Source organism: Mangifera indica, unplaced genomic scaffold (assembly GCF_011075055.1).
Source record: "Mangifera indica cultivar Alphonso unplaced genomic scaffold, CATAS_Mindica_2.1 Un_0057, whole genome shotgun sequence".
NCBI classification, from domain to species: domain Eukaryota; kingdom Viridiplantae; phylum Streptophyta; class Magnoliopsida; order Sapindales; family Anacardiaceae; genus Mangifera; species Mangifera indica.
Window position 1 is genome coordinate 59,358 of NW_025401149.1, and position 67,369 is coordinate 126,726.

Sequence of the window (67,369 nt, forward strand, 5' to 3'; positions counted from 1 at the left end):
TCGTGGAAAAAAATCTTTTTTACGTATCCGCAAAAAAAAATTTCTTTTTTTTACCTTCTAAACACAATATAAATATATTAAATAATAAAATTAAAATTAACATACTATTTCAAATATCACAAATATAATATATTAACTATTTTAATATATACAACAAAAACTTAAATAAATTTAAAAAATATAAATACTTTAAAACTATAAAAAATATATTAGTATTTTCAAATATCACAAATATAATATATTAACTATTTTAATACATACAACAAAAACTTAAATAAATTTAAAAAATATAAATACTTTAAAACTATAAAAAATATATTAGTGTTTTAAATAAATATATTAATATAAATTGATGAGGGTGGGGCGGAGAGGGGGGAGGACACATGTATCCCCATCCCCAACCCGTCCATGATTGCAGAGATTTTTTTCATCCTCATCCCCGTCCACTTTCTCGTCTTTATCAAAAAATCTCTTTTCCGTTAAGATAAAAAAAGGTCAAAACCCTTAAAATCAGACCCAAATTACTATCCTCAGTCACCGTTCAACCATTGGTTGAATGGACTTGTTGACTGCAGTTGGATTTTCATTTATTTATTTGTAATTAGTGTGTATTAAGCACAAGTCCTAATAATTAGCAAGAAATAATTTTGCAATAAATTTCGACCGAAAAAATTGTAGAGGGTTTAATGTAAATGTACAGCCCTTTTGATTTTTGAACTATTTTTTGTTCGAAATATACTTGTTTGGGTTCACGTGCTCATGGTTAAAAAGCAAACTTTCCACGCGCACAGCGCGTGCTCTTTTCAGTCTACTTAAATCCCTATACATATTTCTTTGCTTGACAAACGGGATAACACAGGAGACGCAAATCTTGCGTTTCACTTTACACTAAATGGACTCTCTTGCTCTTTTCTGTACTGGGGCTCTCCTTGCCGGCGGTCTCTTCTGGTTTGTCTGTATATTGGGCCCCGCTGAACAGAAGGGCAAACGGGCCGTCGATCTATCGGGTGGCTCGATCTCAGCCGAGAAAGTCCAAGATAATTACAAGCAATACTGGTCTTTCTTCCGCCGCCCCAAAGAGATCGAGACCGCCGAGAAAGTTCCGGATTTCGTGGACACTTTTTATAACTTAGTTACCGACATTTACGAATGGGGTTGGGGTCAGTCCTTTCATTTCTCTCCATCCATTCCTGGTAAGTCGCATCGTGACGCCACGCGCCTCCACGAAGAGATGGCAGTGGATCTCATCGATGTCAAACCGGGACAGCGAATCCTGGACGTCGGATGTGGCGTTGGTGGGCCCATGCGTGCTATTGCCGCCCACTCGCGGGCGAATGTGGTGGGTATCACAATCAATGACTACCAGGTCAATCGGGCTCGTTTACATAACAGGAAAGCGGGTTTAGACTCGCTTTGTGAGGTTGTTTGTGGAAATTTTCTTGAGATGCCGTTCCCTGACAACAGCTTCGACGGCGCGTACTCCATCGAAGCAACATGTCACGCGCCGAAGCTCGAAGATGTATACGCGGAGGTGTTTAGGGTCTTGAAGCCCGGATCTCTCTACGTGTCCTACGAGTGGGTGACGACGGACAAGTACAGAGGAGACAACCCGGAACACGTGGAGATCATTCAAGGGATTGAAAGAGGAGATGCTTTACCTGGGCTTAGAAGCTTTGCTGATATTGCCGAGACGGCGAAAAAAGTTGGGTTCAAAGTGGTGAAGGAGAAGGATCTGGCTATACCACCGGCTCAGCCATGGTGGACCAGACTGAAGATGGGCAGGATCGCTTACTGGAGGAATCACATTCTGGTCACAATCCTTGCCGCCTTGGGGATTGCACCAAAAGGAACTGTTGATGTTCATGAGATGCTTTTCAAGACGGCTGACTATTTAACCAGAGGTGGTGACACTGGAATATTCACTCCGATGCACATGATTCTGCTCAGAAAACCAGAGGCTTCTCCGAAACCTTCTTCGTCTTAGCCAAATGTATTGAGGTGTGTTTTGAGACATCTCTATTCGTCGTCTAGTTAATTTTTTTTTTTTTTCTAGGGTTTTGTTTTTCCTGTTAAATTTTACTTATGATTATCATCACCATGTATCCTTTTCTTTTAAAATTTTATTTAAATTCTGTTGTTGGATTCTAATTTTGGTGGGAAAAAGTTTCTTCTGTATTTCCGAACATTGTTCTTGGATTATGGATTTATTTGATCTGTGAGAAACAACATGATGAATAAATGAAGAGGTTCTAAAAGGAAAAAAAAAAAAACATAAATATAATTTTATCTGAAGAATCAATCTCCTTCTGGGATTTTCCGCCAGACAAAAAATATATCTATAGATATTGTGAAATAAACCTGATAGATCTATGATTAACTGAACTTGCGTGGGATTCTTGGAAGTATGTGCAAAGTGAGAAGAGGTGAAACTTCACTTACGGGTGGATTTTAGTGAGACAGGCAGAGTTGGAATTTAAAACAGTTAATTTGAGTTGTTCAATAGGAAGAATTTGAGTAGAGTTGAGCTTTAATAAGGGTTCTTTCGGGTTTGTTTTGATTTGAGTTGAATTTAAGTTTGGGTTTAATTCAATTTCAAATCTTAAAGTTGAGTTTAATTTATATGAATTAGTGAATAACATAAGATATAATACCAAGTAATTTATGAGATTACCATATTAATGGCCTAAATCAACATATCAATATTGCTTGCTAATAGCTTATATACTTTTTTTTCTCTCTATGATTCTAATAGTTAACAATCAATCTCACTTTTAGAATTTTATTGCCAACTATGACTGAATTCGATTTCAGCTCTAATCTAAAAAACTTGAGTTTGAAATTGACAAATGGACACTCAAATTTAATTTGAGAATAATTCGACTTTGCTTTCCATATGATAACTCAAGTAGTTTAGATCAAATTTCATCTTAAGCTCAAACAACATTTGCCCAAGAGCCTTAGTTATAAAAAAAAAAAAAAGGTTATCATATGGTTATGTGTTATTTATATTTAATTTAAATTCATCAAATTATATAGTAAAATATTATCATCAATATACAAATTAATACTTATTATAAGTACACATAATTTTATTTTATTTTTTTTATATTCTCTTCTTTTTTGGACTTTTAGTTTGACCTCAGTTGTTGAATTTGAACAATGGAGACTTCGATATTGGTTCAACTTTAGAATAGAGATAAATTTGAGTTTAGTTGAGTTTGACTTGAATTTAAAAAATTCAATTTGAACTAGCAATGAAATCCATAGAGAAGTTGTTAAAAAACAATATAAAAGAAGAAAATGAGTTGTCAGAGATGAAAAAAATAATTTAAAAAAATAATAGTTAAAGAAAAAAATTTCTTAAAATAGATGGGTCTATCAACAAATTTTTAATGATTTATTAGATTTAGCTCATTCACTTTGAACATTAAGTTGAAACTAAGTAAGTTGACTTAGTTTGATCTAATCTAAAGTTTGAGTTTAATTAATTTAAACAAATGCATATAAATATCAAGAAAAATGTCAAAAAAAAAAAAGAAAAAAATAATCATTGGCAAGGTAAGTCCGGACGCTGATATTAATCATGTATTGAACTTGAATTCGTTCAATTAAAATTGTTTTAAGTTGAATTTAACCTTATTTGTTATACCAAATGATGTACCGTGGCTCGGCTGAAGAAAGTTTAGTGTGCATGAGAGGCACATGGAGAGTTGAGTAGGCCCTAATGTGATATGCTCTTAGGTGGCGACCACTGGGTTACTAACTTTTAACGTGTTGTCATATGTTTCAGCTTTTGTGTCATATCATGCTGCATATAGGATCGACATGTGGACCACTTCTTGCTTTGGATCTTTCAACATTGTGCCCCCCCCTACTGTCAGAGTTTTTTTTGCAATTTATGATATGTCCGTTTACATGAAAAACGAAGGATTAGGGGTTAAAGTTTTTCATACAAAATTTAGTTTCATCAATCCATCATAACTTAAAACTAAATTAGGTGACATTCAAACAAATTGACTAAAATATTTTTAAAATGTTATATTGTTTTTATTGCTAATAGTAGATTGGGTGCTTTGGCAAAATTAAAATATTAATAATACTTGAGAAAGTGTAAATAATAAATAATGTTAAGTCAATTCAAATCATGTTAGATCAATTCGAACACAATATAAATTTGGTTAAGATTAAGAGATTTTAACACTATTCGAGCTTAAGCTAAATATATGAATTTAAGCTAAAATCAAATTCTCCCTTATTCGAACTTGCTCAACTCATCTCGAAGTCAATGTTACCAACCAATCTCAAGATAAGTGGCTTAATGCTGATGAACCTAGAAAGGCATACTAAATTATCATACAAGTCCCCCATTGGAGCTTGGGCCAATTAACGCAAGATTTCATTGTAATTTGGGCCTTAACATCCTAAATACAGATTTGATCTCCAGGCCCTGGACGACCGATATAATATGTTTCTCTGTAAATAACAAAGATTTTTTGTTTGCGAGGATATTAAAATACGGATAATATAATCCACAAACCGAACGAGTGGCTGCCATTGCTGACTACTGAGATTTTCCTGATATTTTCTTAGCTTCTGACTCTATCATATCTCTCTGAAGCCCCTTATCATTAGACGAGCAAATTTCATCTTCTCTGTTTCCTTCTCTCTTACTATGGCTACTGTTACTAATTTCATTACCAAACTTCCTTCATCTCTTTCGACCGTCTCTAAAATAACTCCTATTTCCTTCAGCAATTCCTTTTTGTCACCTTTTGTCACCAAGCCGAAATCTCTACCAACAAAACTACAAGTAAACCGATTAAACTTCGTAGTAAAGGCTACAGCTGCTCCCGGGACTAAAAAGGCTCCAAGTGATGAAAGAGTACAGCAAGTCCACAGCATGGAAGAATTTGATGAAGCCTTAAAAAAGGCAAAAGACAAGCTTGTTGTGGTAGAATATGCTGCTAGTCACAGTGCTGAAAGCAGCAAAATCTACCCTTTTATGGTTGATCTAAGTAAGCAATGCAGCGACGTGGAGTTTCTTCTTGTCATGGGCGATGAATCGGAGAAAACTAGAGCGCTTTGTGAAAGAGAGAGGATAGACAAATTTCCACACTTCAGCTTTTACAAAAGCATGGAGAAGATTCATGAAGAAGAAGGGATTGGCCCGGATCGGCTTGTTGGAGATGTGCTATACTATGGTGATAATCATTCAGCTGTGGTGCAGTTGCATGGCAGAGAGGATGTTGAGAAGCTAATCGAAGAACATAAGGCTGATCATAAACTGCTTGTTCTTGATGTGGGGTTGAAGCATTGTGGACCATGCGTCAAGGTCTATCCAACGGTTCTAAAGCTGTCCAGGCAGATGGATACGGTAGTTTTCGCAAGAATGAACGGTGATGAGAACGACAGCTGTATGCAGTTCTTGAGGGACATGAACGTGGTTGAGGTGCCAACATTTTTGTTCATCAGAGATGGGCAGATATGTGGAAGGTATGTGGGTTCTGGTAAAGGAGAGCTTATTGGGGAGATCCTTAGATACCAAGGAGTTCGAGTGACTTATTGAAAACCAGGTAATTGCTTCAGGAATTTTTTTCTTTTTTCTTTTGGGGGGGGGGGGGGTCTCGCAGGCATGGTGGTCTGAAATTGACATTGAACTCAGACCCCGATATGTCACAGAAGGTTAAAGACGTAAATTGATTTAAGCCTGGGGTCAATAGCTAATAGATGGTAAAGAGGAATATTAATTAAATGTAGTTATGGATGAATCTGGTGGCCTTTTCGGTATTGTAGAACTGACTTATTATCTGCTTTTCGATGGATGATTATGAACTGTTTTTACCTCTCGGTTAGCTCCTTTACGAAAAGAGTCAAATCTTTTATTTGAATTCAACTAGTTGGACTCCAGCTTGAATTCAAATTCCAACAGATAATGCTTAATGCATAAAACATGTGACAATAATACTTCACATTGAACCATTTCATGTGAAGTTATTTTCGAAAACTCCTCCAAGAAACTTTGCATTGATCTTAACTGGGAATTTTATATGTACATATTAGTGTATATTATAATATAATTAGATATTATTTTATTTTTAATTTAAAATTATTTAATTATTTAATAATACATCATAAATATATATTTATATATTTAAAATATGTACGCATAATCTTATTACATCTTAATTTATAAATATTGTTTTAAGATTGGAAAATTAGTTCAACTAAGATTTGATTATTAGTCGAATCTAGGCTAAGGAAAAGATTGGTTTAATCATTTGAATCAGTTTGATCTATGATTGAATTCTATCAAGTTACAATTCAATTATCAAATCAATCTACTTAAAACTATTATATTAACTTTGACACGTATCATTATGCCACATTTCTATTCAAATTTATATATTTTAAGTTTATTTGTTTAAAAATGTGCTTCATTTATTATCCAATCATAATTTTATTTGGTTAAATATTTTGTTTTAATGTTTATATAACCATTTTACGAGTCTAATCGCCGATGTAATCGAGTTTGACCCCACCAGCCCTTAACCGGGTCAAGGTCGAATCCATTTTTAAAACATTGCACATAACATTAGCCTTTTTTTTTTAATTTTTAGTTGGTGTAAATAAATTAATACCTGTACAAACAAGCGCTGGCCGGCTAAGATAGGACAGATTGGATTCATCTTGCAGGCAAACTGACTTTGTCGGACAAAGATGCCGTATTAGTTTTTGTTTGAGAGTCATATTCAAATTACCCTGCTTACCTAACGTACAGAGAAAATTATTCAAATAAATTATTGAAGAATTAACAAGTTGGCTTATTAGATGATTAAGCACTTCATTTGGAAGCCATCAGGGGTGGATTAATTCTGGCCGAATTTGAACAAAGGCTTATTCAAATTTATAAACAGTAATATTGATTAAAATATCAACAACAACACAGAAATAATAGAAAACAAAAAAGAATCGTTCAAGAAAAATAAAAGGAATTAATAGACGATGGAGCAACCTCTGATGTGAAGCGAAGCTTAGTTCATTTGAATCGAACAATGAATTGAATCCTGACTGACTCAACTTGAATTCATTACTAGAAAAAAGGATGATTGAAGACAAAAAACCACATTGAATAACATTCATGTATGAACAAATATATGCACAGAATCAAATTTGAGATGAACAAAACAAAAAAACCCAGTAAAAATTGCATGTACTTGATCAATTTGCTCAGACCATCGAATTCAATTGAAGAGGCCTGGGTGGTTTAATGGTTCTTCTCTTCCATAAATTGACTTCTTTCCTTGGCTGCAATTCTACTCCTCCACCTACCGTTAAAGGTGCCGAAAATGGAATAATATAGTCTTCTTCTTCTTCACGATCACTGTCTCCTCTCTCTTCGTCAGAATAACAATTCCGGTGATCGGACTCCAGCGGTGCAATCTGATGAGCCATCCAATCAAAATCGGAAAAAGCACCACGACCACTTGCAAACTTTTTCATCTGATTCAAAGCAGGCGCTGTATCTGTTAGTTTCTGATCATTATCATCGCCAGAAACATCAGATTTTCTTGGTGGTTTTACGCCGCTAAAGAGTCTCTTAAACTTTGATGCCTGTTTCTTTACCTCTCGTGGAGAAGAAGATAATTTAGCAGGCTTAGTATCTTTTGGAAGCGAGACCGTCGACTTCATTTGTTTCATCATCTTCTTCTTCTGGTGATTGGCTTTGTGCTTTTTGATTTGGCCCATGCATGAAACTTTGGGCGAAGTGGGTTCCTGGTTTTCAAAGCTTTCATTCTTGGACTTTCTTCGAGCTTCATCAGGGATTATTGATATTATGGGACCTGAGAATCCTTTACCGGCATGAGCTTTGAGCTTGTTTATGTGATTATCTGATCTCTTTTCTCTACCTGGGCTGAAAGGAAGGTTTTGAAAGTTGACAGCAGAAGCAGCTTTTGGTAGAAATTTTAAGATATTGCTTCTGGGTTTAGCATGTTTCTCCATTTCTCTGAAATCTCTGAATCTCTTTGCTAACCCAACTTCTATATATATATATATATATATATATATATATATGTATGCATATATAAATAATTGTCAAAGAAAGATGACAAAATGATAAGAAACAGCAAGGGTTTTGAGTTTTGAAAATATCAAGAAGACAGAGGATATGGTCAAAAGAGGAAGATGGGGCTGTGCAGTCGACTGAGCTAGCCCTCCCACCTTCCTTTGTTTTTCATTTATTAATAATACATCAACCTCCATCTGCCTTCATTCTCCGCGGGTACATTTTTTGAATTATCTAATGGCCGAATTACTGTTTTTTGAAAAACCATTTTTTCACAGTTTATAAAAGTCAATACTCAATACTTAATTTTTATATTTATTTAAAATGTATACTCGTCAATTTTTTTTTAATAAATATTATAAATTGATTAATATTACTTGTATTAATAATATTACAAACTAATTTAATTTTAAATCATCCCCTATTTTTATTTTACTCTTGCAACTTTTCTTAAGTTAAAGAGTGGTTTTGATTGAAATCATACTAAATTGATGTAATTTTAATTAAAATTACATTGATCAATACAATTCCAGATGTCATTGATTATGAATGTGGCTGGCGATTGGTTATATTTTAATTTTTTTTTATAATTTATAATTGAAATTAATATAAATTATAAAAAATATATATTTAACCAAATTTAAGATACAAAGTGTTATTAGGTTAAGAGTTTTTATATTATTTCAATAATTTTATAAAAATTAAAAGATTTTTTTAACAAAATTAACACGTAGATGGGAAAATGGCTTTCATCGAGGTTAAAAGTTAGCAGTGGTAATCTGCTGCTTCAACAAACCGTCGGGTGGGAAATGGTCATTCTAATTACATACGCCTTGTCAATTTAAGACTTTCTAATCATCATCGCGCTCCAATTAATACTTGAAATTGTCAGCATTAGGAATTTTTTGGTGGACTGGAATATTAAATAAATTGTAGCGTGGGATTAATCCACAACTGATCTGGCGGCACTAAATTTGGAAAAGCTTGAAATGGTCCACCACCTTGAATTTTGATGCCAATACTAAATATACTGAATTACGTTGTCCCCCCTAAGGTTTGCCCTAAAAACACTTTTAGACTATTTTATGACATAATTTTTTGACTAAAAATCAAATTTTGTTTGAAAAAAAAAAAAAAAACTGATATCATAAGAGAAAGACAATAATTTTGCTATTAAAAATTTTGAAAAAAATTAAAAAACAATTTTACGATCTCATTTAACGTTTTAGATATGATAATTTAACTATTTTTATAAGTTTAAAAACTTGTAATTTAACATAGATAATTCTCTTAAAACCTTAGTCTCCACAAGCTCACCACTTCCATGATCTCACCATCACTATAAGCTCACCAACTCATTCACTTGATCAACTCATTGTAAACCATGATTTCATCTAGTTGTAAACTTGGAGATTTTGTCGTCGACATTCACACACAAGAAGAGCCAAAGACTTAATATAATGTGATTCGTGGTGAAAAAAAATAGCCAAGGAATTGAGTCAATGACACACAAAGCAAAGGATTTGAGTTGATAAAAGCAGAGAATGGAACAAGAGAGAGGGTAGTAGGGGGAACACCACAAGCGATAAAAAAAGTGAGGAAGATTGTGGGTATAAAAGATAGGGTGGATTGCTAGGTTGAGACTTGAAAGTATGGGGTGACTTATTGGGGTAAGCAAGGTGATCAGTGATGACTTTGTAGTGATAGTAAGGGTTAACCAAAATACTGAGAAAAAAGAAAGTGATGATAAAAAGATTAGAGAAGAAAATATATAATTTAAAATGTGATAACTAAATATTTTTTTTTTCAATTTTGTTAATTTGAGGGGATGTGGTAATTTAAAAAGTAAAACAATCAAGATAATATGATAATTTAGTTTTCACACATGATGTCAAGATTAATCTTCATTAATAGAATTCAATTTTAGGTAAATTAGGTGTGATTTATGTTATCAGAAGTAAAAAAAAAAAAAAAAAGTGTTTTCAGGCCAAAAGTTGGGTGGGAAAATGTAATTCACAAAATAAAATATTAATTAGGTAATGAAGTGCTGCTTCCTTATGGAACACATGAAAGATAAGTTTGTTCCTTTTTAGTTTAAATTTCAAGCAAGCAAGACATGTACCATGTGGTCTTTTGAGGCTCCTCGTTCATACACGCGGTATTAGTATTCAACATGGCTGGCTATTATCATTCCACCAATATATTATAAGTATCTTTCATGAGCATGATATAATTAAAATTTTTAAATAATTTTATTACTCAATAATATTGAATAATAAATGTTTCTAATATTGTACAAGTGTAAACAAGGTCCAATTCCAAAGAAAATCAAATGATGCTAATGTCCTAAGGAAGAATACCAACATAGATCGCAATAATCAAGAAACAAGATTTGAGTCTCTTCATCATCAAAGAGGGTTTTATCATGTAAATAAATGATATTACATCAACATAACAGTTGGGTCAATTTGCTCTAACATTCCGGATTAACAAACATTCACAACTAGCCCCAACTTTCAAAATTGGAAACAGTGAAATTATCACCAGCATATAGTGTTACCCTTCCCTTCAACCTTGAGGGCTGTTACAAATGGCTGACAAATCAACAATACAACCGCTGACAGATTTATGACATGTGTTACAAAATGCTAACAGTCTTCTTTTGACTGTGTGTGCGAATTGCAAGTATGTTAGAATTGTCAAAGTGAAAGGATCTCTGTTATCCCATCTCCCCAGTTTATTGACAGGGGCCAAATTTGAAACTGCAGATATTCTCATCAGAAACCAAAGCCATGGGGTAATGTTATGCCTCATTGATGTTTAAAGCATCAAGTAAAAGTCACGATGTAATCAAAACCAACTGGAGAAGAAAACGTCTGCATATCCAAAGCCTGCTTTTAACAAATATTCATAAGCGACAACAAGAGTTCAGAAAAACTGGGCCGGCAATACAAACTTCGTGTCAGTTGTATTATGGCAAATATTTCTACCCAAAAATCTGTGACTTAATATTGCAGAACCGATTGTGTCATTATTCAATTGAAAAAAAAAGAAGCAAAGTTTACATAGTTTAGCTCAAGAGTTCAGAAGAAGTAGCTGGTCTTACAAGGGCCGAACAACAAACCCCCTGTCAATCATTTTCTCCACTAACTCCTCATGCTTCTTTATCTGCCCTGCCTCTCTCAGTTGTTTCAGAACCATTTCATAAACCGGCAGACTTGGTTTTAAGCATTTCTCCTCAATCATCTCCTTAAATGCCTTGTAGGCATTGTTCCAATGCCCCATATCACAGTACATCGAAATTAAAACCCGGTAGGTATTCACATTAGGCTCTATGCCATTCTCATCCATTTCCTTCTTCAATTTGACAACCATGTCAATTGATTTGGAGTTAGCAAACATTTGCATCAAAGTATTGTAAGTCACAGTGTTGGGCTCACATTTCAACTCCTTCATCTTAGCATACAACCGATGAGCCCCATTCACATCGGGTACCTTCGCAATGCATCTGAATATAGTATTGAAAGTAGAAGCATTGGGGCTACAACCTGTCTTAGCCATTGTTTTAAGAACCTTAATAGCATCATCAAGATTATCATCCTTACAATGACTTTCTATCAGATAATTATATGTAATGGTATCAGCAGCACAACCAAGTCTCTTCATCTGATTATAAACCTGCAAAACCTTCTCAGTCCTACCACCCTTAACATGAACCCGCATTAGATTATTAAATGTAATTGAATTAGGCTCACAACCCACATCAAGCATCTCTGCAAAAACATCATGAGCACGCGTAATTTGCCCACACCTACACAGCGCATCAATCACAATGCTGTAGGTATACACATTAGGACTAATCCCAGCCATTTTCATTACTCCAAATACACGCTCAGCCTCTAAAATATTACCAGCTCGACACCACCCACGAACTAAGTTAGTGTAAACTATAACATCGGGCTCAAACTTATCCTTCAAGCTATCAAAAAACGATTGAGCTTCACTAGCTCTTCTTTTTCTACACAAAATACTAATCACAATCGAAAATGCAATCTTATCAGGCACGCAACCGTACTCCTCCATGCGGTTGAACGCGTGCACTGCCTCATCAGCCAATCCGGCCCTCACATATCGGCGAATGAGAATCGAGAAGGTCTCGACAGTAATTTCAACATTCCTTGATTTCATCAAATTAATAAAATGCCAAGCCAAATCGAATTGCCTTACCTTTCCAGCGAGATTAATCATCTCGTGATACGGCTCCGGGGTGTGTAAATAGTCGGGCCGGCCAGTGACCCAGTTAAAGAAAGACAAATTTTGGAGGAAGGGGATGCCATGGCGGTGCCCAGATGATCTCTCGATGACGTGCCGGACGATGGCAGGGGATATGGAGTGAACGGTGGAGATTTGAGAGAAATCGAAGGAGAGAGATGGGATAATGAAGCTGGGGCTTGGTGGGGTTGGGTTGGGATCAATGTTAGGGTTTTTGCGGTGGTGTTCTTTGATTAAAGAGTAGAATTTGTCGGCAATTAGCGTTTCTTCCGGTGATAAGGAAGTGTTTGGTTCGTTTTGAGTAAAGCTGTCTACATCATCAGAGTCATCTTTAAGTGAAGTTGAAGAAGAGGAGAAGCAAGAAGCTTTGAAGATGTGTTGAGAGAAAGAGCGCGGGAAACGAAGCTTTGATTTGATTAAAGCCATCAATGGCCAACCTCAGCCACTCGCTTTCGATGGTTTAGGGTTTTAGAAGCCTGTTTCAGGCCGCAATTCTTAACAAGGGCAAAATGACGAGGAAGCAATATCAAAGAGGGGCATTATGGGGAGGAAGCAATATCTAAGGAGGGGTATTATGGGGATGAAGCAACATTTGAAGGGGACGGAATCTGTATATGCCCCCCAATGAGAAACGTAGGAGATAAACGGCGTTAAGAATGTAATAGACAAGAATTTGGGTGATCCTAGCTGATTCAGATAGGTCTAGGATCGGAGTCGAGCCTAAATATGGTTTGACTTAAGTTCAAAAAGGATTCATAATGGGATGACTCAAGCTCAATTTGAGTTCTTTGAGAGCTTGAGTTTGTTGAGTTCAATTCATATTTGTATGGTTTAAATTTATATCTCATTTTAATAATTATCAGAATAACGTCAATTAAGTTTCAAAATTACATCATTTCCCCATATCCATCATATGATGTTGTTTTGTCAACTATTTACCTTAGCTCAATTTTAACACTGCAATCAAACTTAAATTGAGTTACATCAAACAATTGATTCGTAAGTTAAATCGAGATGAGTTTTTTCCAACTTGAGTTAGATTTTGTATCTATGCAAGCTTAGAATCCTAGCCTCTGCTTGAGATAAACTTGACCGATACAAACTTGAGTCATCTCAGTTTAGGTTCAAACATTGTGTTAAGAGCTTATTTTATCAATCAACAAAACTCCGATTTGAAAACTTGTGATTTCCTTAAATTGTGGGTGGGAAATTGTGATTTATTCAACCTGGGATGTATAGGATTTCACCATGTAAAATTTGTAAATGTATCATCTACCGATAAATTTAAAACTGATATTGTTATTATTAAACAATTATTACTATAATAAATAATGTCATTATAAGAGTAAATAATATCATTAATAAAGATAAATAGTATCAATAAATAAATAAATAAGTTGATCTTATATCAAATTAAAGTTTCAATTTGAAATCAATTTGTTCGAATAGAAATGTAAATCGGATCTAAGCCATCTCACATTGACCCACTCCCACTGCCGGCTATAAAAGTTGGGCCTGAATATGGTTTAAGAAGATAAGCCAACTTAAATTAAAGCCCATTAGCCCTACAAGTTTCCATTCTGAAGTCACCTCTGCAATTCCAAAGGCGAATCTCAGGAAGGATGTGGAAGACAGTGCAAAAATACCATAAACCACCCGTTTTAGTCCAGCGAGACGACGTCATTTCAATCCTGCGTCTCTTACACAATGGTCCGGACACATTGGAGGAATTATTGGATAGGCACGTGGTTAAAAAAGAGAAATCCCTGGACGATGACGAGGAAGAGCTGTTAACTCGGCGGCGACTCACCAGCACACGCAGAGAGGCACTCAGTCTGTATCGAGATATTCTACGGGCCACCAGATTCTTCATGTGGCCGGACTCACGTGGCGTGTTGTGGCGAGATATTCTTAGAGACAACGCCCGAAAGGAGTTTGAACAGGCGCGATTCGAAAGGGATCCGGAAATCGTCACGCGGTTGCTAATCGGAGGGCGTGATGCGGTGCAATCGGCACTTGAGAAACTTGCCGAGAAACAAAAGCAGCAGATTGAGAAGGAAGCAGCAGATTGAGAAGGAACGTGGCCGTGGAGATCCACGGTAATTGGATTTTCTTTTTTGTTGTTTTTGTTTGGACAGATTTATTTGCTTGCTTCAAAATCGGTCACCAGTATATAAAGTATGTATTTTGTAGTATTCTTTAATGATATTTTGCTATGAGCTGAAATGCAAATGATTTTAAGCCATGGACAAGCTTTCCAATTGGGTACGGATTTGTATATAGAGCAAGCCAACATTAGCAGCGGGGAATCAGCGCATTGGTTATTGTTTCGCTCAAATATATTATAATTCAAGCCCCTAGAAAAAGCAAGTGCAGTCTGAAAATTTGAAATTTTAGCATCATAATGTTGTCAACTTTTTCATCCCCGATCGAGTTGGATTTGAGCCAAACAAGGCTAGCTTGGGCTTGGCGATAATCTAGAATGGCCAGCTTGAGTTTGGGCTTGGCTTGCTGTAGGTGGCAGTTTAGCAATACCAGAGAAGTAGAAGAATCATTGCCAGAGAAGAAAAGAAAAACTGTCAGTCAGGCAAGATCCGGTGCAGTGATGCCGGCGAGATGCCAATCTCAAGCTTAACTCGAGATCAGTGAACTGAAACTTTAATTTGAGTTTGACTCGAATGAGTCAAACAGTAATCCAAGCCCAAGCTCAGTTCGTGTCCACCCTTGCCTGCCCCAGGCTTCAACCAGTTAGGAGAAAAAACGATGAATTGGACATATAGAAATCAATAGCAGACAAAAAAGCTCATGGTCATCTAGTTCTATACCAACCTGGCTATTATAAAATGGCCACTTTGTATAAACTAGAAAATGTACCAGCCAAAGATTATGAACCTGTAAAATTTTGATACATATTGATAGACATTTTAAGATGTATACTAGGAGAAATAAGGAGACACATATTTGAGAAAAGTTGTTGAAGGGTGAAAAGTTTTTGGAAGATTCCTAAAATGTGATTGGGTGACTTGGCAGCAAGGGAAAGATACAAGTCATGGCACTTATTTGGAGCCTGGCTGGGTTGTTAAGGGGCATGAAGAATGTTATTTTGGGTAGCTAGCTATGTGCTAGGGAGGTTGCTGGCTCCTCAAATTGCGGGAATTATGATTTACTTTCTGGTTTTGTGGTCTGGGTAATCTGATTGTAGCAGTTGAGTATAATTAGTGGGATTCTCCTGCTCAGTTGATAAATTCATTACATATATTTTCATCTGTTTGTGCATCTGTGGTGTGGTTTTGGTGTGTTCTGACTGGATTTGGAGGTGGAACTCTGTCACATACATTTGTATTCCTCTCTGCATAATTGTGACTTGCGACCTGTTCCTGTTTTCAATTTAGTTGCTTGTATTTCCGTGTAAATGTTTGTTTTAAGAGTCTTGACGGTTTTGAACAAAATAAAATTGGTTGCAGGTTTCACTTCACCAAATAGCTATTCACTTGTAAAATTCTTGTACCAAGGCAGAATGACATCAATGCAAGCTACTTCTGATTTGTAATCTATACCTGGTATTGTAATAGCTTTTCCTTGTAACATGTAAACTATATTACAGCATGTTACCCAGCAGGAACCATAGGCAAAGACAACATGATTACAATATTCATGTAAGCTGCACCACATTCCATTTTTCGGTGTCAATCAAAGACTATGCCCGATCATAAACAAAGTCAATGGATTGGAGACTTGTAAATTCACACCTTTTCGTGGCACACTCTTTTTTTAACTTACACTTTTATGCAATTTTTATATAGGAATCTTAATTGATAAATACTTGATGTGTGTACTTGTTAGTCAAATTTTCATTACAAGTTGTACCCACACTGAAATTGTTGCTTTAGTCCACATTTTGTTTTGAAAATTCACCTTTTGAATTCACATTTTTTGAATTTGGATAATCTCTTATGGAATTAAGGTTATCGGTATACAACACAGGCAGTGCAGTTCCGACTGTAGTCCTGATGCGTTTATCAGCTGCTCCAAGTCAGGACAACAACTCTTCAGGATTTATGGATTTGAAAGTTACTTTCAGACTATTTTTTAGAGTAAATTACCCTTAAATGACATTTCTCACCCAAAATCAAGATGTATTTATTTAAACAAAATCCTAAAACACTGTTAGAAAATAAAATTATAATTTTAATGGTAATTTGGTGATCTGAAAAAAATTTAAATTATTAGCAGCATGATCATGATCATTTTTTAACACTATGTCCGAGCATTGTTTTCATTTTTGGGTACAAATTTGTAGTTTAAAAATTCAAGGGGTGGAAATGATTTCTCCAGACCTTTGGTGGGAAATATTATCTACCTCTTAATTTTTCCATAGGCAAATCTGTAGTAGATTTTATTATCAAGAGCAGACCCAGACCCAGACCCAGACCCATACCCAGACCCATTTAATAATAATACCACTGATGTGTATTGATAGATCACGCCGAGAAAGATGTGATCTGGCCATCGTTGCACTAAACATGTGTGATTTGACTATATCTCAATTTTATCAACGTGATTTTGACAAGAATTTTATCCAGAAAAAATGCGATCTCATCTTACCACACCATTGTAGTGTAATTTCGACATAGTTTTGCACTTTTTCGATGTAATTCCAATGACAAATTTAGTCAAATTGTTAATGATTACCAGTAAGGTCAGTACGATGATTTAAAAAAATTTAAATACTTAGGGGTAGTAGTAGGCATTTTCTTGACATTGTGTCAAAGCCTTTTTGGTTCAGGGTGAAAAATAGTTGTTTGAAAATTCAAGGGGTGGGAATGATTTCTCCAAATCTTAGGTGGAAAATGATATCTTCCTCTTATTTTTCTGAGGGAGGACCAATTGTCAAGAACAAACCCAAGGCCAACCATTAAATATTCTTCCATTTCAAGCCCTTCATAATTCAGAAACCTTGAGCTGCCCACAATATGACAAAGTAACTTCAACGTAAACTAGGAGCAGATACAATGACTAAATTACCCACGAAATAGCCAACAGAATTTCTAATATAGGCCAACACTTAGGGGTAAATTTGTCATTGGAATTGCCGATATATATTTATGTAAATTGAGTTCTCTGCCTTTCCAGAGTTCAAAATTTGGCTGATTTCTGGTAGTTCTTAGGAGTTTCATCAATGGCGAAAGTGAAGCATTCTCGGCTGCAATTCAAGAAATTGTCAACGCTAAAGTTGGTTTTGTTCATGCTAACAGTTGTTCTTTTAATGTTTTTGGCTATGGGGATTTTCTTTCCTCCAATAGGCGACGACAGTGATTCTCCGCCAAATGGTCTCAGCTTCTACAGGCGCCACACCATTGAAAAGTATGCGTCTATCTCTTTGTTCCTTTTTTTTTTCTTCTTTATTTACAATTTTATTTGTCGTTCCTTGTATTTTAATGGCGGGAATTAATTTCAGACATAATAAGATGGAGGAGGTTAGAGAGCAATGGACTGAAGTCATTTCTTGGGAGCCTAGAGCTTTCATTTATCATAATTTCTTGGTCAGTTTCATATTTCTTTTCTCTGTTGATTAATGCTTGTTGTTCTGTTTGTTAAAAAAATCAGTAGGGGTGTTAAAAAAGTCCACAAGCCGAACCGACAACCGGACTGGGAAACAGGGTAATCGAAAATCTGGTTCGTTTACCGGTTAGGATTTTAGCCAAACAGATTTTTTCTCTTCCGTTACCGGTTTGACGGTATTTGTAAAACCCATTAACCGAACCAAACCGATTTGAAGAAAAACAAAGTTTGAAAGTTGGATCGCCGGTTCCATTTTCCAGATAGCTTGTTCAACAAGGAACGACCCATTCCATTGATGGTTCATTATTCTGGACAAATTGATTAAAATGTGAAGTCTAAAGTCTTAACGATCATCCCTTTGAAAATTCAGTTAAAAACGATTAACTGAAAATTTGGTTCAGTTATTTCAAAACCGATAAATCTTTCAACTGGTTTGGTTTAAAGTTTTCTCTGAACCACAAAACTAATTCAGTTCAAGAAGTGGTCAATCTAGTTTGGTTTACTGGTTTTGAACATCCCTAAAATTATCAATCTGCACGCTGTATACGGCTATCACTCTTTTCCATTCTTGGAAATATTATTGGTCTCGAAACCAATTTGATTGAACATATAATTAGTCTGCCTACAATATAATGCTCATAGAAATATTATGCATTGCTGGTTCCATGGATGAACAATTTGGATTCTATCATTGTAGGGAGAGGTTGTGTGGTGCCCTTCCTTTTAAGTGCATGTAAACATGACCATTTCATGCACAATTAGGTGTTGAATATATAAGCCCTTGTACTGGTAGAAAAAATGACTTCTGGCATGCTAATTTGTACAGTCCAAGGCAGAATGTGACTACCTGATAAATCTTGCTAAACCACACATGGTAGCATCAGCTGTTGTTGATAGCGAGACTGGTCAGAGTAAACATAGCAGGTTTGCTTTCCTTGCAACCATCTCCGTTTGCTTTGCTGTAAATTAAAAAAAAAAAAAAGAATTGAGGGTCTGAGGGTTTGCTGTAATTTTCCCCCCTAAAGAAATCTCTATTAAGGAACTTGACATCTCTTCTGCAGGGTGCGTACAAGCTCTGGTATGTTTCTAAGGAGAGGGCAAGATAAAATTATTCGGAATATTGAAAAGCGGATTGCAGACTTCACTTTCATTCCTGTTGGTGAGAGCCTATATATATATATATATATATATATATATACATATATCTGCATCTCTAATTGTGCCCACATAAATTTGAAGATGCTCTTGCAAGATAACATTCTGTTTTGTTTTATTTCTTTCACAATAGTGTTTCCAGCCAAAGTGGTTACTGGACTCATTGACTTTTCTATGTTGCATACTGTGGTTTTTTTTTTTTTTTAAATATTGTTGCCTTGTACATAAATGCAGAAAATGTTCTATCACTCTTCTTTGATTTCTGAACCAAAAGAAAACTGTAAATATCTGTTTTGCTATTACCAGTTGGTTTTTCAATTCATGAAATTGCTTTGTGTGAACTTTACTACAGAGAATGGAGAAGGACTTCATGTCATCCACTATGAAGTTGGACAGCAATATGAGCCTCATTATGATTACTTCCTCGATAAGTTCAACATTAAGAATGGAGGGCAGCGGATGGCCACTCTTCTTATGTATTTGTATGAGATAATTTCCTTTGCCAACATCCTTGGATCACTCACCATGTACCATAATTTTTCATTCGGTTACATCTTGTACAGAAACCTGATGCCTTCCCTTTCTACTTTTCTCTTTCTATTGTTGTTGTAGGTCAGATGTTGAAGAAGGGGGTGAGACATTGTTTCCTCATACCAAAGCAAATTTCAGTTCTGTGCCACGGTGGAATGAGTTGTCTGAATGTGGAAAACAAGGTCTCTCATTAAAACCAAAAATGGGTGATGCATTATTGTTTTGGAGCATGAGGCCTGATGCCACAGTAGATCCTTCAAGTTTGCATGGTTAGCAATTCTGCATTTTTTTCTATTTGTATTGACCTTTAGCTGTAATCATAAAAATGATTCTGCTGTTTGTCTTGCATTTCAGAAGAAAAGTATTTGCCTCATATTATCTTCTTCTAGCACGACACAATGACATTTACAAGTTATTTTAAATTTTTTAGCGAGTGCTTTTCATTCACCAACACAATGTTATTGATGAGTTAAAATCATTTTTATGGTTGATGTTAGGTGCTTGTCCCGTAATCAGAGGGAACAAATGGTCATGTACAAAGTGGATGCATGTCAATGAGTACAACATCTGAGCTATTATTTGTAAAGGTAATTCTCAATGCCAAAACTAGTGAACTTCATGTAAAGGCTGCTTGCTTTTTGAATTAGATGGTGTTCTAGGATACTTATTGATATGTTGCTTGATGCAACACATTCCCATTGGCCCAATTTTGTTTTAAGAAAAATGCTGAATTACATCAACATATATGGATAAGAAGCTGCTTCTTTTACTAAAAAACGACTTACTGAAGGCAAGAAATGCATGTTCTTCACTATGGCTTTCGAAATGGAATTGTAGCAAACAACAACTTACATTTTTGACAAGTATGGCTAGTGGTTATTGAAATGGTGAGTATGTTGAATTGTATGAGCAAGTAGCAATACAAGCATGGAAAATAGGAATCTATAGGCTTGATTGCACTGATTGTAACATCTTGGTATAAGATATTTTCAACTTTGGATACAAAATCCGTCACAATTTTGATTTTGGGTTTTACAAGCCAAAATACGTCAATAATTGTTTAACAACTCACAAATAGGATGCATATACATACTCAACATCTCTTTCCTATTCTGTCAATGTTTAAAACAAACAATATCTTAACAGTAGACTAGACTATTGGACCAGAATATTAATGTGATTGTAAGATATGCCATTGTAGTAGTTTCTAAATGATGATACTTCAATTTGCTGTACTAAATCCTCATTCATAACTGCAGTTTGCTAACCGTACAATGCAAAGCTATTGCATGAAGCTAGTTTACTTAGATCTGCGCTTGCATTGATACAATTTCATTTACTATGTCTGCAGGACTTAGAAGACATCATTGTCTCAGGAGGGTCATTGCTTTTAGTTTGTGTGGTTAATGGAGCATTCTGGTGTGGCCCTCCTAACTACCATTTAAACATTACAATTGAGGTGACATGATTCTGTATATGACTGGCCTTTTTTTTTTAAGAAAAAAAATCTTTATACATGCCATTTAGCCTGAGAGAAGTCGTCCTTCATTTGGAAAATAAAATGTGGTTCAGAGGATGTGATCTGTTGCAACTGATGTGTTGACAGATTACTGAAAACAAACCAAAAAAATTCTGAACCACTTGATATATACTTCCTGATTAATACTATAGTACACACATTTTCTTACATACACAAACAAGTTGACAGATTATCATCGTATAATTAATGCTTATTGATCTTGTTATGTGTGTACGTATGAGTTCTTTGGAGGTTTTTTTTTTTTTTTGGGAACGATGCAAACTGTTCTCTATTATATTTACGAATTTACTTCACTCTTAAAAAGATGATGATTCAGCAATGAGATAAACATAAACATAAATAAATGATGATAAAATATATTGTTGGGTGAGATTTTTTTACAACATTTAAAAATAAATTATTTGTCGCGAGGCTACCATGGCAACAATGTCACTTTTAGGAAGATAGTCACATCAAGTTAGTTTGAGCTTGGCATATTGTTTGGCCTAACTGAGTTGAACTTGAGTAAATGATCAATTTATCAAGCTTAAGTTTGACTTTGGTTAGTGCATTATCAATGATTTTTTAAATTTGTTGGTGATTTTTTTTTCCTTTTGTATATAATGATTCATCTTTTTATTTGATGACTCTTCTCCTTTAGCATCACTGCTTACCAACTCGGGCAAGCTAAGTTCTAGCTTGGTTTGGCTATTTTGGAATTCTCAAGCTTCATTTTCTCCTATCATAATAACAATATCAAATAGAAAATGAATAGGTAAAGAGTTCCCAATGGAATTCTCAAACTGCACGTTTCTAAAAGTCTTGACAAGATTCATCTTAAAGTTGGCCCGACTACGGCTTTGATGGTTAACCCCTAAAAGCCCATCACAGGGCAAGATTCCTTTTAAAAACCCCAATCGAGAATGGGCATGTTAACCCAAAAGCCCACCAGCCTTTCCGGATAAACAAGGAAAAATTTTGTGAGCCCATTTTTTTTCCTGACATTAAGGGCTTATTCTATCCGAATTAATCAATTAAACTCAAAATCAAGCTCTAATCAACCTCCTTTTTATAGAAAGAGCTGAGTTTGGGTCTATCCAAACATTTGAATTAAAACTGATTCAAATCGAATTTAAAATTAAATTATATTTTAACAGAGTTCGAATTTCAACTCATCAATTTTAAACTGACTTTTTTATATATACAAATTAAAAGTTATCCATATGATGAGTTGGAGTTGCCTTGTGTACTTAAAAATTGACAAAAGCCGGGGCGAGGAATTTTATTAACATCTAGCATGAACACAAGGAGAATAAAGCTCAGTTTGCAACAAGCGTACAGATGAGACTTGGCCATCTCTTGGCCTTATGAACTCTACACTTAGCTTTATCTTATTTTCCCATTGTATCTTGAGTTCCTTTTCTCATCATGGTTGCAAACTCCTCATAGTTGATTCTTCCATCCTGTTCATTAGAATCCCAATATGATCAAATCAATCTTCATTGACAATGCCTATGAAATGCAGGATTGAATTGCAACAACAAAACAAAAATTAAATTTTTGATGAGATTCAAAGTAGAGATAGTTACTTTATTAGTATCAACATCCTCAAGAATTTCATCTATTGTGGCCTCATCACCCATTCCATGTTGAGTCAGAGCTTGTCTCAACTCCTCTCTAGTAATAAACCTGAGACAAATGAATCCAGTCAGTTCAAATTGAATTAGTCTGGTAAAACATGTTCAAAAGTAAAGGATAGATTGATTTCAGTTCGGTTGTGGGAATTTACTTCATAAGCATTAAGATCAATCCTTCTAAGGTCATGGAACTTTGACAGACCAAATTTAACAGTATACTAACCCACTGTCATCCTTGTCGAAATACTGAAATGCCTTGTACAAATGCTCTTCCTTCTCCAGTTTATGCCTTTGCATAGTTGCAGTAATGAATTCAGTGTAATCAATGGTTCCATTTTTGTCAACATCAGCCTGAAAAAAATTATACCAGTCAACTACTTTTTTCAGTGCAAGAGTGTAAATCTTGGTTCAATAGTTTGACCTATTGTCAAGATATTATAAACCTAAAACGAGTCTTAACAATTTAAAAACTCACAAACTAATTAACTAATCTTCTATTATCATCCCCAACCGATGTGAGATGACTTAACATACCTATCATTTTTCTTGTGTTTTATTGATATGAGATTTGTCTAGGGATGATATAAAGAGAGAGCAATACCATATTTGCTTTAAGCTGGTTACAAGTATCCATGAACAGTAGGCAGAAAATTTTTCCATCCAGAAAGAACACTAACAATAGGGAATGATAAAAGTTCTTACAGCATCCATGAGCTGCTTTATTTCTGTTTCAGAAAGCTTAGATCCCAGCCTGCGCAATCCATCTTTTAGTTCTTCAAAGGTGATTGTGCCACTTCCATCAGTGTCCATGTTGTTAAACATCTCTCTCAAGCCCTTGATTTCTTCGGTAGTGAGGTTTTCTGCTATGACCTTCAGTAATATTGTTTTCAGATCAGGAAAGCAGCCAACAGGAAAAATTAAACAGAAAATAGAATCAAGAAATGCAAAGAGTAGGTGGCTGTAGTCTATAATAACAAATAACTAAGAATCAGGTCTGCACAAACTGTTTTCGTACCTTTAGGGCAAGCTTCTTCATCTTGTTCATCGCTCTGAATTGCTTCATCCTAATTAGAACAACACTATCAATTGGTTTATCAGATGTGTCACCACCCACCTTCAGCCATGGATGTTCTGTTTCAAATACATAACATGAATGATGTTAATGATGTACTCACTGCCTACAAATTATACTGTCCCATATTTACAATGGAGCAAAATTCATATATTTCATCCAAAACTCTCATCAAGAAATTCAGGGGTGGGGCCACTTTGACACCTGAAATTCTTTCCACACCTGATGATCACATCTACAGCAAGATCAGTCAACCGAGGAAAGGTTATTTATGGCATAACTTAGCAAAGGGTAACCTTCATAAGTGGTTTAAAAATGTTTCCCCATTCAAAATTTTAATTTTAGTATGTCCATACCAAGGGCTTCTGCAGCAGTGATTCGTTTCCTAGGATCCTTATTTAACATTTTCCTGATTAGATCTTTGGCAGAAGGTGATATCGTAGGCCATGGATTGCTCTGCAAGTCCAGGCTATCTTTTAAAATTGCTTCAAGTATGTCCTTCTGAGTCTCTACAATAAAATTGAACCCATTACGGAACATTAGAGTAAGTAAGAAAACATAGAAAGTAAATAATTGAATCTGGTGGAAAGATAAAATTTTAGTCAGAAAAAAAAAAAATTTATCCAGGCAGTGGAAGCTTCAACATTCAAAATGCTTTTAAGTACAACTTGGTCCATGTTCATGAAAATTAGGAAGTTGAAAAACCCAAATATCTGAAAATATTTAGCAAAATAATACCAATTCTTTCCATGCAAAAATGTGTCATATCGTCAAGACCTACCAGTGGGCAATTGTTATGATTGTAGAAACTAATCTTGTGGAAACATGCAGAATTGGTAATGGACAAAGACATGCTAATTTAGGGGTAGATTCAAGCTAAGCCAAGCTCGAGCTCGAGCTCAACTTCAGTATGACAAATGATGTTTGAACTCGACTTACATGAGCTCGGTATTGAAGATATGAGCACGATAAACTTAGATCAAAATGATGTTATTCTTTGTTGCTTACATAATATAATCTAGTGCAAAACAAAATTGTATTTGATTGGTCAAAACGAAGTCATTTTATGTGCATACACCAGCCACTTACAAGCCTATTGAGTTGAGCACCCCATGGCTCAACCTCGACCCATGGCAACTCATTTCAAGTTTGAACGAGATTAGCTCGGCTTGAATCCACCCCTGTGATAATTTAGTTTACCACTTGCATGCTACATATGTTTGCTAGCAAGATCCATTTGAAAGGTAATTTTGAAATTCTGTTTTGTGTTCTCTGGTGTCAAATCAACTGAAACAAAAAACAAAAATCTTCACATACCAGCCCAAAATGGAGGTGCTCCGCTTAAAAGAATGTATAAAATTACTCCAGCACTCCATACATCTATCTCCTTCCCATAGTTTCGCCGCAACACCTCTGGGGCAACATAGTATGCACTTCCAACAATGTCCTTGTAAACTTTCCCTAGTGAATCGCATAAGAAGATATAAGACCAATGATCACTTAAGACATCACACATAGAAAAGTCAGAAAAAAAAAAAGTACCAGAAAACGAAACTAGTGCAAGAAAAAGCTTCTATGCAACAAAGAAAACAGATTATACAAATGAGATCTTGTTAGTTATCCTTTACTTTGGAAGGAAAAAAATATACTTTCTTACACAACTTTGCAACAAAAAGTTCCAAACTCCATAGAAATAGATTGTAACAACTAGCAGTGCTAGAAATGACCAATATAAGACATTACCAGTATTACTAATGACAGCTTGAACTTTTGGAACAGAATTATACATGAAGAGACTGCTCTATATTTAAGTTTCCAATAAGGCCAATATTCTTTCATTTCCTTAATAATATACAAGCATTTGCATTGTTCTATCAGTATTAATACAATGCTCTATTTCATTATAATCTACTACAGGCTCAAACATTGTTCCCATAGTGCTATACAAGATTATTAATTGTGGAGCTGATAGGACTTGAGGTTTTGGGACACATGTAGGGCTTCTTACATAAAGGGTAGTAAAAAATGAAAGAAGAAAAATTGAGTTTTGAGCTGTGAGCAGCCTTTTAGGCTGTTTTGAGAGGTTTCAAGCATCTCAAATGGTGGAAATTGGGAGGCCCCAGCTCCTTGAATTGCTGGTTTATCAACTTATTGTAAATATTAACCCTCTTTATCAATAAAAATAGTCATTTCCTTCATTTTAGTTGTTGTTGATGGGTGTGTTTATATTGATTGATTGATTGAATATGGGCTAGGTTCCTAACAGGTGCAACAATAATAGAAACACCAATTATTGATCAATAACTTAATAAGTACAAAGCCTGATATTGGAGTTCATATGAATGAACATGCATCACACCATTGTCTATACCGTGTCTTTTGGTTCCAATAGTCTTTTAATGCTAACTACATTGGTCACTTTAGTTTTTAAATTATTCAGCAAGTGCCTGTTTCAATCACATGACGTGAATCATGTGATGCATCCATTATGGGTTTTTTTTTTTTCCTTTCCTCTTATCCTTTACCTTTAACTTCTGCAAAATCATTGACTTGGTTGACCTGTCATTATCTTCATTGACTTGGGTTATCTTGAACCATAATTGCATCCACAACTAAGTCTAAGAGAGGATTTTAGCCGAGCCCGAATAAGGACCGGCTCGAGACCCGCTCAAATCCTTAATGCCTAGCTCTACTTTATTTGAACTAGTGCACAATTTTGTCAAAGGGTTATTGATGAAATGAACAGTATTACCAAAATGATAAACAAGCTGAAACTTTAGCTCAAATTCAGCTCGTTCAAAGTTAAGTTGGATTCAAGCCTGAGCTGGTTCAGCTCAAATCTGCCCCTAATTTATTGTCTAGGTCCCTTCCCAGCGACCATTTGATGTATTTAAGTTCAGTTTTTTAACTCTTTTCATACCCTAAATTTTGGAAATATCCATCACTTAAACCATGTTAGGACAAATCTATCCCACCTAATGGCTTTTAATTTTTATTTTATCCATCAAAGAAACAAAGAAAGCAAAAGAAACATGGATCAAATGCAAATTGTAAATCAATGGATGCAAAATATATAGCAACATTTTGCAGAAAAAAAAAAAAAAACATCATAAACATAAAAACAACAAGCTGGATATAAAAATTAAAAGGAAGAGGATGCAGAAGCAAACTAACCTTTTTCAATGAAGACGGAGAGTCCAAAATCTGTTGCTTTTATAGGAGAATTTTCCTCCCGATTCACCAACAAGAAATTCTCAGGCTTCAAGTCTCTATGCATCACGCCCATAAAATGACAAACATGAACCACATTTACAATCTGGCGACAAATTGAAGCTGCTTCACGCTCTGAATAAGTCCCTTTGGTTATAATTCGATCAAAAAGCTCACCACCCAAGCACAACTCCATAACCAAATGCAGATTCTGTTTATCTTCATAAGCACCTTTAAATTCGACAATATTGGGTTGTCCATTCAAGTGCTGTAGAATCAAAATCTCCCTCCTAACATCGTCAATATCTTTGTCATGCACAAGCTTGCGCCTGGAAATGGACTTGCAGGCATATTTATTCCCAGTTGATCTCTCAGTACAGAGATAAGTAACACCAAACTGACCTCTTCCCAACTCTTTATCAAGAGCATAAATTGAGCTGATGTCAACAAATGGGTTGCCTAAAATGGGACCAATCTGAGAAGTTGAACTTGAAGGAGCTTTAACTGGCTTTGGTTGTAAAGGAGCTGGTGTGTACTGATGGGGTTGTGGCTGTTCTTGCGTTCTTTTGGGTAAAGGCTGATAGGAAGGTGGAGGTGAGCCATCAGAAGAGGAAGAGATTGGAATATCATGAGATCGGGATCTTGAGAAGCAGTGTCCCATTGAGAGAATTTTCTTTTCCAGAAAGATTTGGCAGGTGGGTTTGGTTTGTCAAGAACTAGAAAAGCTCATTAAGAGAGTTTAAGAAGATGATTTTGCATATAAAGATTCTTCCTTTTGTACTTTGCTTTTGCCTGGTGGATGGACTAGAGAATCATCCTTCACTTTTTGCTTACATACGTTATGTTTTTCCTGGCAGATGAGACTCCACAAGTTGGCAGGAAGAGGAAGCATTGCAGACTTTCGAAAGCTTTGTTCAGAGAAAGCTTGGGTTGCTAGTTGTCCGAATCTTTAAAGCCCCAGTTTAAAGGGCTCCTAACCCACCAGACGCCCGAATTCTGAGGTTGGATTGACTTTGCAATTTGTAACCTTCCAAGTAGGGTTGAAAACTTGGAATCAATATGAGTTGCTCTATTTCGGATCAATGTTTGGCTCCATTAGAGTCCTCGCACCCAAAACTGGATTGCTAATGATTTTATTTTTTATTTTTTTAAGTGATTTTTTTTCGTAACAGTAACTTTTTTTCTAACCATTCAAATGAATCGAGCTCGATTTTGTGCTAATCATTTTAAATTTTAAACAAGATCAAATTGATCTTTGTTTGAGCGTGACACGAATCGAATTGAATTCATTTTTATTTAAAAGTATAAACAAGCTTAACTAAGTTTAATTCGGTTTTTTCGAATTGAGCTCAATCTTATTATTGCTCAAATTAATGAAATCACGAACTTGAAATTCCAGTAAAATATCAATAGACCCTTCAAATTTCAAAATTTATATTTAAAACCCTAAAATCTTAATAATAGAGAGCAAAATATATATATATATATATATATATATATATATATAAAAACAGTAATGATGTTCAAATTTAAAATGTCATGTGTTGTAAGGTTTAAATTTTAAGTTTGAGTAAATCACTTTTAACTCAATCTTAAGCTCGAGTTAAACGTTATTCAATTCCGTTTAACTGGGTTGCTACTTCTATTTCTAAATGAATCATATATTTCATAAAGCATTTATGCTTTGTTACTCATGAGATGAGTTAAAAAAGACTTTTGACTTTGATGTACGAAAGTTTCTATTAAAAATAAATTTGATCCAAATTAAACCTAAATAATGATTAATACACCCACAAGTATGAATAGTGTACAGATAAACCAAAACTCTAAAGGGGTGGATGCGCTGAACTGGAGTTCTAATTTGAGTTCAATTTTTGTACTAAATGTGGATTCCAACCCAAATCTGATTGACTCAAAACCATCTCTAATTGCCAGGATGACTTGCCCGTGCAATGACTCTATAAACTTGACGGGCACAATATGGTACTTAAACCCCTGTTTGGTTTAAAATTATTGCCAGACTGGTTTCCAAATTACCACTAGGCAATGCCAAAATAATGGAACATAAAGTTCTTACAAAAACGTTCAGTAACCTCAGACCAACAAATTCCCATGGCTAAAATAATAACTAGAGAAACAAAAAAAATGCATTGTAATATGGGACAGAAGCCAGTCTCATCCATACAACTTTGCACAAGTCACTCAGCCTGGGCAAGAAATTGAGGTAAAACATTGACCAGAAACTCATGCACAATCGAAGTCGGAATTGGTCTAAAAGGGAGAGTAACACACTTTTTCAACTCAGTTTGCTCTGTCGCGACTGTAATAATTGTCCAGTGTCTTGGCTGGTATACGATGGAGAAGCTCGCAGGGAAAGATACGAAGCAGTGTCCAAGTCAAATCGAGCGACTGAAAGATGTTAGGGGTGTCATACGCCCCTTGGGTCACAAATTTCCTCTCAAATTTGTCCAAGAACTCCAGATACAGCTGAAGATGCAAAATGAAAAACCAACTCTTGTTAGTAAGGCACGGTGAGGTCTAAATATATTTAAAAAAGACGTTAGTACTAAGAAAAACATACATACAACGCAGCAGATACACACACAGAAAACAGGGATAAAGAGAGACCAGATCCTCCAAAGAAAGTGCTTCTTCTCCAACCACAGCTTTCATAGCTTGGACGTCTTTTCCAATAGCATAATTTGCATACAGCTGGAATTGAAAAAATTGGAAACCAAACAGGAAATATTTTAGAAGGCCAGGCGGAAATAAGGAAATGTTCAAAAGAAAATCACTTGAAACTACCAATAAGACCTGGTTGGACACATCAGCATGGTCTCGACGAGTCATTCCCTCACCAATAGCACTCTAAACAAAACCATTAACATAATGGTCATCATAAACTCCACAGGGATCATCTATTATAGCATGCACAACCGCAACATGAAGAACTATCAGTTACGATAGTCTTACCTTCATTAACCGAGAAAGGGATGGAAGCACATTGATAGGTGGATATATCTGTTCAAAAAAGGAATAAATAATAGATCATCATTTACAGATACCTTGCATAGAGAAACAATTGGTATTCCTATAAAATGCATCTTTTCAAAGGCTAATTACTCCATTAACAAAACTCAATACATGAGCAATCCAACTAATGAATGACATAATAGATGATTTTCTATAAATGATCTGAATATAAATTAAACTAACAATGACTCTTTCTCTGGTCATCAACTGGCAGCATTTAAGAATATGCAGATTGTGCACACAGTCAACACAAACTTTCATACTTATAAATGATCCACTTATCTAGTGTATAAAGCCCTTTTTCTGCCAGGACTTTACAACAAAAGCAACATAATTCACAGTATAGCTGGCAGCTCAACTGTCATAGACTAATCTGAATAACTCAGTCGAAAAGGGAGATACAACCAGAAACAAAAACAACATCAAAACAGTAATCACAATAACAGAACCATATAGACAATATTACAAGGTGCTCAAATACAGTGTTATTCTCACATCTTACACAAGTATTGGTTGAGAATTGGTTTCCAACTGACCGGTCGATTATGGAGTTGCCTATCAATGTAAATCTGCCCCTCAGTAATATAACCAGTAAGATCTGGGGTAGGATGCGTAATATCTGGAGATAAACAAAACCAACAAAAAGTGATTTCTATGACTGTAACAAGAAGAAAAAAGTGTGCTAAGAATAGGTTGGCATACTGTTAAGTTATGTAGGCAACCATACCATCATTAGGCATCGTTAAAATAGGAATTTGAGTAATGGAGCCCTTTCGTCCTTCAATACGTCCAGCACGTTCATAAATTGTTGCCAAATCAGTATACATTTATCCAGGGTATCCACGCCTTCCTGGTACTTCTTCTCGGGCAGCAGATACCTGCAGTTACCAAAGACAGCAGTAAATCACATTGTTAAAGTATTTGAAGAATGCATCAGTACCTTGATCAATTTCAAGATTCAAGAGTCGCAAGAGAAGTTGTTTTATAAAGCAAAATGCATATGAAGCCTGCCAATAAAGTTCAAAATTAATTACCTCTCGAAGAGCATCAGCATAAGAACTCATATCTGTCAATATAACTAAAACATGTTTTCCACATTCATAAGCCAAATATTCTGCAGTTGTGAGGGCAATACGAGGAGTGATAATTCGTTCAATAGTGAGGTCATTTGCCTACACCAAAAGCAAGTCATAAAAGTGGGCTGCATCAGGGTGAGATCACATCAACACAGTAAAAAAGATAGAGCAAAAATCCTTCACCAAAATTCAGAAGAAAGTCATCAAAGAGAAAAAAAAAAACATCACAAAATAAGTATCAGAGACATTTACTGAAATTACCAGGTTTAAGAAAAGAGTCACTCTCTCCATTGATCCATTCTCCTCAAAATCACGCTTAAAAAATTGAGCTGTCTCCATGTTTACACCCATAGCAGCAAATACAATGGCAAAATTGTCCTCTTCCCTATCCTGTGGTTTCAGTCAGAACACCAAAGGGAAATTGCATGCTAAATTCAGCAACTAAATCATCTTGCAGAAGAAATAGATAAAAAGGGTAATAAGCTGGCAGCGAACATCTTCAATTCAGGATATAAAAGGTAGAAGAGAGTTTATTGAGTATAGATATGAAGATACATTTGATCTGCTATCCAAGAAATAATTTTCTTTCTACATGGTTACATGATATAATCTGAACATCATATACATTTTCCAATAAGGGTCTCTTGAAAAGGTTTTGTAAATCAGAACTTAGTCTAAAATTTAAAGAGGGGCATTCAGAAATTTGGAATGGTTGCGAGTCCAGATATCATAAAATGAAAATTCAATTCATCAGTTGCTTCTCATGACCAAGAAAGATCAATATTTGAATAACTTGGTGATTAATAACTTGATGAACTTAAGAAAAGGAAAGGAAAAAACATTACTCCTACTTCTGGTTCACACAAAAGAAAACACACTCAATTCCCAGGCATGGTGCTAAATTGTTGCTTTAAAAGTAGAAGACATGACGCAGGCACAGCATACCATGATGTGATCACCAGGCTTTTCCAGCCGCTTTACAAGACCAGCCTGACGACAGATCTGCGCAGCTATTTCATTATGGGGAAGACCAGCAGCAGAAAAAAGAGGAATCTTCTGTCCACGAGCAATGGAGTTCATCACATCAATAGTAGAAATCCCCGTTTGTATCATCTCCTCTGGATAGGTTCTCTCGCCAGGGTTTATAGAGCTTCCTGAAAAGGCAAGCAACAATTATATCACATGGTCTTTGCATGAGCTTGGTGGTTCATATGGACAATTCAACAAATCACGTTATCTCCATAATCACCAGATATATCAAGGTAAGCCTCAGGCAAAATCGGTGGACCGTTATCAATGGGCTTTCCAGAGCCATTAAATAGGAGCCCGAGCATATCCAATGACACGTGTTTTCAGCACCTGCACAACAAAAGATTGAAAGGACTCAAAACTCAGAAAAATGAGTATACATCCAAAGATTAAAAATAGGAAAGGCTAGCCTAAGAGAAGACATAAAAAATATCCACCATATCTATGTCTTTGAAGTTTGATTTGATTTATGCGTTTACCTTTTAATCCTCCTCCCAAACACGGGTTATTGCATATCCAAACATAGAGAGGAAGGGAGATTCATGGACTAGCATTCTTCTGATTAATTTGTACATTCTGAATTTCTTCCCTCCTCTTTCTTACATGGGTAGCCCGCTTTTACTTTGTGGTTTTCTGCTATTCTGTAAATGCACTAAGAAACCAAATTTAGATAGCTGTGGAGACGGGAATTGTATGCCAAAGACTTCTGACATAATGGCTAGTATTTGACTGTTATAGATTTACCCATTAAAAATGTTGAGCTTGTGCTTGAATACTGGGTTTCTTTCCTTTATCTGATTAGCTTCATCAAGCAATATCATTCAGACTGGTAAATACGTGGTATGTGAATATTGTTATGGGGAATCTGTATACTAAATATTTTGTAGAAGTGAATCTGCAATACTCTTATTGTTTCCTGGAATGATAATATTTACTTTGGTAATGGCGTAACTGAGTTGACCATCATCCCTAACCTTAAACGAAGCTTAAGATATGATGGTTGCCTTATTTTGCAGGGAATGGTTTTGTGCCTGTTAAGTATGAAGATGGAGGTTGGGACCGCAACAATCGGGGGTATGCTAGAGGTAGGGATCGAGGAAGAGGACGTAGTTTCCGTGGCCGTGGGAGGGGAGGATACAATGGACCTTATGTTGATGGAAAGCAAGATGGAAACTTCAATAATGAAGCACCTGCTCAACGCAGTGGTATGTTCCTTTTCTCAACTTTTTGTAGTTTTAGGTCTTGCTCTAATTTAAAGTGGGTTTGACAAGGTTATTCTGAATCAGTTGGTTCTGCAGTAGGATACCCTTTGATCCTAAGCTGATTTGTTACCTGATTTCTCTCTATTTATTAGCATGTTCATGTTCATAGTAATACCTTTGAAGATCTATCAAAGCAATTCATTCAGCATTACAAATTCAGGCCTAGAGAAACAAGTTTTAAACTAATTATTGTACACCAAAACTTTTAATCTGCTAGAGATGATTATAATTGCTTAATCGCTGTTAGTATGAACTGTAATTGTAATTTTGTCTTAATAATCATGTTTTCCATCATTCCATTTCCTTTCCTCCCCTGCTCTTAACTTTAATGTTTCCGAGATGAGCTTTGTATGACAGAACATTAAAGAGAACCGGCTTTCTTTCCTTTTTTTGTGTGCAGTTGTACTGGTTTTTATAATTTGTTGAGATGGGTGCTTTTTCTTTTATGTAGGTCGTGGTCGTGGGAGGGGATACCGTGGAAGAGGTCGTGGCTACAGATCAAATGGACCGATCCAGGCAGCAGCATGAGACTAGGTGGTTCTCCCTAGTCTAAAAGAAGCTAAGGTCAGTAAATGTTGGAAATTGAATCTCTGGCTAGAGGATAATGTAAGTCATACGAAAGATATTTATTATGATGTATTCTAAATATTTAAATCAATGATTTGTATATAATCGAAATTAAGGTTTTGATGATTCATGAGTTCGAAATTGATCTGGATTAGACAACGAAAAGATATCACTTATATGGAACATAAGGTTGTAGATATTAGGTTCAATAGAGTATTTTTTTAATCATGGTTCAGGAGTTATGACACATTGTTAGATATTTTTCATAGTGATTGAGTTTTCAAATGCACTTTTGGATTATCTAAAAGGAGACTCATGGGTACGTCATGGTTAATCTAAAGGGTCATTTTGTACTACATTTTTCATTCAGGATTTTTTTTTTTTTTTTTTTTTTGAATATTGTTGCCTTGTACATAAATGCAGAAAATGTTCTATCACTCTTCTTTGATTTCTGAACCAAAAGAAAACTGTAAATATCTGTTTTGCTATTACCAGTTGGTTTTTCAATTCATGAAATTGCTTTGTGTGAACTTTTCTACAGAGAATGGAGAAGGACTTCATGTCATCCACTATGAAGTTGGACAGCAATATGAGCCTCATTATGATTACTTCCTCCATTAGTTCAACATTAAGAATGGAGGGCAGCGAATGGCCACTCTTCTTATGTATTTGTATGAGCTAATTTCCTTTGCCAACATCCTTGGATCACTCATCATGCACCATAATTTTCATTCGGTTACATCTTGTACAGAAACCTGATGCCTTGCCTTTCTACTTTTCTCTTTCTATTGTTGTTGTAGGTCAGATGTTGAAGAAGGGGGTGAGACAGTGTTTCCTCATACCAAAGCAAATTTCAGTTCTGTGCCATGGTGGAATGAGTTGTCTGAATGTGGAAAACAAGGTCTCTCATTAAAACCAAAAATGGGTGATGCATTATTGTTTTGGAGCATGAGGCCTGATGCCACAGTAGATCCTTCAAGTTTGCATGGTTAGCAATTCTGCATTTTTTTCTATTTGTATAGACCTTTAGTTGTAATCATAAAAATGATTCTGCTGTTTCTCTTGCATTTCAGAAGAAAAGTATTTGCCTCATATTATCTTCTTCTAGCATGACACAATGACATTTACAAGTTATTTTAAATTTTTTAGCAAGTGGTTTCATTCACCAACACAATGTTATTGATGAGTTAAAATCATTTTTATGGTTGATGTTAGGTGCTTGTCCCGCAATCAGAGGGAACAAATGGTCATGTACAAAGTGGATGCATGTCAATGAGTACAACATCTGAGCTATTATTTGTAAAGGTCATTCTCAATGCCAAAACTAGTGAACTTCATGTAAAGGCTGCTTGCTTTTGAATTAGATGGTGTTCTAGGATACTTATTGATATGTTGCTTGTTGCAACACATTCCCATTGGCCCAATTTTGTTCTAAGAAAAATGCTCAATTACATCAACATATATGGATAAGAAGCTGCTTCTTTTACTAAAAAACGACTTACTGAAGGCAAGAAATGCATGTTCTTCACTATGGCTTGTCGAAATGGAATTGTAGCAAACAACAACTTACATTTTTGACAAGTATGGCAAGTGGTTATTGAAATAGTGAGTATGTTGAATTTTATGGACAAGTAGCAATACAAGCATGGAAAATAGAGAATCTATAGGTTTGATTACACTGAATGTAACATCTTGGTATAAGATATTTTCTACTTTGGATACAATATCCGTCACAATTTTGATTTTTGGTTTTGCAATCCAAAATGCATCAATAATTGTTTTGGAACTCACAAGTAAGATGTATATACATACTCAACATCTCTTCCCTATTTTGTCAATGTTCAAAACAGACAATATCTTAACAATAAACTAGACTATTGGACCAAAATATTACTGTGATTGTAAAATATGCTATCGTAGTAGTTTCTAAGTGATGATACTTCAATTTGTCATACTAAATCCTCATTCGTAACTGTAGTTTGCTAACTGTACAATGCGAAACTGTTGCATGAAGCTTGTTTACTTAGATCTGCACCTGCATTGACACAATTTCATCTACTATGTCTGCAGGACTTAGAAGACATCATTGTCTCAGGAGGGTCATTGCTTTTAGTTTGCGTGGTTAATGGAGTATTCTGGTGTGACCCTCCTAACTACCATTTAAACATTACAATTGAGGTGACATGATTCTGTATATGACTGGCCTTTTTTTTTTTTAAAAAAAAATTTTATACATGCCATTTAGGCTGAGAGAAGTCATCCTTCATTTGGAAAATAAAATGTGGTTTAGAGGATGTGATCTGTTGCAACTGATGTGTTGACAGATTATTGAGAACAAGCCAAAAAAATTCTGAACTACTTGATATACACTTTCTGATTAATACTATATTACACACATTTTCTTACATACACAAACAAGTTGACAGATTATCATAGCATAATTAATTTTTATTGATCTTGTTATGTGTTACGTATGAGTTCTTCAGAGGGTTTTTTTTTTTGGGAACGATCTAAACTATTCTTTATTATATTTACGAATTTACTTCACTCTTAAAAAGAAGACGATTCAACAATGAGATCAACATAAACATAAATAAATGACGATAAAATATGTTGTTGGGTGAGATTTTTTTACAACATTTGAAAAACAATTATCTGTCACAAAGCTACCATGGCAACAATATCACTTTTAGAAAAGTAGTCACGTCAAGTCAGTTTGAGTTTGGCATGTTGTTTGGCCTGGATGAGTTGAACTTGAGTAAATAATCAATTTATCAAGCTTAAGTTTGGCTTTGGTTAGTGCATTATCGGTGATTTTTTAAATTTGTTGGTGATTTTTTTTTTCTTTTGTATATAATGATTCGTCTTTTTATTTGATGACTCTCTAGCTTGGTTTGGCTATTCTGGAATTCTCAAGCTTCATTTTCTCCTATCATTAATAACAATATCAAATAGAGAATGAATAGGTAAAGAGTTCCCAATGGAATTCTCAAATTGCACATTTCTAAAAGTCTTGACAAGATTCATCTTAAAGTTGGCCCGACTACGGCTTTGATGGGTTAACCCCCAAAAGCCCATTGCAGGGCAAGATTCCTTTTAAAATCCCCAATCGAGCATGAACATGTTAACAGAAAAGGCCACCAGCCTTTCCGGACAAACAAAGAAAAATTTTGTGAGCCCTTTTTTTTTTTCCTGATATTAAGGGTTTATTCTATCCAAATTAATCAATCAAACTCAAAATCAAGCTCTAATCAATCTCCTTTTTATAGAAAGAGCTGAGTTTGGGTCTATCCACACATCTGAATTAAAACTGATTCAAATTGAATTCAAAATTAAATTATATTTTAATAGAGTTCAAATTTCAACTCATTGATTTTAAACTGACTTTCTTATATATACAAATTAAAAGTTATCCATATGATGAGTTGGAGTTGCATTGTGCATTTAAAAATTGACAAAAGTCGGGGCAAGGAATTTTATTAACATCTAGCATGAACACAAGGAGAATAAAACTCAATTTGCAACAAGCTTACAGATGAGACTTGGCCATCTTTTGGTGTTATGAACTCTACACTTAGGGGGCGTTTGGTTTTAGTAATGTTTTATTACCAAAATAGAAAGATTATCTTGAAGATAAATTACTTAGAAGATTATTGAGTATAAATGATTATTATGTTTAATAAAATTTGGTAGGTATAAATAATTATTGTGTTTGGTTAAAGATAATAAAAAATTACTAGTAAATTATTTTACTTAAATACCTTGGAATATAATTATTTTTAAATATTTTTTATATTATTTGTCATATTAATTAAAAATAAATTTATTTTTGTCTCAAAAAATTAATAAATAATAATATAATTGTAATAAAATCAAGATTACCTTGATAATCTTTAAATACCTAAGGTGAATGTGGTAATTAAATTACCACCTATATTACCTGTCACGTCAGTATTAGTAACAGAATATTACTGTAATATTTTATTACTAACAAACCAAACAAGAGAATAAAAGATAGATTACTAAGATAATTTTTAAATACTAGAACCAAACGCCCCGTAGCTTTATCTTATTTTCCCATTGTATCTTGAGTTCCTTTTCTCATCATGGTTGCAAACTCCTCATAGTTGATTCTTCCATCCTGTTCATTAGAATCCCATTATGATCAAATCAATCTTCATTGATAATGCCTATGAAATGCAGGATTGAATGGCAAAAATTAAATTTTTGATGAGATTCAAAGTAGAGATACTTACCTTATTAGTATCAACATCCTCAAGAATTTCATCTATTGTGGCCTCATCACCCATTCCATGTTGAGTCAGAGCTTGTCTCAACTCCTCTCTAGTAATAAACCTGAGACAAATGAACCAGTCAGTTCAAATCGAATTAGTCTGGTAAAACATGTTCAAAAGTAATGGATGGATTGATTTCAGTTCGGTTGTGGGAATTTACTTCATAAGCATTAAGATCAATCCTTCTAAGGTCATGGAACTTTGACAGATCAAATTTAACAGTATACTAACCCGCTGTCATCCTTGTCGAAATACTGAAATGCCTTGTACAAATGTTCTTCCTTCTCTAGTTTATGCCTTTGCATAGTTGCAGTAATGAATTCAGTGTGATCAATGATTCCATTTTTGTCAACATCAACCTGAAAAAAAATATACCAGTCAACTACTTTTTTCAGTGCAAGAGTGTAAATCTTGGTTCAATAGTTTGACCTATTGTCAAGATATTATAAACCTAAAACATGTCTTGACAGTTTAAAAGCTCACAAACTAATTAACTAATCTTCTATTATCATCCCCAACCGATGTGAGATAACTTAACATACCTATCATTTGTCTAGGGATGTTATAAAAAGGGAGCAATACCATATTTGCTATAAGCTGGTTACAAGTATCCATGAACAGTAAGGCAGAAATTTTTTCCTTCCAGAAAGAACACTAACAATAGGGAATGATAAAAGTTCTTACAGCATCCATGAGCTGCTTTATTTCTGTTTCAGTAAGCTTAGATCCCAGCCTGCACAATCCATCTTTTAGTTTTTCAAAGGTGATTGTGCCGCTTCCATCAGTGTCCACGTTGTTAAACATCTCTCTCAAGCCCTTGATTTCTTCGGTAGTGAGGTTTTCTGCTATGACCTTCAGTAATATTGTTTTCAGATCAGGAAAGCAGCCAGCAGGAAAAATTAAACAGAAAATAGAATCAAGAAATGCAAAGAGTAGGTGGCTGTAGTCTATAATAACAAATAACTAAGAATCAGGTCCGCACAAACTGTTTTTGTACCTTTAGGGCAAGCTTCTTCATCTTGTTCATCGCTCCGAATTGCTTCATCCTAATTAGAACAACACTATCAATTGGTTTATCAGATGTGTCACCACCCACCTTCAGCCATGGATGTTCTGTTTCAAATATATAACATGAATGATGTTAATGATGTACTCACTGCCTACAAATTATACTGTCCCATATTTATAATGGAGCAAAATTCATATATTTCATCCAAAACTCTCATCAAGAAATTCAGGGGTGGGGCCACTTTGACACCTGAAATTCTTTCCACAGCTGATGATCACATCTACAGCAAGATCAGTCAACCGAGGAAAGGTTATTTAGGACACAACTTAGCAAAGGGTAACCTGCACAAGTGGTTTAAAAATGTTTCCCCATTCAAAATTTTAATTTTAGTATGTCCATACCAAGGGCTTCTGCAGCAGTGATTCGTTTCCCAGGATCCTTATTTAACATTTTCCTGATTAGATCTTTGGCAGAAGGTGATATCGTAGGCCATGGATTGCTCTGCAAGTCCAGGTTATCTTTTAAAATTGCTTCAAATATGTCCTTCTCAGTCTCTGCAATAAAATTGAACCCATTACAGAACATTAGAGTAAGTAAGAAAACATAGAAAGTAAATAATTGAATCTGGTGGAAAGATAAAATTTTCAGTCAGAAAAAAATAAAATTTACCCAGGCAGTGGAAGCTTCAACAGTCAAAATGCTTTTAAGTACAATTTGCCTTATGTTCATGAAAAATTAGGAAGTTGAAAAACCCAAATATCTGAAAATATTTAGCAAAATAATACCAATTGTTTCCACGTAAAAATGTGTCATATTGTCAAGACCTACCAGTGGGCAATTGTTATGATTGTAGAAATGTGGAAACATGCAGAATTGGTAATGGACAAATACATGCTAATTTAGGGGTAGGTTCAAGCTAAGCCAAACTCGAGCTTGAGCTCAACTTCAGTATGACAGATGATGTTCGAACTCGACTTACATGAGCTCGGTATTGAAGATATGAGCACGATAAACTTAGATCAAAATGATGTTATTTTGTGTTGCTTACATTATATAATCTAGTGCAAAACAAAATTGTATTTGATTGGTCAAAACGAAGTCATTTTATCTGCATATACCAGTCACTCACAAGCCTATCGAGTTGAGCACCCAATGGCTCAAACTTGATAGCATCGCATACCTATGGCTTTAGCTCAACCCATGGCAACTCGTTTCAAGTTTGAACAAAATTAGCTCGGCTTGAATCCACCCCTGTGATAATTTAGTTTACCACTTGTATGCTACATATGTTTGCTAGCAAGATCCATTTGAAAGGTAATTTTGAAATTCTGTTTTGTGTTCTCTGGTGTCAAATCAACTGAAACAAAAAACAAAAATCTTCACATACCAGCCCAAAATGGAGGTGCTCCGCTTAAAAGAATGTATAAAATGACTCCAGCACTCCATACATCTATCTCCTTCCCATAGTTTCGCCGCAACACCTCTGGGGCAACATAGTATGCACTTCCAACAATTTCCTTGTAAACTTTCCCTAGTGAGTCGCATAAGAAGATATAAGACCAATGATCACTTAAGACATCACACATAGAAAAGTCAGAAAAAAAAAAGTACCAGAAAACGAAACTAGTACAAGAAAAAGCTTCTATGCAACAAAGAAAACAGATTATACAAATGAGATCTTGTTAGTTATCCTTTACTTTGGAAGGAAAAAAAAATATACTTTCTTACAGAACTTTGCAACAAAAAGTTCCAAACTCCATAGAAATAGATTGTAACAACTAGCAGTGCTAGAAATGACCAATATAGGACATTACTAGTATTACTAATGACAGCTTGAACTTTTGGAACAGAATTATACATGAAGAGACTGCTCTATATATAAGTTTCCAATAAGGCCATTATTCTTTCATTTCCTTAATAATCTACAAGCATTTGCATTGTTCTATCAGTACTAATACGATGCTCTATTTCATTATAATCTACTACAGGCTCAAACATTGTTCCCATAGTGCTATATAAGATTATTAATTGTGGAGCTGATAGGACTTGAGGTTTTGGGACACATGTAGGGCTTCTTACATAAAGGGTCGTAAAAAATGAAAGAAGAAAAATTGAGTTTTGAGCTGTGAGCAGCCTTTTAGGCTGTTTTGGGAGGTTTCAAGCATCTCAAATGGTGGAAATTGGGAGGCCCCAGCTCCTTGAATTGCTGGTTTATCAACATATTGTAAATATTAACCCTCTTTATCAATAAAAATAGTCATTTCCTTCATTTTAGTTGTTGTTGATGGGTGTGTTTATATTGATTGATTGATTGAATATGGGCTAGATTCCTGACAGGTGCAACAATAATAGAAACACAAAAATTGATCAATAACTTAATAAGTACTAAGCCTGATATTGGGGTTCATATAAATGAATATGCATCACACCATTGTCTATACCGTGTCTTTTGGTTCCAATAGTCTTTTAATGCTAACTACATTGGTCACTTTAGTTTTTAAATTATTCAGCAAGTGCCTGTTTCAATCACATGACGTGAATCATGTGATGCATCCATTATGGGTTTTTTTTTTTTCGTTTCCTCTGATCCTTTACCTTTAACTTCTGCAAAATCATTGACTTGGTTGACCTGTCATGATCTCCATTGACTTGGGTTACCTTGAACTATAATTGCATCCACAACTAAGTCTAAGAGAGGAATTTAGCCAAGCCCGAATAAGGACCGGCTCAAGCCCAGCTCAAATTCTTAATGACTAGCTCTAGCTTATTTGAACTAGTGCACAATTTTGTCAATGGGTTATTGATGGAATGAACAGTATTACCAAAACGATAAACAAGCTGAAACTCTAGCTCAAATTTAACTCTTTCAAAGTGAAGTTGGATTCAAGCCCAAGCTGGTTCAACTCAAATCTGCCCCAAATTTATTGTCTAGGTCCCTTCCCAGCTACCATTTGATGTATTTAAGTTCAGTTTTTTAACTCTTTTCATACCCTAAATTTTGGAAATATCCATCACTTAAACCATGTTAGGACAAATCTATCCCACCTAATGGCTTTCAATTTTTATTTTATCCATAAAAGAAACAAAGAAAGCAAAAGAAACATGGATCAAATGCAAATTGTAAATCAATGGATGCAAAATATATAGCAACATTTTGCAGAAAAAAAAAACATCATAAACATAAAAACAACAAGCTGGATATAAGAATTAAAAGGAAGAGGATGCAGAAGCAAACTAACCTTTTTCAATGAACACAGAGAGTCCAAAATCTGTTGCTTTTATAGGAGAATTTTCCTCCCGATTCACCAACAAGAAATTCTCAGGCTTCAAGTCTCTATGCATCACGCCCATAAAATGACAAACATGAACCACATTTACAATCTGGCGACAAATTGAAGCTGCTTCACGCTCTGAATAAGTCCCTTTGGTTATAATTCGATCATAAAGGTCACCACCCAAGCACAACTCCAAAACCAAATGCAGATTCTGTTTATCTTCATAAGCACCTTTAAATTCGACAATATTATGTTGTCCATTCAAGTGCTGTAGAATCAAAATCTCCCTCCTAACATCGTCAATATCTTTGCCATGCACAAGCTTTCTCCTGGAAATGGACTTGCAGGCATATTGATTCCCAGTTGATCTCTCAGTACAGAGATAAGTAACACCAGACGGACCTCTTCGCAACTCTTTATCAAGAGCATAAATTGAGCTGATGTCAACAAATGGGTTGCCTAAAATGGGACCAATCTGAGAAGTTGAACTTGAAGGAGCTTTAACTGGCTTTGGTTGTAAAGGAGCTGGTGTGTTCTGATGGGGTTGTGGCTGTTCTTGCGTTCTTTTGGGTAAAGGCTGATAGGAAGGTGGAGGTGAGCCATCAGAAGAGGAAGAGATTGGAATATCATGAGATCGGGATCTTGAAAAGCAGTGTCCCATTGAGAGATTTTTTTTTCCCAGAAAGATTTGGCACGTGGGTTTGATTTGTCAGAACTAGAAAAGCTCATTAAGAGAGTTTAAGAAGATGATTTTGCATATAAAGATTCTTCCTTTTGTGCTTTGCTTTTGCCTGGTGGATGGACTAGGGAATCGGCCTTCACTTTTTGCTTACATACGTTATGTTTTTTCCTGGCAGATGAGACTCCACAAGTTGGCAGGAAGAGGAAGTATTGCAGACTTTCAAACGCTTTGTTCAGAGAAAGCTTGGGTTGCTAGTTGTCCGAATCTTCAAAGCCCGAGCTTAAAGGGCTTCTGACCCACTAGATGCCCCATATCTGTGGTTGGATTGACTATGCAATTTGCAACTTTCCAAGTAGGGTTGAAAACTTGGAATCAATATGAGTTGGTCTATTTCGGATCAATGTTCGGCTCCATTTGCATCCTTGTACCCAAGGACTGGATTGCCAATGATTTTATTTTATATTATATTTGTTTAAGTGATTCTTTTTTTTTTTTTTCGATAACAATAACTTTTTTTCTAACCATTCAAACGAATCAAGCTCAATTTTGTGCTAACCATTCTAAATTCCAAACAAGATCAAATTGATCTTTGTTTCGGTGTGACACAGATCAAATTGAATTCATTTTTATTTAAAAGTATAAATAAGTCTAGTTAAGTTTAATTCGATTATATCGAATTGAGCTCAATCTTGTTGTTGTTCAAATTAATGAAATCATGAACTTTAAATTCGAGTAAAAAATCAGTAAACTTTTAAAATTTAAAAATTTATATTTAAAACCCTAAAATCTTAATAATAGAGAGCAAAATATACATGCATATATATATAAGTTAGGATGTTCAATTTTAAAATTTCATGTGTTGCAAGGTTTAAATTTTAAGTTAAGTTTCATTTTTAACTTGGCCTTAAACTCGAGTTAAATTGCTACTTCTATTTCCAAATGAATCATATATTTCATAAAGCATTTATGCTTTGTTACTCATGAGATGAGTTAAAAGAGACTTTTGACTTTAATGTGTGATGGTTGCTATTAAAAATAAATTTGATCTAAATTAAACTTAAATAATGATCCATTCAAACTTGATTAAAATCTGTAATGTTCAATTTGCGCTTATCTGAGTTAACAAACAGTGCCATTAAATTCATCATTAAGATAAATAGTATTATTAAAAAAATAAATAATACACCCACAAGTATGAATAATATACGGGAAGCCCAAATCTCTTAAAGGGTGGATGAGCTGAACTGGAGTTCTAATTTAAGTTCAACTTTCGTACTAAATATGGATTCCAATCCAATTCTGATTGACTCAAATCCATCTCTACTTGCCAGGATGACTTGCCCGTGCAATGACTCTATAGACTTGACGGGCACAATATGGTACTTAAACCCCTGTTTGGTTCAAAAATTATTGCCAGACTGGTTTCCAAATTACCACTAGGCATTGCCAAAACAAATGGAACATAAAGTTCTTACAGAAACGTTCAGTAACCTCAGACCAACAAATTCCCATGGCTAAAATAATAACTAGAGAAACAAAAAAAATGCATTGTAATATGGGACAGAAGCCAGTCTCATCCATACTGCTTTGCACAAGTCAATCAGCCTGGGCTAGAAATTGAGGTAAAACATTGACCAGGAATTCATGCACAATCGAAGTCGGAATTGGTCTAAAAGGGAGAGTAACACACTTTTTCAGCTCAGTTTGCTCTGTCACGACTGTAATAATTGTCCAGTGTTTTGGCCGGTATACGATGGAAAAGCTCGCGGGGAAAGATGCGAAGCAGTGTCCAAGCCAAATCGTGCGACTGGAAGATGTTACGGGTGTCATACGCCCCTTGGGTCACAAATTTCTTCTCAAATTTGTCCAAGAACTCCAGATACAGCTGAAGATGCAAAATGAAAAACCTACTCTTGTTAGTAAGGCACGGTGAGGTCTAAATGTATTCAAAATAGACGTTACTACTAAGAAAAACATACATACAACACAACAGATACACACAGAGAAAACAGGGATAGAGAGAGACCAGATCCTCCGAAGAAAGTGCTTCTTCTCCAACCACAGCTTTCATAGCTTGGACGTCTTTTCCATTAGCATAATTTGCATACAGCTGGAATTAAAAAAATTGGAAACCAAACAGGAAATATTTTGGAAGGCCAGGCGGAAATAAGGAAATTTTCAAGAGAAAATCACTTCAAACTACCAATCTGACCTGGTTGGACACATCAGCATGGTCTCGACGAGTCATTCCCTCACCAATAGCACTCTAAACAAAACCATTAACAAAATGGTCATCATAAACTCCACAGGGATCATCTATTATAGCATGCACAACTGCAACATGAAGAACTGTCAGTTACGATACTCTTACCTTCATTAACCGAGAAAGGGATGGAAGCACATTGATAGGTGGATATATCTGTTCAAAAAAGGAATAAATAATAGATCATCATTTACAGATACCTTTCATAGAGAAACAATTGGTATTCCTATAAAATGCATCTTTTCAAAGGTTAATTACTCCATTAACAAAACTCAATACATGAGCAATCCAGCTAATGAATGACATAATAGATTATTTTCTATAAATGATCTGAATATAAATTAAACTAACACTGACTCTTTCTCTGGTCATCAACTGGCAGCATTCAAGAATATGCAGATTGTGCGCACAGTCAACACAAACTTTAATACTCATAAATGATCCACTTTTCTAGTGTATAAAGCCCTTTTTCTGCCTGGACTTTACAATAAAAGCAACATAATTCACAGTATAGCTGGCAGCTCAACTGTCATAGACTAATCTGAATAACTCGGTTGAAAAGGCAGATACAACCAGAAACAAAAACAACATCAAAACAGTAATCACAATAACAGAACCATATAGACAATATTACAAGGTGCTCAAATACAGTGTTATTCTCACATCTTACACAAGTATTGGTTGAGAATTGGTTTCCAACTGACCTGTCGATTATGGAGTTGCCTATCAATGTAAATCTGCCCCTCAGTAATATAACCAGTAAGATCTGGGGTAGGATGCGTAATATCTGGAGATAAACAAAACCAACAACAAGTGATTTCTATGACTGTAACAAGAAGAAAAAAGTGTGCTAAGAATAGGTTGGCATACTGTTAGGTTATGTAGGCAACCATACCATCATTAGGCATCGTTAAAATAGGAATTTGAGTAATGGAGCCCTTTCGTCCTTCAATACGTCCAGCACGTTCATAAATTGTTGCCAAATCAGTATACATATATCCAGGGTATCCACGCCTTCCTGGCACTTCTTCTCGGGCAGCAGATACCTGCAGTTACCAAAGACAGCAGTAAATCACATTGTTAAAGTATTTGAAGAATGCATCAGTACCTTGATCAATTTCAAGATTCAAGAGTCGCAAGAGAAGTTGTTTTATAAAGCAAAATGCATATGAAGCCTGCCAATAAAGTTCAAAATTAATTACCTCTCGAAGAGCATCAGCATAAGAACTCATATCTGTCAATATAACTAAAACATGTTTTCCACATTCATAAGCCAAATATTCTGCAGTTGTGAGGGCAATACGAGGAGTGATAATTCGTTCGATAGTGGAGTCATTTGCCTACACAAAAAACAAGTCCTAAAAGTGGGTTGCATCAGGGTGAGATCACATCAACACAGTAAAAAACATAGAGCAAAAACCCTTCACCAAAATTCAGAAGAAAGTCATCAAAGAGAAAAAAAAACATCACAAAATAAGTATCAGAGACATTTACTGAAATTACCAGGTTTAAGAAAAGAGTCACTCTCTCCATTGATCCATTCTCCTCAAAATCACGCTTAAAAAATTGAGCTGTCTCCATGTTTACACCCATAGCAGCAAATACAATGGCAAAATTGTCCTCTTCCCCATCCTGTGGTTTAAGTCAGAACACCAAAGGGAAATTGCATGCTAAATTCAGCAACTAAATCATCCTGCAGAAGAAATAGATAAAAAGGGTAATAAGCTGGCAGCGAACATCTTCAATTCAGGATATAAAAGGTAGAAGAGAGCATATTGAGTATAGATTTGAAGATACATTTGATCTGCTATCGAAGAAATAATTTTCTTTCTACATGGTTACATGATATAATCTGAACATCATATACATTTTCCAATAAGGGTCTCTTGAAAAGGTTTTGTAAATCAGAACTTCGTCGAAAATTTAAAGTCTAAAATTTAAAGAGGGGGATTCAGAAATTTGGAATGGTTGCGAGTCTAGATATCATAAAATGAAAATTCAATTCATCAGTTGCTTCTCATGACCAAGAAAGATCAATATTTGAATAACTTGGTGATTAATAACTTGATGAACTTAAGAAAAGGCAAGGAAAAAACATTACTCCTACTTCTGGTTCACACAAAAGAAAACACACTCAATTCCCAGGCATGTTGCTAAATTGTTGCTTTAAAGTAGAAGACATGAGGCAGGCACAGGATACCATGATGTGATCACCAGGCTTTTCCAGCCGCTTTACAAGACCAGCCTGATGACGGATCTGCGCAGCTATTTCATTATGGGGAAGACCAGCAGCAGAAAAAAGAGGAATCTTCTGTCCACGAGCAATGGAGTTCATCACATCAATAGTAGAAATCCCCGTTTGTATCATCTCCTCTGGATAGGTTCTCTCACCAGGGTTTATGGAGCTTCCTGAAAAGGCAAGCAACAATTATATCACATGGTCTTTGCATGAGCTTGGTGGTTCATATTGACAATTCAACAAATCACGTTATCTCCATAATCACCAGATATATCAAGGTAAGCCTCAGGTAAAATCGGTGGACCATTATCAATGGGTTTTCCAGAGCCATTAAATATGCGCCCGAGCATATCCAATGACACATGTGTTTTCAGCACCTGCACAACAAAAGATTGAAAGGACTCAAAACTCAGAAAAATGAGTATACATCCAAACATTAAAAATAGGAAAGGCTGGCCCAAGAAAAGGCATAAAAAATATCCACCATATCTATGTCTTAATCAATTGATGTATATATCTAGAGGCTTGAGAGTATAAACTTCATGGTTTAATAATTTGAGAACCAAAAGATCCCTAAAACATTGACAAAACATGTTTGGAAATTAAAAGATGATACCTCCCCCGTAAACTGCACAGTTGTGAATTTGTTGTCGATTCCTGATGTTCCTTCAAAAACCTGAAAAAGGAAGGGAAATATACAGAAATAACAATGTAACTTTTTCGTTTAGTGAAAATTGAAAAATGAAAAACAAAAGCTCCATAAACCACAAAAGTAAAAAAGGAAAAAAAAACCTTTTAAAAAGAGACAAACTGATTCTTCATATATATCCTCATACCATAATTCCACAAATCAAAGCATTAGGTTAATACAATATGATAAGAAATGTATATGTAATTAAAGACCCCTTCTATTTGTGTGAGCAATGCCGATATCAAATATAAAACCAATGGTATTACATATTGAGAACAGCCCCATAAGTTTCTTGTCCATAAAGGTTATGATGATATACTGAAACACATCCTAAGGCAACAATTCCTTTTCCTAACAAACGAAAGTATAAAATCAGTGCCACATTAGACCACAGAGATCATCTACCACTCCATGTTACTGGAATAGTCATGCGAAGTGAAGAAACTCAAATTTCAACATGCTAATTAATCTACTTTATGCAGTGGTTAAATGAGTCCATATCATCTGCACACAAAATGCTTTTTAAAACAGCACTCATAGACATTGACACAGGCAAAGCAACAGAAAGCAGTAACTAAACCTGCACAACTGCTTTCTCCCCATCAACTTCCAAGACTTGCCCTCGTCTCATCGTTCCATCTCCCAGACGGATGTTGACAATCTCCTGATACTTTGGACCCTGAAAAGGTGAAAAAAGCGAATTACACAATTGGGCAAGTGACATTAAATTCTAAGGAAATTCGTCTTTAAATACAGAGCAGGTAAATCTACCTTGACTTTATCAAGAATAACCAGTGGCCCTGCAACACCAGAAACAGTTCTATACTCTGCAAATGGAAAGCACTGGATGAATGTTAATGACCCATGTAAGAAATCATCAACTGAAGTGAAAATGACACGAGAACGTGATATAAACTATAAAAACTCAAAGATCCGTTAAATCAAAAGGCCAGATTCATTAAAATTACGAAACAAGAACAAAAAAAACTCTTCTTCAGAAACTAAACTTTGCAAAATCCACGCAAAAATTGGCCCGAAATAGCTGACATTTATACCATTCGTTAAAAAGAGCACTCACCCATGCCGACCTCGAGAGTTCCCTCCTCCATGTCAACAACGTTTGTGGCGGCTCCCATCTCCAGGTCCAATCTGATAACACTTAACCAATCAAAATAATTATGTAAAAATCAACCAGCACAGCATGAAACTGATTGACAGTAGTTCAGAAACTAGATTAACAAAAATACCCTTTAAGAAATCTAAGAGAATATTTCAAGGCAAAATGAAAAAGACAAATACTTCAGTTCAACATCATAAGAAAATAAGTACTGAGTGATGATCATGACGACCTGAATCGAGCGACAGATGTTTGGATTTTGATTGGATCAGAACTGAAACCGTGCCTTTTTTTTTTCAAGGATTTTGAGGGATAATTAAGAAGTAAACGACAAATAAATTATGAGGTTCAAGACAGAAGAAATGGTTGAGATCTTAAAAGAGACATACCATTCAGAGATAGAGACTTAAGTGTTCTGTTAATAACCAAGGCGTCTAAGAGCTGAAAATTTTTAACAAGCAATCCACTCGCTTCTTTATTTAACCCGGATTAAAATTGGTGACAAATTTGGTTTAAATTACTATTAAAACCACATTTAATCATTAGACTAGACTAATATAAGGTTGAATTAGATAATTAAATAAAATCATATTTAATCATTAAACTTGATTAATATAAGGTTGAATTAGATTAAAAAAAAAGTTTAATTATTAAACAACCATTGGTTCAGACTTGTCCAACCAACATAAAATAATCTATGATATTACTAATCATATGTCAATCAATCCAATTTATTGACCTAATTGATTCATTTTTTAACTAAGTTAACACTTGATGTAATTATAATTATATTGCAATAACAAACCTAAAAGCATGTCTATTAATTAGTATTTTTCTATAATCATATAATATAATGTAATATGTGTGAAAACTTATACATATTTTAATGTACATCTAAATTTAATATGATATGATAAATCTATTATATAATATGATATGTATAAGTTTATATTTTATTTACATGGAGTAATATATTTTTTTGAAAATGTGATGACATGATGCATGTTGAGTAATTGTAAAACTTTTACGAGAATTTGTGATATTTTTTAAAATAATATTATAAAAAGAGCAATGCTATGTGTACCCAATTTTGGTACACAATTTATATACACAATGATGTGTCATCATATAATTAGGTGATTTTAAAACATGTGTCACCATATGATAAAAAAATATTCAATCACATGATGACACCTTATCTGTGTACACAAATTGTGTACTAAAATTGGGTACACATAGTTTTATTATTATAAAAATATATAATTTTAATTTTATATATATATTAAAATGTATCATACCATACTCATAATCATAGGTAAGTCAAAAATTTAATATTCAAATATTGTTAGAGGGAATTTGAAAACATACTTTTTTTATGCGCATTTATCTATTATTTAGGATGTATTTAGATACTTGGATCTATATGAACCGGGGGAAAAACCGGTTGGACCGGATAAAGGGAGTCGGTTAGGGTAGTTTCGGAGGCTCAGAGGGCCTATATAAGGCAGAAATTTCCCAGTAACCGCCTTGGGGCAGAAAAGAAGATACAAAGCCGTAGAAGAGGGCTCTTTATCTTTGAGCGAAAGAGGTAAGTTATTACTTACAGATCTAACCTAACCTTAGTTTCTCTTTTTGCCTTTGATTTTCATCTTCAACTTCTCGATTTTCTTACTGGTATCTTGTTTTGCTCACGTGATTTTGCAGTTTTCTATTGGTTTTTGTTTTTGATAGATTTTTTTCTGGGTATTTTGTTTTTTGATTTTTTGTTTCTGGGTTCGAAAAGGATGGATCGGTACCAGAGAGTAGAGAAGCCAAAAGCAGAGACTCCAATCGACGAAAATGAGATTCGAATTACCAGTCAAGGGAGGATGCGCAGCTATATCACTTATGCCATGAGTCTGCTTCAAGTATTTTTCTTTTTACTGCTTTGCTTAATTTTCTTTTGCTGATTTTTCTATATGCATACGTTTTTAAATACAAACTTATAAACCCGCACTAGATGGAAGTAAGAAGTCTTTAGAGTAGAGGAAATTCAACTAGTGGAATATAATATTTTAGAGCTGGATTAATTAGGTTTTAAACTGCATTTTATATTCAGTTGATTGTCGTTGTGAAGTTTGTCAGGTACTCTATGGTTAGGTATTTGTATGAGTGGAGAACAGCATACCAGAAGCTTCAGGAGATGGAGGTCTTAAAGGGAAATTTTTGGGCATCTATCTTGTTAATGGAATAGCAGTTGTGCTATTATGCATTGTGTTCATTCCTTGCTTTACTATGTGGTAAAGGGGGGATGTAGTAAATTAGGGTCTATGAGGGAATTTCATTGTATGCAAATTAATAAAGTGCAATGACTTTATGCCACTTGTGGTTAGTAATGTGATCATGTAGTTGTGAAAATAAATGTTGGTTGATTTATGGATGAAACAAAAATTTCTCATTCGATTATTGACAGTTTTCTTATTTCTCTCATGCAATTGTTTGCAGGAAAAAGGTTCAAATGAAGTTGTATTTAAGGCAATGGGAAGGGCTATCAATAAGACTGTGACCATAGTGGAGTTAATTAAGGTAATATTTATCTTTTAAGCCTTTGCTTGTCAGTGGTAAGCCAGACCATTTGGTTACAGTGTTCTGTTCATCATATGAGGCTGAAAAGTGGTATCTTGTATTGTAATGCAGAGAAGAATTGTTGGTCTTCATCAGAATACAGCTATTGGTTCCACAGACATAACTGATTTGTGGGAGCCTCTGGAAGAAGGCCTGCTTCCGTAAGAGCAACCTTACCTTTATTTCAACCATAATTGTTGCAAACCAAATGTGAATTTATTCCTCATGAGTCTTCATTTAATATTTTTCTTTTCAATGATCTTACTTTTCTTTGTTTTGTTATCTTAGTTTGGAAACCACAAGGCATGTGTCAATGATTACAATAACACTTTCAAAGAAGGAATTAAATACCTCTGCTGTTGGGTAAGAAGTTCATACTTTTATCTGGTACCATCTTTATATCTCATTCAATACAATTTCATAGATGAATGCCATCACTGACTTTTGTAACTTATGAAGAATTGTAATTACTTATGAAACTGCTACTGTCTTCAGGTATCAGCCTCCACTGCCAGCTGAACAGTTTAGGGCATCCACAGAATTTGATTATGATGGAGGTATTGCCACAATTAATATGCAGATGTAGTATTGCTTTCAAGTGGCCACGTTTTTCATATTTTAAAATTTTCTTTCTGTTGCAGATGGTTCACCTAGTGGCCGGCGTAGGGGTCGATCAGGCAGAGGAAGGTTGAGAGGAAGAGGTAGATATTCTTTGAAGTTTGATTTGATTTATACATTTACCTTTTAATCCTCCTCCCAAACATGGGTTAGTGCATATCCAAACATAGAGAGGAAGGGAGATTCATGGACTAGCATTCTTCTGATTAATTTGTACATTCTGATTGTCTTCCCTCCTCTTTCTTACATGGGTAGCCTGCTTTTACTTTGTGGTTTTCTGCTATTCTGTAAATGCACTAAGAAACCAAATTTAGATAGATGTGGAGATGGGAGCTGTATGCCAAAGACTTCTGGCATAACGGCTAGTATTTGACTGTTATAGATTTACCCATTAAAAATGTTGAGCTTGTGCTTGAATACTGGGTTTCTTTCCTTTATCTGATTAGCTTCATCAAGCAATATCATTCAGACTGGTAAATATGTGGTATGTGAATATTGTTATGGGGAATCTGTACACTAAATATTTTGTAGAAGTGAATCTGCAATACTCTTATTGTTTCCTGGAATGATAATATTTACTTTGGTAATGGCGTAACTGAGTTGACCATCATCCCTAACCTTAAACGAAGCTTAAGATATGATGGTTGCCTTATTTTGCAGGGAATGGTTTTGTGCCTGTTGAGTATGAAGATGGAGGTTGGGACCGCAACAATCGGGGGTATGCTAGAGGTAGGGGTCGAGGAAGGGGACGTAGTTTCCGTGGCCGTGGGAGGGGAGGATACAATGGACCTTATGTTGATGGAAACTTCAATAATGAAGCACCTGCTCAAGGCAGTGGTATGTTCCTTTTCTCACCTTTTTGTAGATTTAGGTCTTGCTCTAATTTAAAGTGGGTTTGACAAGGTTATTCTGAATCAGTTGGTTCTGCAGTAGGATACCCTTTGATCCTAAGCTTATTTGTTACCTGATTTCTCTCTATTTATTAGCATGTTCATGTTCATAGTAATACCTTTGAAGATCTATCAAAGCAATTCATTCAGCATTACAAATTTAGGCCTGGAGAAACAAGTTTTATATGAATTATTGTACACCAAAACTTTTAATCTGCTAGAGATGATTATAATTGCTTAATCGCTGTTAGTATGAACTGTAATTGTAATTTTGTCTTAATAATCATGTTTTCCATCATTCCATTTCCTTTCCTCGCTTGCTCTTAACTTTAATGTTTCCGAGATGAGCTTTGTATGACAGAACATTAAAGAGAACCAGCTTTCTTTCCTTTTTTTGTGTGCAGTTGTGCTGGTTTTTATAATTTGTTGAGATGGGTGCTTTTTCTTTTATGTAGGTCGTGGTCGTGGGAGGGGATACCGTGGAAGAGGTCGTGGCTACAGATCAAATGGACCGATCCAGGCAGCAGCATGAGACTAGGTGGTTCTCCCTTCAATGTGATGGAAATGTCTAGTGTTGCCTTACCTGTCTCATGTCTAATTGTCTCATCCATTTTTATCCTTTGTCAACAACTGGCAGTGTTGAATGCCAATTTTAGGATATTGATATAATTATGTATTGGTAGTTTAAAACCACTTCACAGGGCAGCCGCATTTTGTTGTAGATGATGATGTAGGGGAGATGTTTGTAGAACTCTCAACTTTCTGACTGGGCAGTGATTCTTTGATTTTTCTGTTTGGCTTGTCTTTTATGCCTGGAGCCTCCCTATTGGTTGCCATCGAGAACATGCGATTTCAGGAAACATGTCTCATCCTCGTTGGTTACTTCTGCTCAATCACTGAATGAATTCACAAAATTTAAAGCCGATTGTCTTCAGGGTTAAATCTGTGAAAGTGAAAACGCGGTGTAACTATTTACTTAATGTGTGTTATTATATGATTGAGTGAATTTGAATCAAAAGTAAATTAACATTTAATCATACGATGATATATGTAAGTATATATTGATTAATGTATTGAAAATTGGGAGAAATTAATTAAAATAGGTACAAAATTTTCTATCTAAACTTTTTTCAAAAAACTATGAGGTGATGTCTCTTCCTCTCGGGCATCTTTTTTTTTTCGACCGTGTGGCATCTCTCCCTCCTCGGCGTCGTCATCGACAAAGATGACACGTTTTTGTTGAGATGACAAAGATGATGCGTCCTTGTTGAGATGAAGATGTCATATTTGTCTTGTCGATGACGATGTCACACGACGTTAGAAAAATTGGATCTGAAAATTTGGAAACCCTAAAGGAAAAATATAGTTTTTGAAAACTTGAGTTAGAGAAAAATTGTTAGTTTCTAGGGTTTTAAGGGGGGAGAATGATATAACTAACAGACTCAGTTAATTTTAACAGCCCATGAGTGAATAAATGAGATTTTTAAAGTTAATGAGGGAGAACTTGGAAAAAAAAAAAAACATACTTTGGGTGGGAAATAATTCTTTGGTCTATATTTTTTTATATTCTCAAGTATCCTTTCACATTTTCATGTACCCCTTCATATTTTTATACACTATTTCACACTTTCATACACTCTTTTACATTTTCACGTATCCTTTTACACTTTCACACATCCTTTTATATTTTTATACACTCTTTCATATTTTCATGTATTTCTTCACACGTCATTTCACACTTTTACATACCCCTTTACACTTTCGTATATTTTTGCATCTTTTGCACATTTTCTCACCCTTTCAAAAATATGGGCACTACTTCGTACATTTTCGTACCCTTTCAAAAAAACGTGTACTCTTTCGAAAAAGATGTAGACCCTTTCGCACTTGTGCACAACTCACATGCACCCTGTATAGTTATGTTTATCATTTTGTAATGATATGTAAATATCAACTATTATATCAAAAATTAATCTGTTTTTTATCTGTAAATCTTAACAATTATAGAAAAATTAATCTAAACTTAAATTGTATACTCTCAAAAATAAGATTTTCTAGTAAAAACTACTCTGAATAGAAAAAAAATAGGATGAAGGGTATTTTTGAAATAAAAAATATAATTTGCTTAAAAAGATAAAACTATAGAAATTTTGCCAAAAAAAGGTTTACGCAACTAATTCTGTGCCTATTTTAATTAATTTTCTAAAAATTGGTAAGCATGATATTACTAAAAAAGTTGCTTAAAATGCTGCAACATAGTGGATTCATCCAATGTTTTTAGGGTGACGATTTGGTCAAAAAACTGGCCTATGTCTTTTCTAGTTGGATTGGATATCGGTTTGAGATACAAGAATTGTTCATAAATGAATCAATTTGAGTTGTTTTGAATTTTCAAGTTCGAACTGATTTAGATCATATGTAATTGAATTGTTGAGTAAGTTAAATTTTGATCTCGATTCGACTTCAAACTTATGTCTTTAGATTTAAATTGATCTTAAGTTAGATCTTATTTAAATACTACCCCCACTTGCTTTTTCTTGTAACAAGTAAATTATATTTTTCCACCCAATGTTTAACCAAAAAAAAATGACATTACCAAAAATCAAACTTTATTAATGAAAAAACCCTAAAACAATATCAAAAAGTGAAACTATCATTTTACCTTAACTATTTTAATTTTTTAAATTACAATATAACCCTAAATTTAACTCACAAAAGGAAAATTCTTTGAATATATAAATTCTTTCTAACCCTATTATTCTCTTTCCTCTCACTCTCACCCCCTTTTTTATGAATCCTCAATCGACTCAGCACCACTCCCTTTCTTCGACAACCTACCTCAGTCTCAAACCCTTAATCAACCCACTTTCCAATACCACCATCCTTCCTGGTTGACTTTATTTGTTTGAGACTAGATTTCATTTGTTGCAAGACAGATTCTAAAAATTTGATAAGTTTTCTTTGAACTTAGAAGTAAGAATAATTTCTAACCTTCATGATGTATTTATCTATGGGCGGACTTGGCATTGCATTAGCAGTATCGTGATACTTTATATCATTAATTAGTGTTGCAAGAATGTAATTCATATGGAATGGGGTGAAATTGTGGGCTGACTATGGTGCCTTAGTCTTGCATGAATTAACTCTGCATAGCAAGTTCCTTTCATTAGTTTATATTGCTTCTATTTCGGATAATAAAACATTTGTTTTGGCTAGGGGAATGTATTCTCTTCCATGAAACTATTTCCTCTAGTTCTTTCAACCTCTTATATCTCAATTTGGACTTTAGTACTGATAGAGTATAATTCAGTGGGGCATTTCAAACATGTTCTTCGGTGGATTCCTCTCGGCCCTTTTTGTTTGAATGGTCAAGTATTATGGTGACCTTTAAAGTTTGTGTTTATGAATGATGCATCTCATTTATAATAATAATTATCTAAATCCATTATTTCCTTATTATTGCACATACTGCTATATCGTTTTTTATATCTTTCTTTAACAATAAATGTAGGACGGCGAGCATGACATGGAAGTTGATACTGCAACATCTTCTGCCCAAACTCCAGGAAAATACTTGTTGCCGGAGCTTGAAATCTATTGCTACTTGCTGGTTCTTCTATTTCTGATTGATCAGAAAAAATATGATAAGGTTGGTTGATTATGAATGCCTTAGATATGGTCCATTTTGGTTGAAACAATCAAGTTGGTTATATTGGTATGTTACTTTCCTTTGTTTACTCTCAGGCCAAAGCTTGTTGCTCTGCAAGCATTGTTTGAATCAAGAACCTGAACAGAAGAACTATTGATTTCCTAGCATCTAGATTGTACTTCTATTATTCGTATAGCTATGAGCTCACTGGTGATCTTGCTGAAATTCGTGGGTGAGCAATCCATTGCCCCGTATTTTTCCTTTGTAACTGTAATACGTGACTCTCTCAAATCCCTGCATGTACGAAGTTCATATAAAGCTACTGTATGTGCGCTTTTAATGTCTGTTTGTAATTATTTATGCTTCCCTACAATTTGCCTACATAGAGTTTGACAACATTGTTCAAATCTTCTTTTCAGCAACCTCCTTGCCTTGCATCACATTGCCACTTTGCGCCATGATGAGTTGGGTCAGGTCTGAATCTGGTTTTCAGTGTCGAGGATTTTGAATCTCATCAGTGATATAATGAGTTATGCAGGAAACACTTTTGAACCTGTTACTTTGTAACTACCTCCATTGTAACCTTTATGATCAAGTTGAGAAGCTGAGGTTGAACGTGTGATACCCTTAGGCAAATCCCATATCGGCAAAACACAGGAAAGATGTTGGGTTTGTCTGTATTTTATCTAAATTCCTTAAACTGTTAAGACGTATTTTGGATTATAAAACCCAGAAGCAAAACCGAAATATACAATATCTTGACAATAGACCAGGTTATTGGCCCAAAGATGTTACAAAAATCACCACTATTTGAAGCACACTCAAACCAACAGGTAGGTCATCATATTTTTAGGGAACTCATACAAGATGTGTTTTTTAGGTTACTTGATGGATGAAAGGAGCTGTCATTAAGATTACGCTCTTGTTCTGTGTTAGATTTATAATAAGTTTTAAAAGGATTACTTTTGATGCGGGCTTTAGGGACCTCCTACTCTTAATTTGCCGCATAATATGGCTGCGTGTGTTTTATAATTTCTAGGCATATACATTGTTGTTTGCTATCTGCTGGCCTTCACCATTACTGTTCTCTGCATTGAATCTCTCTGGTAGGTGGTGACTGAGATTGTGTATGTTTGTCTTTTCAATGGTGTCGACAGTAATTATTTTCTGCGCAGTTCTGTCAATATCTCTTTTATCTTGGGAAGATTCGGACAATTCAGTTGGAGTATACTGATGCAAAAGAGATTCTACAACAGGCTGCTGCGAAAGCCTTAGCTGCTGCGAAAGCCTTCAGAATTCAACGTAACAAGTGGGCTACATTAGTCTGCTTACTGTTGAAGGAAATACCTGAAAGGAACATCTTTATGCTGAAAAGGATGGAAAAGGCGTTGAGGCCGTATTTTGAGCTTACAAATGTAATTCTAACTTGTCCATGTATTATATTATTGGAAATTATATTGAAGTTCCAAGTTTGTTACAAATCTTAGGTGGTGACCATGCCAAATGGTACTTCCAGCAAGTTATTTGCTCTGTTTTGGATGAATATTTAGTAAAATTTTTAGTTAAAACTTGCAGGCTGTACGGATTGGTGACTTGGAAATGTTTAGGGCGGTCACAGAAAAGTTTGCTGGCACCTTCAATGCTCTGGCAGAACACACAATCTAATTGTTCAGCTGCGTCATAATGTGATTAGAACTGGGTTACGCAACAAAAACATCTCTTATTTCCGCACCTCACTTGCAGATGTTTCTAAAAAACTGAAGTTGGACTCCGTAAATCCAGTTGCAGATGCTGAAAGCATTGTGGCCAAGGCTATTCGTGATGGTGCAATAGATGCCACATCGGATCATGCAAATGAGTGGAAGGTATCTAAGGAGACCGGAGACGTTTATTCAACAAATAAGCCTCAAGTCAAGAATTGCGTTTTGTCTTACTATGCACAATGAAGCAATTCGGGCTTTGTGCTTCCCCCAAATACGCACAAGGAGAAGGAAAGCACAGAGAAGAGGAGAGAAAAGCAACACAGGAAGAAGAACTTGCAAAGCATATTGCTGAGGAGGAGGATGATGACTTCTGAGAATGGTGCAGGTGCCATTGTGTTTTATTGTTGCATAGATACATCTCTAATAGTATTTCTCAATCTTTAATCAGTGGTGACTAATCAGTTCATTGTAATGAATATATTTCTTAAAATTTTGTTTTTAATCTTCATTTAGCATTATGGTATTGAATTTTTTTATGAACCTCTCAAATAGGAGTGATTTCAAATTATCGATTTTAAATAAAGGTTAGTTTGAACTTAACTCTAATTCAAAATAATTAATTTGAATTGATCGATCAGTAACATCAGATAAAAGAAATCATTATTGAAAAAAATTATTAAAAAAAAAGAATTATTGGCAAGACATTAAACTTGAGATCAACTAGTCAAGCTCATGTTGCAATTGCTAAAGTTTAAACAAATTTGAATAGATAAAAAATCTCCTAATAATATCAAATATCTCTAATTGAATCAGGCCCTACTTATAGCTGATTGTTTTCAAATAATGAAACAAAGTCAACACTAAATGTCTAGGCTGGTAGCCTGGTTGTTGGCCAGTCTGCCCTAAAATCATGTCCCAAGAAACGCATAATAACTGTTCCATAATATTTGGCAATTGTACAGCAATTAATTGGAGCACTTATTATTTTTCTCTTCAAATTCACTTTTATATAGGTTTCAAAAGGTGATCCTACAACTTCAAATTTGAAATTCCTCTGGTTTTCCTGTACAAATTAGAAGTACATAATATGAAAGCATTATTGTGCAAGAGAGTCTATTGAAATTAATAGTAGACTAATTTTGTCAATGTAACTGAATGAGAAAAAGATAAATGAATAAGATATTTTTAACATACCACCTGTATCACAACCTGTCCTGCCTTTATTTATTTTATGTTCATGGGATGTCCTTTTGCAAGTTTATTTAGTAAGGAGGAGTTCACCGTGTTACAAGAAATCTATCTAAAAGCTTAAAAGTTAGTGGGAGACTAGTGAGTGATAGAACAAATAAATTCTGAGTAATTCATCTTGTTAATGAAGTCGTTAATACTGATAGGGACCAAACCATAGGTTGTGAAGATGAGAAATTTTGACCCAATTTGCGTCACGCAACAATGCTTTTCCGGTTCAACCTATTCACCCAAACCAAAATATTCTTCCACACAGCTTTGTAGGGTCAATATGCTACACTCTGCTTGACCTGACCTCCAATAATGCCTAAAAAATAATTCTGCTGAAGAAGGTGTAGGTGTCTTCATAGAATGGATCATGTTCTCAATACGATTGAGTGTCTTCTAACCCCGTTAACACCGGACATAAACATGACTAATTGTTTATCTTCTTTCTAGTTGCTTCTTTAACACTCCTTATAATTGTCACCGAAATAGCTGCCCATGAATGGAATATTTAACTGTAATCCAAAAGTACACATCAAAGTGTTTCTTCTCTCTTCAAAGTCAAAGTCTGAACAAATTAAATTTGCCAATTAGCCTGAACTGTCTTCCTGGTGAGGATGCTTCATAGCTACTCCACTAAACAGTGTTCTTGATTACCAAATTTGTTAACAACCATATCCTCACTGACAACTCCAAGCTCCATTACTCTCTCTTCTCTGCCTGCTCTATAAATACCGTTTGCCCTTTCGTCTGTTTCCTCAAATTCTCTAAAATCTTCAACCATGGCAGCCATTTTTACGCTCATATTTGCCCTTCTCAATCTCATGCTTCAAATTTCTTCCCCTGTATTCTCGCTTGACGTCCACTACTATGATCACACTTGCCCTGGGCTGGAGACCACAGTCACCAATGCCGTCGGTAAAGCGATGAAAAACGACAAAACAGTTCCTGCTGCACTACTTCGCATGCACTTCCATGATTGTTTTATCAGAGTAACCCTCTTTACTCGCAATCTTGCTTGATAATCAAATTTTACATTAATAACAATACATCGAACTATTTTTTTTTTTTTTAAATTAGAATGGCCAAACTTACCGTTCTCATGTAAAATAGGCTAAACTTTTTAATATTAAGTACAAAACAAACACATCAGGAAATGTTTGTTTTCTTTTGTTTGGCTTCTTTTACAGGTAAAAAAAAAAAATCTCTTCTTTAAAAAACTGTAGTAGTTCGATAATTTGCGGTATTGTTATCCCGTTTTTATATTCAAGAGTTGACTATTTACGTTTAGTTTTTGTGTTTTTCTTTTGAAAGGGTTGCGATGGTTCAGTTTTGTTGAACTCAATAGCGAATAATAAAGCAGAAAAAGATGGACCTCCCAACATTTCATTGCATGCGTTTCATGTAATTGACCATGCAAAGAAAGCGGTGGAAGCTTTGTGCCCTGGCGTCGTCTCTTGTGCTGATATCTTGGCTCTTGCTGCTCGAGATGCAGTTGCTTTGGTTAGTTCTTCATGTTCAATTATTTAATAATATCAACTACAAATGCAAACCATTTAAAGGGTTTTTATGAGGAAGCTTTTACTGTACATTATCTATGGCTTACTAATTGAACATGTATGGTAGAGTGTGTTTAAAAACCGATTAATTGAATTTTTGGTTGGAGAAAATTATAAAATTAATTGGATAATCAGACAGAATTTACGATTAACAGCGTTTGAATCAAAATTTCAAAAAGACAATTGGAATTGGAACTACAATTTTAACTATCAAACTTCACATTTTCTTCGAAAAATTTTTAATTTGTCAAAATGGTGAACAACCATTGAAACGAGATCATTCCTGATTAAATGAACAATCTATAATATAAAATGAACATTCTTTACTTTAAAGCTTTTTTACCATTAAATCAGTGGCCAAACTGAAAAAACCCTGGTTTGGTAAAATTTCTAACCGTTAACCAATCAATTTTCCAGTTGTTTTGAAATCCAATTATTGATTTGGATATCGGTTTGGTTTTTGGATTTTTGTTGAACAACCCTATGTATAGCCACATGCCATAGCCTATTGACTCTTAATTTTTTTGTGCATGTGTTAGTCAGGAGGTCCCTCTTGGGATGTACCAAAAGGGAGGAAAGATGGTAGAATTTCGAAGGCTACCGATACCAGACAGTTGCCAGCTCCCACCTTTAATATTTCTCAACTTCAGCAAAGCTTCTCCCAGAGGGGTCTTTCCATGGAAGACCTCGTGGCTCTCTCAGGTGAAGTTCTGTGACTAGCATACTCAACTAGCATTGATTCATAGCCTTAATTACAGTATATTGTTTTTTTAGGTGGCCATTCCCTTGGGTTCTCTCACTGCTCATCCTTTCAAAACAGAATCCACAATTTCAATGCCACCGTCGACATCGACCCATCAATGAACCCGTCTTTTGCAGCCCATTTAAGAAGCGTATGTCCTGCGCACAACAATGTGAGAAGTGCAGGTTCCCCATTAGACCCCTCGGCCACCGTATTTGACAACGCATACTACAAGCTACTTCTTCAGGGAAAGAGCATTTTCTCTTCCGATCAAGCTCTACTCACTACCCCAAAGACTAGAGATCTGGTTTCCCTGTACGCCAGTTCCAAAATGGCCTTTGAAAAGGCTTTCGTGCAGTCCATGATCAAAATGAGTAGCATCACTGGTGGACAAGAGATTAGGCTCGATTGTAGAGTAGTTAATTAGTGAGCAAGGCCGTTCGCTGAGATTTGTTTTTTCGATTTTATGATGGCAAATTTAGTTATTTGATTGATGAAAGCATTAAGGTTGATGTTATATTTGGATTTGCAGTCATATGAATGTGATTGTTTTATGGGAAATTACTATATTTATTTGGTTGTTACATGTTCCTTTGAAGTAGGGCTGGTGCTGAGCCTGCTTGGCTAGAAAATGCTTGACTCGAGTTCGTATGGGTCAAGCTTGAGTCAAACATGAGCTAAGGTTTTTGGTTTGTTTGGAAATCACATAGAACTTGATAAAAATGTCGCCTCGATGCTAACAATAATGTTGTTCCAATTATTATTAAAACAAGTCACAACAATGAGCTAAAAATACTATTCAAGCTTTTAACTTCCAACCCAAGCTAATCTCTAATTTCTCTAAATCTTAATTTAATGAATTCGAGTTAATCTTGAGTTGTTCTATTATGCACTTGAGTCAAACTCAAGTTAACCTATATTCAAGTTTACCTAAACTAGAATTAAATGGGTTTGATCTCAAAAACAAGTTTGATTAACTTCAAATTTGTTTAGATTAAACTAGAATTGAGTTCAAGTGAAAAGAATAGATTTATTTATAAAATCAAATTAAATTTGAATTAGACAAAGTTTAGCTTAAAACTCTAATAATAACTTGATTTGATTTGGGTATAATTCAGCTCATTTCGAATCATATCAGACAATTGTCAAAAGAATTTAAATCACATTAAATAATTGTTAAAAGATTCTGAACCAGGGCAAACGACTCCGTCCACCTTAAGGACCACCCGTAAGAACCAGGCCCACTGCTTGCTCTATTCCAAATGAAATGTTTGAAAAACAATAGAAACGAAATTTAATCTGAAGCCCAAATTGAAATAGCCCAATAGCTCTGTTAACTTTGATCCGGGTCGTTTGCTGGTCCGGAAATCCAAACAGAGCTTTTCTGTCAAGAGTCGAAGATATGATTGAACGGGAATGACTGAGAAGACGGCCTTTTTTTAATATTGTACGGACAGCGACTTCGATTATTTCAGTTTAGGTTTCAATGAGCGACCACGGCGTCAGCCAAACAAACAATTCAGAAACCGAAGAGGAGGAGGAGTTGCGTAGGCTTCTGGTCCCCGATATACACGATCTTCCTCTCACGCCTCCCTCTGCCGTTGATTTCAACTTCGTCGCCTACTTTTCGCCAGGTTCCTTCCTTGATTATCAGTTGCTTGATAGAAATCATTTTCCAAACATTAAGATTTCAGTATTCATTTACGACTTTTTTTTAAAAATTATTTTGTATAGACTTTATAAAACCAGGACATGATCAATACGTTTATCGCCATGCGAACGGGTGAGTTAGATTTGTTTTCTAAGTCATATTTTATTTGGCAAGTGTCTGAACTGGATAATCTAATTATTGACTTTTTTATTTCTTTTTAATGTTTAAAGTTTGTGCGTAATCGGTTTGGCTCCTACCCATGTGGCTTTTAAGGATGAAGGTGGAATCACTGCTGTTGATTTCAACGTTGGGAAGTCTGATCGTAGTAACTTTAAGGTCACCGGGAAGCGAAAGAAGGTCTTTTTTTACGGTGCTGTTGATAGTGTAGCTCTGAGTTGAACTTTGTAATTAACCATTTTATATGAAGTCTTTTTGAGGTGTATAAGAGTAACACTACCTGTGCCAACTATGAGTACAAAATGTTGATGTGTCGTTATGTGATTGAGCATTATTTTATCTCTAATTTAAAATCAATCACACAATGACACATAAGTGTTTATACCTGTGGTTGTATCCATTGATAGTGGATGTAGTATTATTTGGTGTTTAATGTCACTTATAAATGCTAATGATGCGAAAGATTCATTTTTTAACTAGTGAATTTGAAAGATTAGTGCATATTGTGACCAAAGTTTGTGTTATTTGTTTTATATGTTGTTTTGTAGAATGCTCAACACTTTGAGTCGAACACTGCTTTATGTAAAGTTTGTACCAGTAATGAGTCTTACATTGTGAGGTAAAGTTACTTGTACTGCCTTCTTATTAATTGTGAGTGCTATGTTGTTTCTTCTTCGGTTGTTTTGCTATGAATTGAAAATTAAAAGTTTTAATGGCATTTTGCAGGTGTTGTGTTAAGGGCTCACTGTTGGAAGTGAATGATCGATTGATTAAACAGCCGGGATTGCTCAATACATCGGTGAGAATAACTTATGAATAGTAATGTTTCAGTAGATGATGCAAAATTTTGCAAGAGTGGATAGTGCTTTTTAGTGATTGCAATAGTAATATACCTGTGATTTCTCAACCACTTATTATCTTCCAACTCAACACTACCCTGTTATTTCATTGTAGTTCATAAGCCATCTTATCTTTTGGATATCTCTTGTTTATAAGTTGTGGACAAATAGCCCAAACTTAATGGTAACCAGCCTAGGAGAATTGTTTCTTTTCTGATAAATTTATTAGCAGAAAAGAAATTCTCCTAGAAATAATGGATTTTTTTAATTCAGTCTTGTTAAAGAATTTTAAATAGCAACAAATTATTTGTCCCTTGTAGAAATTTTCAAGAAATATTGGTTGTGAGGAGTTAACTATTAACTATCTTCTTCTATTCATAAGCTTGTATCATTTATTTGTTGCTTACTGCAATGCTATCTAGTATAATGGTAGTCATGCCATGTTTTTGAGATTAAGTTGCCTATTGTCTTTTTGGCAACAGGGCTGGGTCTGTTGTGTTTTTATTTGCTGTAGCAAAGTTTGTACATATGATGATTATTTGTCAATGACAGATGATAGATACCACTTATAGCTAACTTGTAGTTGATGTGCTGTTAAATGGAACTGCAATTATCAATTTGGTTATCTCTTGCACTAGAATAGCTTCAACGTTGTGATTAACTTTGTTCATTCTCGACTAAATTCCAGGCAGATAGAGAAGGGTACATTGCCATAATCATGCCAAAACCAGCAGATTGGCTGAAGATCAAGAACTCATTATTAAGCAGTGAAGAATACAAGAAAATGAGAGAAGCTAGCTAAATTACTGGAACATCTGAAGAAAACCAGATATTCATCCTCCTAAAGTATATGCATTTCAGATTCCCCATCATCAGTTATTTCATGAGCCTCCCCAGAGAGAGCTAGCAACTTATAACATGCTTGATGGTATTTATTCTGATAACATCGTCTAATCTTATTTGGTGAGGATGTTTTGTGTTGTGACATTTGTATTTTATGCTGAATCTTCTTTTTTTCCATGCCTTGATTAAGATATCATAGTCAAACTAACTTTTTTTAAATCCAATTCTTAGCAAGCAGCAGTCTTTGATCTTAATATATACCGCTTTCTTTAATCAGTTGTTATTGTTAAGTGATTAATACCTTCTTGCTAAAAAAAAATGGCTTGTATTATGCATTGGTGATGCGCTAATTTGCATAAAGTTCAATTGAATCAGGCTGGCATTCAGCTGCCTTCGGGAAACAGGGAAAAGGGCTCAAGGAAGAAAAGTTAGGTGTTCGTTTAAGCTAAGAAATCTTAAGCCCAGAAAGAAAAGATACATTTCAGGGCAAAACCCACTGAGACAAAACAACAAAATTGATCGGTTGTTACTCTATGTCAAATTTAGAACTGTCATTTCTTTCGGTGATATGTGATTGTTAATATACAAATTAATATTTATTAAAGTAAATATCATTAATCTATATAGTTAGTGGGATCAGTTGACCCGTGGATTCTCCAGAATCTTTTTGAATGGCATCAGGCAATAGTGTAAAAAACGTTACTAATGACTAGGGTTGCTTTTGAATCCTAAATTAAGCCCCTTCTAATCCTTGGTATGATTATCTTTGCTTTCACTCATGGATTTCCGCACAGAAACACATCATTTATAGACATAGGTTTTAGTTGAAGTAATTGAGCTACAGTTCCTATTGATAACATGATAAGATAAACTTAAATTTATTGCAACCAACCAAGGCATCGAAATTTGACAGAAGCAGAGAGCCGAGCATGCAAAGCTTAATGAATATTGGCTGAGTCCTCCCCAGCAATGTCGATTACAAAGCGATATCTGACATCATTTCTTGCAAGGCGATCAAGGGCTTCATTGATTTGGTCTGGTTTTATGACCTCAATGTTGCATGTAATGTTGTACTTGCCACACACATCCATCATCTCCTGCGTCTCCTTCATTCCACCTATTATGCTGCCCTTTACACTTCTCTTGCCTGCCATTGAGAAAAAGACAAGAATCAGACTCTTGCTTGCTTGTATTGTATGAGGTAAAGCACAAATTTGAATGGTGATTTACCGAATATCAAGGGAAATGCAGGAAGTTCAAGGGGCTTGTCTGGTGCAGCTACAAAAGATAATGTCCCATT

The 67,369-nt window shown here is 35.1% G+C and overlaps 14 protein-coding genes and 2 pseudogenes across 15 annotated transcripts in view; 9 read left to right on the forward strand and 7 right to left on the reverse strand.

Moving 5' to 3' along the window:
* Positions 1-812: 812 nt before the first annotated feature.
* LOC123207086 (24-methylenesterol C-methyltransferase 2-like) lies at positions 813-2,148 on the forward strand. The gene has a single exon (XM_044624343.1). It carries the CDS (start codon positions 893-895, stop codon positions 1,982-1,984), a length of 1,092 nt encoding a protein of 363 aa, XP_044480278.1. The 5' UTR covers positions 813-892; the 3' UTR covers positions 1,985-2,148.
* A 2,401-nt stretch (positions 2,149-4,549) lies between these two features.
* LOC123207060 (thioredoxin-like protein CDSP32, chloroplastic) lies at positions 4,550-5,843 on the forward strand. The gene has a single exon (XM_044624315.1). The coding sequence runs from the start codon at positions 4,673-4,675 to the stop codon at positions 5,564-5,566; it is 894 nt and encodes a 297-aa protein (XP_044480250.1). The 5' UTR covers positions 4,550-4,672; the 3' UTR covers positions 5,567-5,843.
* A 1,263-nt stretch (positions 5,844-7,106) lies between these two features.
* On the reverse strand, positions 7,107-8,150 carry LOC123207066 (uncharacterized protein At1g76070-like). The gene has a single exon (XM_044624320.1). It carries the CDS (start codon positions 7,999-8,001, stop codon positions 7,228-7,230), a length of 774 nt encoding a protein of 257 aa, XP_044480255.1. The 5' UTR covers positions 8,002-8,150; the 3' UTR covers positions 7,107-7,227.
* A 2,316-nt stretch (positions 8,151-10,466) lies between these two features.
* On the reverse strand, positions 10,467-12,884 carry LOC123207063 (pentatricopeptide repeat-containing protein At1g20300, mitochondrial-like). The gene has a single exon (XM_044624317.1). The coding sequence runs from the start codon at positions 12,761-12,763 to the stop codon at positions 11,168-11,170; it is 1,596 nt and encodes a 531-aa protein (XP_044480252.1). The 5' UTR covers positions 12,764-12,884; the 3' UTR covers positions 10,467-11,167.
* A 1,002-nt stretch (positions 12,885-13,886) lies between these two features.
* On the forward strand, positions 13,887-16,159 carry LOC123207064. The gene is made up of 2 exons (XM_044624318.1): positions 13,887-14,436; positions 15,802-16,159. Exon 1 carries the CDS (start codon positions 13,960-13,962, stop codon positions 14,407-14,409), a length of 450 nt encoding a protein of 149 aa, XP_044480253.1. The 5' UTR covers positions 13,887-13,959; the 3' UTR covers positions 14,410-14,436; positions 15,802-16,159.
* A 1,315-nt stretch (positions 16,160-17,474) lies between these two features.
* Positions 17,475-21,295, forward strand: LOC123207055 (probable prolyl 4-hydroxylase 3). Its single transcript, XM_044624310.1, has 8 exons — positions 17,475-17,701; positions 17,796-17,880; positions 18,726-18,823; positions 18,961-19,058; positions 19,407-19,536; positions 19,667-19,854; positions 20,083-20,172; positions 20,937-21,295. Exons 1-7 carry the CDS (start codon positions 17,517-17,519, stop codon positions 20,154-20,156), a joined length of 858 nt encoding a protein of 285 aa, XP_044480245.1. The 5' UTR covers positions 17,475-17,516; the 3' UTR covers positions 20,157-20,172; positions 20,937-21,295.
* Positions 21,296-22,361: 1,066 nt separating this feature from the next.
* On the reverse strand, positions 22,362-28,036 carry LOC123207051 (calcium-dependent protein kinase 29-like). Its single transcript, XM_044624307.1, has 8 exons — positions 26,988-28,036; positions 25,131-25,274; positions 24,170-24,322; positions 23,757-23,872; positions 23,444-23,611; positions 22,965-23,092; positions 22,694-22,793; positions 22,362-22,567 (listed from the first exon to the last, which is right to left on the reverse strand). Exons 1-8 carry the CDS (start codon positions 27,682-27,684, stop codon positions 22,496-22,498), a joined length of 1,578 nt encoding a protein of 525 aa, XP_044480242.1. The 5' UTR covers positions 27,685-28,036; the 3' UTR covers positions 22,362-22,495.
* A 992-nt stretch (positions 28,037-29,028) lies between these two features.
* On the reverse strand, positions 29,029-32,506 carry LOC123207054 (annotated as a pseudogene).
* A 2,039-nt stretch (positions 32,507-34,545) lies between these two features.
* Positions 34,546-36,202, forward strand: LOC123207057 (probable prolyl 4-hydroxylase 3). The gene is made up of 4 exons (XM_044624312.1): positions 34,546-34,661; positions 34,791-34,978; positions 35,206-35,295; positions 36,061-36,202. The coding sequence occupies exons 1-3, from the start codon at positions 34,639-34,641 to the stop codon at positions 35,277-35,279; spliced, it is 285 nt and encodes a 94-aa protein (XP_044480247.1). The 5' UTR covers positions 34,546-34,638; the 3' UTR covers positions 35,280-35,295; positions 36,061-36,202.
* Positions 36,203-37,933: 1,731 nt separating this feature from the next.
* Positions 37,934-43,508, reverse strand: LOC123207052 (calcium-dependent protein kinase 29-like). Its single transcript, XM_044624308.1, has 8 exons — positions 42,534-43,508; positions 40,682-40,825; positions 39,696-39,848; positions 39,283-39,398; positions 38,970-39,137; positions 38,517-38,644; positions 38,247-38,346; positions 37,934-38,131 (listed from the first exon to the last, which is right to left on the reverse strand). Exons 1-8 carry the CDS (start codon positions 43,228-43,230, stop codon positions 38,060-38,062), a joined length of 1,578 nt encoding a protein of 525 aa, XP_044480243.1. The 5' UTR covers positions 43,231-43,508; the 3' UTR covers positions 37,934-38,059.
* Positions 43,509-44,740: 1,232 nt separating this feature from the next.
* On the reverse strand, positions 44,741-49,908 carry LOC123207053 (V-type proton ATPase subunit B 2-like). The gene is made up of 15 exons (XM_044624309.1): positions 49,794-49,908; positions 49,523-49,593; positions 49,216-49,271; positions 49,025-49,123; positions 48,370-48,429; positions 48,019-48,130; positions 47,715-47,923; positions 47,018-47,146; positions 46,717-46,854; positions 46,410-46,560; positions 46,219-46,301; positions 45,623-45,670; positions 45,464-45,517; positions 45,278-45,361; positions 44,741-45,136 (listed from the first exon to the last, which is right to left on the reverse strand). Exons 2-15 carry the CDS (start codon positions 49,578-49,580, stop codon positions 44,951-44,953), a joined length of 1,467 nt encoding a protein of 488 aa, XP_044480244.1. The 5' UTR covers positions 49,581-49,593; positions 49,794-49,908; the 3' UTR covers positions 44,741-44,950.
* A 1,174-nt stretch (positions 49,909-51,082) lies between these two features.
* LOC123207056 (ribonuclease P protein subunit p25-like protein) lies at positions 51,083-54,468 on the forward strand. The gene is made up of 9 exons (XM_044624311.1): positions 51,083-51,149; positions 51,345-51,468; positions 52,046-52,126; positions 52,238-52,326; positions 52,454-52,528; positions 52,661-52,722; positions 52,807-52,866; positions 53,444-53,620; positions 54,129-54,468. Exons 2-9 carry the CDS (start codon positions 51,346-51,348, stop codon positions 54,203-54,205), a joined length of 744 nt encoding a protein of 247 aa, XP_044480246.1. The 5' UTR covers positions 51,083-51,149; position 51,345; the 3' UTR covers positions 54,206-54,468.
* Positions 54,469-57,050: 2,582 nt separating this feature from the next.
* Positions 57,051-59,399, forward strand: LOC123207069 (annotated as a pseudogene).
* A 1,420-nt stretch (positions 59,400-60,819) lies between these two features.
* LOC123207067 (peroxidase 64-like) lies at positions 60,820-63,120 on the forward strand. Its single transcript, XM_044624321.1, has 4 exons — positions 60,820-61,250; positions 61,573-61,761; positions 62,357-62,519; positions 62,592-63,120. The coding sequence occupies exons 1-4, from the start codon at positions 61,041-61,043 to the stop codon at positions 62,984-62,986; spliced, it is 957 nt and encodes a 318-aa protein (XP_044480256.1). The 5' UTR covers positions 60,820-61,040; the 3' UTR covers positions 62,987-63,120.
* Positions 63,121-63,928: 808 nt separating this feature from the next.
* On the forward strand, positions 63,929-66,641 carry LOC123207078 (protein Abitram-like). 2 transcript variants are annotated; one of them, XR_006500205.1, is made up of 7 exons: positions 63,929-64,193; positions 64,294-64,342; positions 64,441-64,567; positions 64,936-65,006; positions 65,114-65,186; positions 65,915-66,154; positions 66,445-66,641. XR_006500205.1 is itself a non-coding variant. In XM_044624333.1 (6 exons), exons 1-6 carry the CDS (start codon positions 64,046-64,048, stop codon positions 66,026-66,028), a joined length of 582 nt encoding a protein of 193 aa, XP_044480268.1. In that variant the 5' UTR covers positions 63,929-64,045; the 3' UTR covers positions 66,029-66,246. The 2 variants fall into 2 exon arrangements, 1 of the variants encoding a protein (XP_044480268.1); XM_044624333.1 differs by lacking the exon at positions 66,445-66,641 and having other exon boundaries at positions 65,915-66,246.
* Positions 66,642-66,852: 211 nt separating this feature from the next.
* LOC123207077 (probable cinnamyl alcohol dehydrogenase 6) overlaps positions 66,853-67,369 on the reverse strand; it is a 2,944-nt gene continuing 2,427 nt past the window's right edge. The window contains exons 5-6 of the mRNA XM_044624332.1: positions 67,300-67,369; positions 66,853-67,216 (exon numbers count right to left, since the gene is read on the reverse strand). The exon at positions 67,300-67,369 is cut by the window's right edge and continues 84 nt beyond it. Coding sequence (XP_044480267.1) covers positions 67,008-67,216; positions 67,300-67,369 — 279 coding nt within the window. The 3' untranslated portion in view covers positions 66,853-67,007. The remainder of the gene's footprint in view (positions 67,217-67,299) is intronic.

Bases quoted from the DNA above. Each gene is read 5' to 3' on its own strand.
- LOC123207066 (XM_044624320.1), bottom strand. From the start codon at position 8,001: ATGGAGAAACATGCTAAACCCAGAAGCAATATCTTAAAATTTCTACCA.
- LOC123207051 (XM_044624307.1), bottom strand. From the start codon at position 27,684: ATGGGACACTGCTTCTCAAGATCCCGATCTCATGATATTCCAATCTCT. The intron at 23,612-23,756 runs GTACGAAAACAG...ATATTACTGAAG, and splicing joins TGAAGAAGCTTGCCCTAAAG to GTCATAGCAGAAAACCTCAC. The intron at 23,093-23,443 runs GTAAGAACTTTT...AATTTTTTTCAG, and splicing joins TAAAGCAGCTCATGGATGCT to GCTGATGTTGACAAAAATGG.
- LOC123207056 (XM_044624311.1), top strand. From the start codon at position 51,346: ATGGATCGGTACCAGAGAGTAGAGAAGCCAAAAGCAGAGACTCCAATC. The intron at 52,327-52,453 runs GTAAGAGCAACC...TTGTTATCTTAG, and splicing joins CTGGAAGAAGGCCTGCTTCC to TTTGGAAACCACAAGGCATG. The intron at 52,723-52,806 runs GTATTGCCACAA...TTTCTGTTGCAG, and splicing joins AGAATTTGATTATGATGGAG to ATGGTTCACCTAGTGGCCGG.
- LOC123207078 (XM_044624333.1), top strand. From the start codon at position 64,046: ATGAGCGACCACGGCGTCAGCCAAACAAACAATTCAGAAACCGAAGAG. The intron at 64,194-64,293 runs GTTCCTTCCTTG...TATTTTGTATAG, and splicing joins CGTCGCCTACTTTTCGCCAG to ACTTTATAAAACCAGGACAT. The intron at 64,568-64,935 runs GTCTTTTTTTAC...GTTGTTTTGTAG, and splicing joins TCACCGGGAAGCGAAAGAAG to AATGCTCAACACTTTGAGTC.
- LOC123207052 (XM_044624308.1), bottom strand. From the start codon at position 43,230: ATGGGACACTGCTTTTCAAGATCCCGATCTCATGATATTCCAATCTCT. The intron at 39,849-40,681 runs GTATGTGAAGAT...ATTTTATTGCAG, and splicing joins AGCACCTCCATTTTGGGCTG to AGACTGAGAAGGACATATTT. The intron at 38,132-38,246 runs GTAAGTATCTCT...TCTAATGAACAG, and splicing joins AGGATGTTGATACTAATAAG to GATGGAAGAATCAACTATGA.
- LOC123207053 (XM_044624309.1), bottom strand. From the start codon at position 49,580: ATGGGAGCCGCCACAAACGTTGTTGACATGGAGGAGGGAACTCTCGAG. The intron at 46,561-46,716 runs GTAATTAATTTT...TGGTAACTGCAG, and splicing joins ATGCTGATGCTCTTCGAGAG to GTATCTGCTGCCCGAGAAGA. The intron at 45,362-45,463 runs GTCAGATTGGTA...TTTTAATTCCAG, and splicing joins ATGCTGATGTGTCCAACCAG to CTGTATGCAAATTATGCTAA.
- LOC123207067 (XM_044624321.1), top strand. From the start codon at position 61,041: ATGGCAGCCATTTTTACGCTCATATTTGCCCTTCTCAATCTCATGCTT. The intron at 61,251-61,572 runs GTAACCCTCTTT...TTCTTTTGAAAG, and splicing joins TCCATGATTGTTTTATCAGA to GGTTGCGATGGTTCAGTTTT. The intron at 62,520-62,591 runs GTGAAGTTCTGT...TTGTTTTTTTAG, and splicing joins AGACCTCGTGGCTCTCTCAG to GTGGCCATTCCCTTGGGTTC.
- LOC123207086 (XM_044624343.1), top strand. From the start codon at position 893: ATGGACTCTCTTGCTCTTTTCTGTACTGGGGCTCTCCTTGCCGGCGGT.
- LOC123207055 (XM_044624310.1), top strand. From the start codon at position 17,517: ATGGCGAAAGTGAAGCATTCTCGGCTGCAATTCAAGAAATTGTCAACG. The intron at 17,702-17,795 runs GTATGCGTCTAT...AATTAATTTCAG, and splicing joins AGGCGCCACACCATTGAAAA to ACATAATAAGATGGAGGAGG. The intron at 19,059-19,406 runs GTGAGAGCCTAT...ACTTTACTACAG, and splicing joins CTTCACTTTCATTCCTGTTG to AGAATGGAGAAGGACTTCAT.
- LOC123207060 (XM_044624315.1), top strand. From the start codon at position 4,673: ATGGCTACTGTTACTAATTTCATTACCAAACTTCCTTCATCTCTTTCG.
- LOC123207063 (XM_044624317.1), bottom strand. From the start codon at position 12,763: ATGGCTTTAATCAAATCAAAGCTTCGTTTCCCGCGCTCTTTCTCTCAA.
- LOC123207057 (XM_044624312.1), top strand. From the start codon at position 34,639: ATGGCCACTCTTCTTATGTATTT. The intron at 34,662-34,790 runs GTATGAGCTAAT...TTGTTGTTGTAG, and splicing joins GCCACTCTTCTTATGTATTT to GTCAGATGTTGAAGAAGGGG. The intron at 34,979-35,205 runs GTTAGCAATTCT...GGTTGATGTTAG, and splicing joins AGATCCTTCAAGTTTGCATG to GTGCTTGTCCCGCAATCAGA.
- LOC123207064 (XM_044624318.1), top strand. From the start codon at position 13,960: ATGTGGAAGACAGTGCAAAAATACCATAAACCACCCGTTTTAGTCCAG.